Source organism: Panicum virgatum, chromosome 2K, assembly GCF_016808335.1.
Source record: "Panicum virgatum strain AP13 chromosome 2K, P.virgatum_v5, whole genome shotgun sequence".
In the NCBI taxonomy this organism is placed as follows: domain Eukaryota; kingdom Viridiplantae; phylum Streptophyta; class Magnoliopsida; order Poales; family Poaceae; genus Panicum; species Panicum virgatum.
In genome coordinates, this window is record NC_053137.1 from 49528583 (window position 1) to 49598122 (window position 69540).

The window sequence follows — 69540 nt, forward strand, 5'->3', positions numbered from 1 at the left end:
ATGCGAGCTGAGGCACAATGCTCGGCACAGTGACCGACCGGGCCACGGCCAAGTGCTCCGCACAGCGTAAACCACTGGCCTGACGCCCTGACCTAGCGGTGCGCTAGCTCGAAAGATTCCATTTCCATGGGACAAGCTGCGTAGTATATCTATCCATCCATCCATCCAATCATGGATGGACCACGTCGAGGAGGAATTAATTTGTAGCCGGAAAGGGATTAGGCGGGCAGCAGGCTACAGCGGTAGGGAGAGAGACCGGGGGGAAAGGCGGAGGAAAAGGGGTGGCGTGTGTCCTGGAGTGTCGCCGTAGTGCTGGCCGATTGGCAGGTTTCTTTCAGGTTGCTGTCTGCTCTGGGGCGCCATGATCGGCTGCCATGCTCGGGGAGGACGACAGCGATAGAGGTATGGAGGACGTCGACGCAGCCAGTCCTCGGACTATTATTTGATCTCCAATGACTGGCTGTAACTGAATCATTTAACTGTTCTTTTTTCCTTTTTTTTCAATGAAACTGAATCTGCAGTGTTTCCTGAAGCTTAATTAACTGCAGCACATAAAAGTTGACAAAAGGAGAGTACTGTGACCAGTAATTCTACAGGAATCAACTGAATCCATCCCCGTGCGTGCATGCGTTTCGACGAGAAGAAAAAAAATATCTAGCGTTGCAAGGGAAAGGGAGGCCTAACTACATAAAAGTTGCTTTGTTCTTGCTCGAGGCTGAGAATGAAGAAAGGGCCTCGATCGCGGCGGCTATGATTTTCGGTCTCGTGGTTCTAGCTTCGCTGCTAGCCCAGCTCAAGACCGGCGCAGCCGCACCGAGATTAGCCGGCCCGCCAAAATCAAGGGCGATCGGTTTGATCGCTCCGCTCGATATTTCGAAGTGCAATTCCAAGGCCGCTTTCGGGCGTTCGAGATTAGCGAGCGCTAATGGTGGTGGTGGCACCGTTGTTTATCCCTCCGTTACCGAAACTGCCGGCCATGGACTGCAGACCAGCCAGTTTTGTGATTACCTCCAGTGTATCGCTACTCGGCTCCTGGCGAAAGAACACAAGGACTTCACTATACCAACAATAGAACAATGAACGTTTCCTTCTGCTACAGGTTTATACATGTGAAATCTTTCACTGTAGTTATTCCCAGGGACAAAAGTAAGTAGATATTTTGGATAAAATTTCCTTCTACGTACAGAATGTCTGAACTATACTGTTTCTACAAAGTTTTGTTCAAGAAACAAATTCAGTTGCCAGTAATTCAATTCTCAATCAGCTTACTCCCTCCGTCCCAAAATAAATGTAATTCTAGAGTTTAAATTTTGTCCCACAAAGAATGTAAATTTTGACTCACGTACCACAAAAGACAAGATAATTTTCGGAAGATTCTTACAAAAGACAACTAACATCTCATCCACTCCTCACAAAAGACACGTGGTATTTTGGTAATTTTACACGTAGTATAGGTGTCGGTGTCCCGACCCGGCGGTCCGGACCCAACCAGTGATGATGCGGCGTGTTCCTCGTCCCAGATGTTGATGCAAGAGGCAACACAGTAACGCACGGGTTTATCCTGGTTCCGGCCGTGGGGCCGTACGTCCAGCAAAAGGGTGTGCGAGAGCACTATACTGTCTTGCACCGGGGGTGCCTGTAGTAGGGGATACAAGCGAGGCGAGAGAGAGAGGGAAGCTCCCAAGTCTCTGCTAGAGGGGGAGCTGATTGAGGCGAGTGCCAATATCGGGGCTCAGAAGAGCGTATGTGCTTTGTGAGTGGTGCTGAGCGTTGTGCTCTACCGAATGGGCCGACCCCCTTAAAGAAAAGCCCGCCTCCTCCTTTTATAGACACAAGGAGGGACGGTGTACATGCACAGGGGATCGTGGAAGTCGTCGTCTTCTCCCCGAATCGCGGGGGTGCACTGGTCCAGCACTGTGGGAAGTGCACTGTGGGGTATGGCGCCGGGCGTGGTAGTCGTCCTGAGCATCGTCCTTGGTCTTGCGGAGATTGCGCCAATGTCCTGGCGGCTCCAGCGGGCAGCGTGGTCGTTGCTGTGGGGGGAACCGTCCTCCAAGCGTGGCGTGGCGGCGTTCCGAGGGTCCTACAAGCCCGGGTCTTGTCCTGGTCAAGGCCGGAGCCGCTTCCGAGGGTCGTGCCCATGCTGTTCGAGGGCTCCGCGGAAGGGGAAGTGTGAAGGAGGTATGGGGAGTTGACAGTATATTAGTTGGAGCAGCGCCGAGCACGTTCGCACAGTGCATCGCAGGTTCCCACAGTGTCACCACAGCGTCCGGAATGGCGGAGCAGTGACTGGAGTTGGCGGACAAGACTCCGGTCACAGCCACTGTGGGGAATAGCGGCCTGACGCCGTCTGACCCAGGCGCTGTGGAGGAGTGGTTGGCATTTAATGCCTCCGTACGGCGGGCGGGTGAGCAGAAGGGCCGTTTGTCTTTTCCGTCGAGGGGTAGCCTCGAGCGAGGCGGAGACGTTCTGCTTTCTCGAGGGCAGGCTCGCTATCCTCTAGTGAGGCGGAGACGATCCGCCTCCCTGAGGGTAGATTCGCTACCCTCGAGCGAGGCGGAGGCGCGGGGCGCGGTCAAGGGCTTCAGCGGGGAGCCTTCGAGCGAGGCGGAGGTCGCCCCGCGGGTCCGAGGGGGGTGCGGATCGGCCGTACTGCGTACGTGGGCCACGTGTTGGGCTTCATTGAGTTCTTTCCTTTCTTCCAAATTGGAAGGAGGCCGTAGGCCTTCGTGGGCCTAGTTGCCCGGCATGTGTTTGCGTTTTTAGGGCGGTTTTAGTCCCACGATTAGGGTGCCCCTAATCATGGTACCCGACAGTAGCCCCCGAGCCTTTGGTCGAGCCAGGGGGATTCGACCAAAGGGTATTTCGGCAATTTTTACCCCTTGATGTGATCGATTGGCGTCGCGTTCCCGACGGGCGCGTCCGGGTGCTGGCCTGGCGGACGCGACAACTCGTCGGTCGGGGCAGTGTGCCTGCGGAAAAAGTACTCCGAGGCGCGTGCCCCTCCTTATCTTTTTTTGGTGATGAGACGCGTCAGTGCGCTGAGCAGGTCAGGGTCATGAGGGCGCCTGCTGCTCGGCGGCTAGTGTTAATGCCGCGCTGTCCTGCGCTCAGGGCCTCAACCCTGCTTTCCTTGGTCGCCTTGCGACGCGCCGTTCGAGGGCAGTCGGCCAGCGCCGATGCTGCGCTGCTCAGCGTCCAGGGGCTCGGCTTTGCGTTGTTTGGTCACGTCTCGGCATGGTAACCGAGGGCATCTTTCGCTTGTGGGGTGCCGCAACGTCACAGGCGGTCCAAACCTTCTCCCTGCGATGGGCTTAAGGCTTGGCGCCCGACGCAGCTATAAATAGGGGTTGTGGGACTCCTTTTCCTCTTCAACTTCCCTGCTTCTACCTCTAGCATCGCCTAAGTCTCGTAATGTGTCCCTTTGCCTTTCGCGGCCGTCCCCCGGACCGGGGGGGGGGCTGGCTTCTTTAGGCTTTGATGCTAGAAGAATGCTTACGAGCGGCAGGGTAAAGCTGGAGAGGGCATACTCACCATCCCTCAGCTTCAGAGGGATCAGCAGAAGAACATCGGGCCTGTGGGGTCCTGCTTCTGCGATGTCCCTCAGCCTGAAGGGGCGTTGAGACACCTGACCGTGGCGTCGGCGCCATGTTTGGTGGCCGTTCTTCGCATCGTCCCTCCTGGCGACAACGTCGCGTTCGGGAAGATGGTGCAGAGGGTGCTGTCCGCCAGCTTGCCCCCCGCAAGGTCTTCGGTGGAGGAGACGCTAGAAGAAAGCTTGCAAGGAGGGCATCCCGCCGGATCTGTGCAGTCTGGGGGCTGCTCCTCGCAGTCCCGAGCAGCCTGGTCATCGTGTCGGCCAAGGACTCAGTGCTCTTCATCAGCGCTCGCTCCTCCCCAAGACAGGGAAAATTGCCACGCAGGTGGCAGTGCGTTTGTACTTTTCGACCGCTTCGAACCGGTAACCCTTTGTAATCTTTACTCGTAAAGAGCAATGAAATCTCCTTCTCCTTTGCAAATAGGATGACCGAGGGTGTAAAGGTGTGCACCAGCCCCGCAGAGGCTTAACCCTTCGAGGGTGTAGCTCGAGTCTGACCAGGACGATCTTAGTTTGCCCGGCGCGCTGGAGAAGCAGTGAAGTGGCCACTCTGAGTTGTCTATGCAGATCATAGTCGCCTCAAGTACCATGGTGCCGCCGCTAGGCACGTCGACGTCGTGCTGCTGAGGGCGCTCGAGTAGGCCTGCAGAGGATTTTGATCCTCGAATGTGTGAAGTTTCGTCTGTGGGGGCACGTCAACGCACCCGCGGGTGTAGCCCCTGAGGCCTTGGAGGAGTGTTTGCACTCGTCCAAGGGCTATAAACGTCGCCCCGTTTGGTTGCTTTACTGGAGAGGCTGCTCAGCTTCCTTTTCAACCGGCATCGGCGCTCCTTTCAGCCGGCCTCGGTGTTTTTCGTGCTGGCGCAGCGACTCAGAGTCCTGCTGAACCATCTGGCAGGCGCGCGTTAAGAGTGGGGGTTTTGGCTAAACACGTGAAGCTTCACAATCGACGGTTGTCGATTCATTCGAGGGTGCGGCCTGTGCCGTGGTGTGCGAGGAGCCCCTGAGCCCCGGCTTGCGTGAAGGCGTTCAGGGGACCCTCGACTTTTATTACGACCCTCGTCGCCCTTCCGCAGGGAGGAGGGGTGAAGCGCACCATGCTACCCATGCTCGGGCCGCGAGCTATGGCTGCTTCGATGAGCTGCTAGCGGGTGGTTCAAGTGGACGTTCGTGCCCCGTTTGATAAGGGTCGGCTCGTGGTCCGTGGACACGCCACATAAAGCGCTCGCGAAGGTTCACTAGGCGGGGCTCGGACCCGTTCGATAGGGTCCGATGGCTCAATGCTCTCCCTCGATGGGATCCCCCTACTAGGCACCCTCGATTAGCCTTGAACACTACGTAGGATGTCTCGAACTCCGCGTTCGAGGGTAGCTTGTACGGCACATCCATGCAGTCCCTGACTTTGGCGATCTGAGGCGTCTACTGAATCCTCGACGGGCCAGGCTTCGAACCCCTGATCAGTAAGGCCTCGGAATAAAGTTCCTTCGAGGGTGAAGAGCCCCCCGAAGGGAATATTCCGTCACGGTTCACAAATGGCGCGAAGCCGCTGGTCGAGCGCGCGGGTCTTCCGCTGGTCGTGGGCGATGTGGCCTGGTACGTGCGGTGCAATGCGGGCGCGCCTTTTCAGGCGGCTGCCTCAGGTAGACGAAGCGGCGTGGGCAGCGGCTGACGGATGGAACAGTGCTACAGTCGCGCCGCGCCCGTCGGTTACCGCGCCGTAATTATTGCCAAGTGCGCGCGTGGGAGACTCCGCGGTCGTGGGGCCCAGCCGTCAGCGATAGCAAAACCTACCACATTCAATGCGGGGGATTCGGGCCACGGCGGCGAATCCGCCCGTTTTGATGAATAAAAGCGAGGAAATGGGGATTGTTTGGGCTCACCTGGCCATTTGCCTTCGTCTCCCCTGCCTTCTCCACCTCCCCTGCATCCGGAGCCCAGAGCTAAGAGCAAGAGGAGGAAGAAGGAGAGAGTGAGGGCGCACCTTAGCCACCGTAGAGCTTGCCTTCCCGCATCCCCATGCGGTTCGAAGCGATGTCGGATGTCCAGGAGCCATTGTCGAGGGGGAAGTCCATCGCCACCGCGGCGGTTTTGGAGCAGCTAGCATCAGATAGGCTGCTTCCGATCAACCACGACTCGGGGCGGCCGGCGTGGATTCCCCCACGGCCGGAGGAGACCGAGCCGAATCCCCCCGAGGGCTACGTCGTGAGCCTCGTGTGACTCCACGAGCGGGGATTCGGCGTCCCCGTTGGCAGGTTCATGCGGGCGCTGTGCGAGTACTACGGGGTGGAGCTGCACAACTTCGGCCACAACTCCATCTCGCAGGCGGCAGTCTTCGTCGCTGTCTGCGAGGGGTATCTGGGGATCGAGGCGCACTAGGATATGTGGATCCATTTGTTCCGCGGCGAGCTCTTCATCGAGAACGTGCGGGGCCAGCCGAAGAGGTTCGACCGCGCCGGCGGACTGATGCTCCACTTGCGCCCATCCCGGAAGAGTTTGTACATCCCTAACAAGATGACGACGAACAACGCCGGGTGGACCCGAGGGTGGTTTTACCTTCGCAACTTCGGCAACCGGCTCCCAGCGTTCACCAACAGGGTGCTCCGAGAGAGGCCAGAGAAGTGGGACTGTGGGGTATCGCCCCCACCGCATCAGGCCAGGCTCGAGGTGCTCACCAACGCGTTACGGCATCTGGCGAGGAAGGGGATGACGGCGGCGGCCGTCATCGCGAACTTTCACCGGCAGAGGGTGATTCCTCTCACGGAGAGGTGCCTGCCGATTTTCGAGCTCACCCCCGGGGCCCCGGCCTCGGGCTCGAGGACGTCGCTTGTGCTGCTCCCCCGTGACGTCGCTGCCCGGAGGGCGAGGAACACGGTGGCGGAGTTCCCTGTCGACCCCGAGGATCTTTGGAAGATCAAGATGCGCCCCGAGTCGGGGTACCTTTCTGTGGTAAGTTCCAGTTTCAATTCGTTGCTGATTTGTGCTACTCCTCTCCCCACTCCTTGATTCTGACTTGATCGCATTTCGCAAGGGGTGAGCCACAAGGGCTACACCTCGAGGCCTCTGGTCCTGGAGGAACGCGAAGTCCGCCGCCTGCACGCAGAGGCGGTGAAGAAGTAGAAGGACGCGGCGGAGGCGGCCGCCGCCAGGAAGAGGAAGAGGAAGGAAAAAGCACGATAAGGCGTGCAAAATTGCACACGCGGAGGGAAGGCCGCGGCCTGCCACGCTCGAGTCCACTGAGGAGAAAGAGGGCTCCTCGGATGCCGAGATTAACTTCTCGGACGACGACGAGGCGGCGACAGGCGCGGGTTCCCCGCCGGTCTATCGAGGGGCTGGCGACGAGGATGTGCCCGTGACTCTGGGTGAGGCGAGGCTCACACCGGGGTCGTTGGTGGACCCGCCCCACGTCGGGGCGGGGCGGAGGTCGCCCACGCCGGCTGCGGGATGGAGATCATCTACGCCCGTGACAGGGCAGAGGTCGCCCCCGCCGGCGACGGGTGGGAGGACACCCGCGCCCGCGGCGTCGACGGGCGGCGGCGGGTCCGTGGCGAGTGCGGAGACGCCCACGCAGACAACTTCGAGGCTCCAGGCCGATCCGAGGACGATGCCCTCGGGTCAGTCGTCGAGAGGCGTCAATATGCCACGGGCCCGAAGTAGCGGCTTGGGCAAGTGCAGCATGAGCGCCCGGTCAGGGTAAGTGATTTGATTTTATTCTTCGCGTTCGTTTAATCGACCCCCCGATCCTGCTGACTTCGGCGCTTCTTCCTTGAATACCAACTCCAGGGCCATCGCCAGGGATGCAGCCCCGCTTGCGCCGACCAAGGCCCTCAAGACAGGGGGGTGCGCCACGCCGCACACGGCACCGCAGCCCCTGCCCGTCGTGGACATTGTGGCAGAGGCATCGAAGCTCCAGGAGACGATGGCTCGAGGGGCCTAGAGGGCCCAACAGGCTCGAGCGCCGGAGAGCAGGGGCGACGCCGGCCAAGGCGGCGCTGCAACGGCCGCTCAGGCTGACGCCGAGGGGGAGGTCGGCCGGGGCGGCACAAATGACACCACCCGGCCAGACGTCGAAGTCGAGGCCGGTCGGGGCGACGTGGATAGCGCCGCCCGGCCGGTCGCAGGAGAAGGAGCTGGTGGGGTCTCCCAGCCAAATAGAGGTGGAGACCCTCATCCTCGAGCTCGCGAGGGCTGGGGTCGAGGGTGTCGCGGAGGAGTCGGCGCCCTTGGCGCCGGCAGCGGAGGAAACCTGCGTCCCGGAGCCTGTGAGGGCCCGGGACAACGGTGTTGTTGCAGTGGCGACGGCGCAAACGGTGCCGGAGAATGTGGTGCCGGTGGTGCAGCTGCCGGAGAGCAGCGAGGAGTTCGGGGATTCGAGGGACATCGACACTGCTGCTACTGCCAGCGCCGCCGACCGGATTGCCGAGTTCACGTCGGCCTCCGAGGAGGTGCTCAACGCGGGGACATCCGAGGGGCCCCGTCACGGGGCGATCATCTAGTCCAGGGTCCCCTTGGAGTTTCTCCGCAACGAGCAGGAAGAGAAAGCCATCTGGAAAGCGCAGTTCAAGGCCGGCTTTCAGATTCTGAACCACCTCGACCGCGCCTTGGAGCTCCATCGAAAGACGGATTTCCAGATCAGTCAGGTAGGTGGCTCCCTCCCCGGAATCATTTGTATTTGGCCTTGATTTTGCGCGTTTCATTCACGCTCATCCTCTTACAGCGGCTGAGGGAAATTTCGCGCAAAAAGAGCGACGAGCTGAACCGACTGTACTGCCAAATGCGCTGGCTTGGGCAGCACAATGCCGACTTGGTGCTCCAGAACATCGACGCCAAAACCAAGATGGCAGATCTGGGGGCGCGTCAGCGAGCGCTAGAGGAAGAGCTGGCGCGAACCGCGGGCGAGCGCGGCGTCTTGAGGGCCGCGGCGGAGCATAAGGCTTAGGAGGCCGAGGCGCAGACTGCCGAGCTGCAGCGTACTAGGACGGTGCTCGAGCAGAAGGAGGCCGAGCTCCAGCGCATGGAGGCCGAGCTCCAAGGCAAGGAGGCCAAGCTCCAGCGCGAGAAGGCGACCGTCGCCACGCTCTCCGGGACCCTCGCGGAAAAGGGCAAAGCCCTCGAGGAAAAGGAGGTGGCCATCCGGAACGCGGAGGCCGCCCTCAAGGAGAAGGAGGACTCCCGAGTCCAGCAGGAGGAAGCGCAGAAGAATATCGCGGGTGAGTGCTCGAGACTTCGCTGTTGTTGGATTCTAATTTATCGCAGCTTATTTTGGTTCCTTTGATCAGAGCTGAGGCAGAGAGTGGTGGACGAGACTGCGGCGAAGGAGGCGGTCAACACCGCGCTCATGGCGGCGCAGGCTGAATACGCTGACCTGGAGCGGACCGCTGTGAGCGTGTACCAGGAGCTCGAGGGGGAGGGCACCGTGTCTGGTAGCTTGGTGATCAGCCGCCTGCGAGCGCTAGGTGGCCGGATCGCCGAGCACTCCAAGAGCACCTTCCGCCTTGGTGACCTGCGAGCCCTCGCCGTGGCCTCGACGCACTACATCACGGACCTTTAGAGGGTGTCGTCGGGGTATGTCGTCCCAGCCGACGCCGATGCGGATGCCGCGTCGGCCATCATGGATGACGCCGACGCAGTCGCTGAGGAGTTCGCCACAGTCCTGGCCGGGAAGCTCGAAGCTGACATCCCCCCATAGCCGAATTCGATGCTGAAGAAGACCCGCAAGGGGGGGATGTTAACCTGTAGGTAGTCTGGGCCTCGGAGCCCATGTAATAAGTTAGTACTTGTCGTAATAGTACTTGTGAGTATAAGAAATTGGTTGTTATAAATCAATAGTGTGGCCCATCGAGGCCTTGTGCCTTCGAGCCCTTGTTTTATTTACTCTATTTCTGTGTTCTCGGATGCGACTTTGGTAAACTTCTGCGAGGAATTTTGTGTTCATAAGCGACTTAGGCGTGAGGTGGTGAGGGAGGTGCCGTATCCCGGAGGCGTAGGCGGCCCCACGGCTCGGCCGGCCCCGTACCGTAGTTGCTTATGCCTCGCGTCCGTTTTTCCAAGTGTACGGGAAACTTAGAAATGGAAATTTTTCGAAAAAACATTGGCGATTTTTGGGGACGTTCGGGGGTTCCACTCGTAGTAGCCCCCGAGGGAGGCTTGGCTTTGCCGAGGGTAAAGCCAAGCGTACCTCAGTGTCCGTGTGCATCCGAGCCCCCGAGGGTCCAGAAGGTTCCCAAAAAATAAACAAGTAAAGCATACCCCTTTATTGTTTCGGGAAATCGTAAATACGAGTACGAATGATGTACAAATAGCTTGGAACTCTAAGGATGGAAGCGACGTAGCTGCTGTATGTTCCAAGCATTGGTGAGGACTTCGCTGTTTTCGTTCGCCAGCTTGTACGTGCCGGGCTTGAGCACCTCGGCGATGATGTATGGGCCTTCCCACAGCGGTGAGAGCTTGTGGCGGCCCCTGTTGTCCTGTCGAAGCCTTAGCACCAAGTCCCCTTTGTTGAGGTCTCGGCGCCAAACTCTTTGCGCTTGATATCTTCGTAGGGACTGCTGGTAACACGCATAGTGTAGGAGCGCCACGTCTCGAGCCTCGTCCACTTGATCCAGCAAGTCCTCGCGGGCTTGCTGGTTCTACTGCTCTTGATAGGCCTTGAGTCTCTGTGACCTATACTCCAGGTCTGTGGGGAGCATGGCCTCGGCGCCATAGACGAGGAAGAACGGGGTAAAGCTCGTGGTTCTGCTTGGGGTCGTCCTCAGGCTCCAAATAACCGAGGGTAGCTCTGTGAGCCACCTCCGGCCAAACTTGTTCAACTTATTGAAGATCCTTGGCTTCAGTCCTTGGAGGATCATGCCATTGGCATGCTCCACCGGCCCATTCGTCTGCGGGTGCGCCACAGCCGACCAGTCCACGCGTATGTGGTAGCTGTCGCAGAATGCCAAGAATTTCTTGCCTGTGAACTGGGTGCCGTTGTCGGTGATGATCGAGTTCGGGACCCCGAACCTGAAGACAATGTCAGTAAAGAATAGAACAGCTTGCTCAGATCTAATCTTGCCGATGGGTCGAGCCTCGGTCCACTTGGAGAATTTGTCAATTGCCACCAACAAGTGGGTGTAGCCCCCGGGCGCTTTCTGCAGCGGGCCAACGAGGTCCAAGCCCCACACGGCGAACGGCCACGTGATGGGGATTGTCAGCAGGGTGTGGGCTGGGAGGTGCGTCTTTCGAGCGTAGAACTGGCAACCCTCGCAGGTCCGCACGACGTCGGTGGCATTGGCGACCGCGGTGGGCCAGTAAAAGCCTTGTCGAAACGCATTACCCACGAGGGTACGTGGCGCGGCGTGGTTACCGCAGATGACAGCGTGGATGTCACGAATTAGCTCCTTGCCCTCGGGGATGAGGATGCATCGCTGCAAGACGCCCGAGGGACTGCATTTGTACAACTCGCCGTCGATTAGGACAAAGGACTTGGCCCGCCTAGCGAGGCACCGCGCCTGAGCGCAGTCCGAGGGTAGGATCCCTTGAATCATCCAGTCGAGGTACTTGGTGCGCCAATCATGCGGAGACGGGGCCCCGTCGATCTCCATTGCTTCGGCCTCGTCCATGGAAGAGGTCTCAAAGCAACTGTCCATGGGCTCGGCCTCGTCCGCCGAGGGGTTCCCGCCTTGGGGCCCGGCGTTCGAGGGGCCTGGATCCGTCGGATCCTTGAAGTCGACGGAGGGCTTGGCGATGTCGCGAGTAAAGGTGTTCGGGGGGACGGTGATCCGCCCTGACGCGATCTTGGCTAGTTCATCGGCATCCTCGTTGTACTTGTGCGGGACATGGTTGAGTTCTAGGCCGTCAAACTTGTCTTTGAGGCGGCGTACTACATTGTAGTATGCCTCCATCTTCGGGTCATGACAGCTAGACTCCTTCATCATTTGGATGACGAGCTGAGAGTCACCGCGTACGTCGAGGCGCTTGACGCCAAGCTCGATGGCGATGCGGAGGCCACTGAGGAGGGCCTCGTACTGCGCCATGTTGTTAGAAGCAGGGAAGTGCGTGCGTATTACGTAGCGCATGTGACCTCCGAGGGGTAAGATGAAGAGGAGGCCAGCGCTGGCGCTGGTTTTCATCACCGACCCGTCGAAGTACATGGTCCAACATTCAGCTTGGATTTGTGGAGGGGGCAGCTGAGTGTCCGTCCACTCAGTGACGAAGTCGGCCAAGATTTGGGACTTGTTCGCCTTGCGAGGGGCGTAAGTGAGAGTTTCTCCCATCAGCTCCATGGACCACTTGGCAATCCTACCCTCGGCTTCCCTGTTGCGGACTATCTCTCCCAGAGGGAAAGATGCGACCACGGTGACGGGATGTGCCTCAAAGTAGTGGCGCAGCTTGCGCCGAGCCAAGACCACCGCGTATAGCAGCTTCTGGATCTGCGGATAGCGTGTCTTGGTTTCGGACAACACTTCGCTGATGTAGTACACTGGCCGTTGGACAGGCAGAGCATGACCCTCCTCTTGTCTTTCGACAACGGTCACCGTGTGTAAGGATCACCGGGGTGTCCGACCCTAGAGGAGGAGGGGGTGAATAGGGTCGCTAATCGATTTTTAACCTAGGACTCAATCTACTTGCATAAGATAAACCTAACACGTCCTATACATGCTAGTTATGACTAAGGTTTATCTTTGCTACTCTCTACTTACCCCAAAATACTTGCAACCTATAGCCAATCCTAACCAAACTAACTAGGAAAGTAAAGGCAAGCAAGATAGAGTAAATGCAGAAACGTAATATGGTAAGTAAAGAGGTAAGTGCAAGAGGGATGCAAATTCCCGAGTAGACACGGTCATGTAACGTGGTTCGGCACAAACGCCTACGTCCACGGGACACCGAGGCTCTTCCGATCACCGTCTTGCACTACACCACCAAGGCGATGCCGGCAAGCAAAGGCAAGTGCCCACAAGACACCGAGTCTCGTGCACCGCCACCGTCTCTCTCGGTCACCCGACCGAAATCTACTACAGAGCTTCTCCACCAAGGAGGGGGTCTCCTCTTCCCCCGCACAAAGTGTCATTGCCACTCCACACCAAGTCGGAGGGTCACACGACGGATCACAAGGATTGCTTGCCGCAGCAAGACTTCTCTCAAGAGAGCTCTCGCAAGAACTAATCCCTATTACAAGCACTAAGCACTCTCACAAGTGTGCTTAAGCCTATATGATGTACAATGAAGCTCTATGGTGGTTGGAGATGATCTTTGGTTCTTGTATACTTCTTTTGTCTCCAGCACTCACAAATGAGCCATGGGGTGGTATATATATAGCCCACACACCCCAAACTAGCCGTTGGGAAAATGCTGACAAAAAGCGCTATCACCGGTTAAACCGATGCTCCCGTTTTTGTCATCACCGGTTTAACCGGTGAGCGCATTGTCCAACTAGCCGTTAAACTTCAACGGCTACCTCAATCGACCGACGTAATCAACCGATGCAGCGTCGGTTTAACCGGTGAGTGTAGTTGCTGAAAAACTAACTCTCTGGACAACTGCACCAACGTTCACCAAGACCCAATCGTCGGTTTAACCGATGTATAGATTTTGCTTCAGCTGCTGAGTTCATTGCACCGATGTATTCAACTTTCCTGGCGTCGGTTCAACCGGTGTTACCAAAATTCCAGACGTGCTCCAAGTCAATGCACCGACGAGTGTAAAACACAAACACCGGTTAATCCGGTGCCAAACCCTAGCCCGCAGGCCTTCTGTGATTGCACCGGTGAGTTCATTTTGCCCTACATCGGTTTAACCGATGATAGCAAAATGCCTCTGTTTTGATTTCTTTGACTTGGATTTCTTCATGATCTCTTCAATTCTTGTCCTTTGGACCGAAGAGCTTTCAGGGCGCTGCCCTGAGACCCGCGAGGGGCGGCTCCCCCTCGACCCCGTCCGCTAATCGAGGGGCGGCCATTCGGGCCTAGCTACGCCTATCTTCTCTTTGTCATCACTTGAACCTAAAAGCCTGGGAATGTTCATCTTAACAATCATATTAGTCCAAGTGTTGTGTGTGTCATCATTCGCCAAAACATTATATTGAAATATAGCATAAGAGGCCATTTTCGCTACACCGTGCTGACCACTTGGGTCATCGCAGCTACGTACATATAGAGGAGCTCGCCGTCTATGGGTGGTGTGAGAATGGGGGCATGAGTGAGTGATGCCATCAGCCTGTCGAGGGCTTCTTGAGCCTCAGGGGTCCACGTGAAGCGCTCAGTTTTCCTCAGGAGTTGATACAGGGGCAAGCCTTTCTCGCCGAGACGCGAGATGAATCGGCTGAGGGACGCTAGGCATCCCATGACCCTCTGTACCCCCTTTAGGTATTGGATCGGTCCCATCTGAGTGATGGCCGAGAATTTCTCAGGGTTGGGTTCGATGCCCCGCTGGGAGACAATGAAGCCCAAGAGCATGCATCGAGGAACTCCGAACACGCACTTCTCGGGGTTGAGTTTTACCCCTTTGGCTCTTAGGCAATCGAATGCGATCTTGAGATCGGCTACTAGGTCGCCCGCCTTCCTGGATTTTACAACGATGTCGTCGACATATGCTTCTACGTTCCGCCCGAGATGGTCCTCGAACACATGGAGCATACACCGCTGATATGTAGCTCCGGCGTTTCTGAGGCCAAAAGGCATCGTGACGTAGCAGTACTTGCCGAAATGTGTGATAAAAGAGGTCGTGAGCTGGTCGGACTCTTTCATCTTGATTTGGTGGTAACCAGAATAAGCATCAAGAAAGGATAAAAGTTCGCATCCCGCAGTTGAATCTACGATTTGATCAATACGTGGCAAAGGAAAGGGAATCTTCGGACATGCTTTATTTAAACTAGTGTAGTCTACGCACATCCTCCAACTTCCATTCTTTTTCTTCACTAATATAGGATTAGCTAGCCACTCGGGATGGAATACCTCCTTGATGAATCCGGCCACCAGAAGTTTCTGCAGCTCCTCGCCGATCGCCCGGCACTTGAGCTCGTCGAAGCATCGTAGGCGCTGCTTCACCGGCTTGGAGTTGGGTCGGATATCAAGGGAGTGCTCGGCGACCTCCCTCGGTATGCCAGGCATGTTCGAGAGGCTCCACGCAAAGATTTCGGCGTTGGCGCGGAGAAAGTCGACGAGCACCACTTCCTATTTGCTGTCGAGGGTGGCGCTGACCTGCAACACCTTTGTCGTCGGGGTGATTCGGGACGAGGGGCACCTTCTTCATACCCTCAGCGGGTTCGAAGCTGCCCGCGTGTTGGTGCGTGGAGTCCAAGGCCTCGCTTGTCATCTTGTGGAGGGTGGCTGCGAGGGCCTCGTCCTCCGCTTGAGCCTCCGCGTGCTCGACACACTCGACGTTGCACTCGTAGGCGTGCTCGAACGAGGAGCCGACAGTGATGACACCCCTCGGGCCCGGCATCTTCAGCTTGAGATAGGTGTAGTTGGGGATGGCCATGAATTTGGCGTAGCAGGGAGACCAAGGATGGCGTGGTAGGCTCCCCGAAACCCCACCACCTCGAAGGTGAGCACTTCCTTGCGGAAGTTGGCTGCCGTGTCGAAACAGACGGGTAGATCGATCTGGCCGAGGGGTTGGACTCGCTTCCCCGGCGCAACGCCATGGAATGGCGACTTGCTGGGGCGGAGCTTGTTCAATCCGATCCCCATGAGCTCCAAGGTGTGGGCGTACATGATGTTGAGGCTGCTGCGTCCGTCCATGAGCGCCTTGGAGAAGTGGGTGTTGCCGATGATGGGGTCGACAACAAGCGGGTACCGTCCCGGGTGTGGGACGTAGTCGGGGTGGTCCTTGCGGCCGAAGGAGATGGTGTCCTCCGACCAGTCTAGGTAGGATGGCGTGGCCTTGGTGACGGAGAAGACTTCCCAGCGCTCATGCTTGCGCAGCCGAGAGCTCATATTTGTCGTTGGTCCTCCAAAGTTGAAGAAGGCGTTCTCCTCTGGGGGGAACTCGTCGTCTCCACCTTTGTCTGCGCCAGCATCCTTCTTCTTGTCCTCGTCGCGATGCGCGACACGGTTGTAGTATTTCCGGAGCATCTCGCACTGCTCGAGGGTGTGGTTGACCGAGCCCTTGTGGTAAGGGCACGGCTTCTTAAGCATGTCGTCGAACAGGCCGCCACCACCTCGAGGGGGGCCTCGAGGTCCTTTACGGTCCGGTGCAGCGACGAAGGCCTCGTCGGAGTCTTCCGCCTGCCCCGGTCCACGCTGGTTCGGTGGGGCCGGCTTCTTCCCTTTCTTCCCCCGCTTTTGTTTCTTGGCAGGGGCGTTGGTCATGGCGTTGCTGCCCTCTGCGAGTGCATCTTCCTTGCGCTTGTTCGGTTTGTCGTCGAAAATGGCACCAACGGCCTTCTCGCCGGCGGCGTAGTTGGTGGCATCGTCGAACAACTCGTTGGTGTTGGTGGGACGGCTTCGCGTAAGCTCGTGCACCAGGTTCCTGCATGTCGTGCCCTCGAGGAAGGCGTTGATGACCTCGACGTGGGTGACGCTGGGGAGCTCGGTGGATTGCTTGGAGAAGCGCCGCATGTAGTCGCGCAGGGACTCATTGGGCTTCTGCTGGCACCCTTTGAGGTCCCAGGGGTTCCCAGGGCGCACGTACGGGCCTTAGAAGTTGCCCACGAAGATCTGAACTAAGTCGGCCCAGTTGTGGATCTAGTCCGCGGGCAAGTGCTCGAGCCACGTTCGTGTGGCGTCAGCAAGGTGAAGGGGTAGGTTGCGGATGATGACCGCGTCGCCCGTCGCACCGCCCAGCTAGCATGCTAGGCGGTAATCGTTGAGCCAGACTGCGGGATCAGTCTCGCCCGAGTACTTGACGAGGGTGGTGGGCTGTCGAAAGCGGGGTGGAAAAGGAGCGGTACGAATCGCCCGGCTGAACACAAGGGTGCCCAGAGGCTCCGGTGACTTGCCCCTATCATGTTCGGGGTCGAAACGTCCACCCCGTCGTGGGGTGTACTTCCTGCCATTGATGATGTTGCGAGCGTCGCCGTCGTCGTCACGTCCGTGCGTGTCGTGGAGTCGTTCCATTGCAGGAGTCTTTCCGATGTGGTCGTGCACCGAGGGTGCCTTCGCACCGTGCGCTGCGGCTGCCTTTTCCTTCCCTCATGGTGGGGTGTGCACTGAAACCTCGTGGTCCTACCGCGCAGTCCCACCGGGCTGCTTCGGGACTATCGAGCGCATGCGAGACGCAGAGCTCTCGGCCTGCTGCACGGCAGCTTGCTCGATGAGCGTCTGTGCCTCGCGGCGCAGGTTGCGACCCGAAGTCATCGATGGCTAGGGCATTGCTTGGAGTAGGTAGGCCGCAGCGACGAGTTTTTCGCCGGTCATTTTCAGTCTCGAAGGTTTGTCGACGTTGTCATCGGCTAGGATCCGCTCCCGGGCAACGCGTGCCGCCGCCTGGGCATGCGCACCACGCGTGGTGCGCTGCTGCTCGAGTGTGGTGTGCAGCTCCTGTGTCTGTCGATGCTACTCATCGAGCTTGGCTTGAAGCTCCTTTAGCTGTGCCAGCTGTGCCTGCCGCACCGCCGAGCTTGACGAAGAAGAAGGGGTCGCGGCCGGCACCACTGGTTGGTTTGCCTGCGCGTCTGCCTCGCCGTTCCAGTCGTTGCCCGGAGCGTTGTCGTTTTGCTCATCCACGAGCTCGGCCATGAAGCACTCCCGAGTGGGATCATGATCCCCCTCGCTGGAGTCCTCAGAGCAGGTGAGGCAGTAAGCCGTCGCGAGCTGGAACAAGCGGAAAGCGTCGGGGTCGCAGACCCCAGAGTAGTCCTAGGCCTCCTCGGCTGTGAAGTTGTTCATAAAAAAGCTGACGTCATCGGCGATCGAGCTCACTGTCTCGGGGTAGGAGTCGTCAGGAGATGACGCGATGAGATTGTAGATCGACAGGAGGTGATTACCCGGCAGATCCTCTTACTCGGCGAAGTTGGTGCTGGACGAAGAGGCGTAGGTGGCAGCATTACGCATCCCGAAGGGAAAGGGCGACGGCGCGGTCGCGCCCCCCTGGGAGGCGCTGGGGCTGCAGTCGATGATGGTGCCAGCGTAGATGACGCTGGGACACGTGATGATGAAGTGGTGGCCCCGTCGGCCGCGACGCTGAGCTGCGACATGCCAACCTCGACCCACGTGGGGGAGCTGAGGCGTGCCGCCCTGCGCCGCTCCATGCGCGCTTGGCTCGAGTGTTGGCCCGAGCGCCTGTTGCGCCGGGCTGGTGAAGTCGGAGTGTCTGGGTTGCGTCTGGGCGAGAGGAGCTCCATGAGGTAACCGTTGCCGGTTGCTCTGAACTCGAGACTCCTGAACCAAATCACGTATCCCGTTGGGAGCGGATTCGAGACGCCCATGGGGAATGGGTTGGGTCTGCTCGGCATCCCTGGAGATCAAATGGGAACAAAAGAGAAAAATGTCACGCAACGCCCCTACCTGGCGCGCCAACTGTCGGTGTCCCGACCCGGCGGTCCGGACCCAACCAGTGATGATGCGGTGTGTTTCTCGTCCCAGATGTTGATGCAAGAGGCAACACAGTACACACGGGTTTATCCTGGTTCCGGCCGTGGGGCCGTACGCCCAGCAAAGGGGTGTGCGAGAGCACTGTACTGTCTTGCACCGGGGGTGCCTATAGTAGGGGATACAAGCGAGGTGAGAGAGGGAGGGAAGCTCCCAAGTCCCTGCTAGAGGGGGAGCTGATTCAGGCGAGTACCAATATCGGGGCTCAGAAGAGCGTATGTGCTCTGTGAGTGGTGCTGAGCGTTGTGCTCTACCGAATGGGCCGATCCCCTTAAAGGAAAGCCCGCCTCCTCCTTTTATAGACACAAGGAGGGACGGTGTACATGCACAGGGGATCGTGGAAGTCGTCGTCTTCTCCCCGAATCGCGGGGGTGCAGTGGTCGAGCACTGTAGGGTATGGCGCCGGGCGTGGCAGTCGTCCTGAGCATCGTCCTTGGTCTTGCGGAGATTGCGCCGGCGTCCTGGCGGCTCCAGCGGGCGGCGTGGTCGTTGCTGTGGGGGCGACCGTCCTCCAGGCGTGGCGTGGCAGCGTTCCGAGGGTTCTACAAGCCCGGGTCTTGTCTTGGTCAAGGCCGGAGCCGCTTCCGAGGGTCTTGGCAGTATAGTAGCTGTAGCAGCGCCGAACACATTCGCACAGTGCATCACAGGTTCCCAAAGTGTCACCACAGCGTCCGGAATGGCGGAGCAGGTACCGGCGTTGGCGGACAAGACTCCGGTCACAGCCACTGTGGGGAATGGCGGCCTGACGCCGTCTGACCGATGCGCTGTGGAGGAGTGGTTGGCATTTAATGCCTCCGTACGGCGGGCGGGTGAGCAGAAGGGCCGTTTGTCTTTTCCGTCGAGGGGTGGCCTCGAGCGAGGCGGAGATGTTCTGCTTTCTCGATGGCAGGCTCGCTATCCTCGAGCGAGGCGGAGACGATCCGCCCCCCTGAGGGTAGATTCGCTACCCTCGAGCGAGGCGGAGGCGCGGGGCGCGGTCGAGGGCTTCAGCGGGGAGACTTCGAGCGAGGCGGAGGTCGCCCCGCGGGTCCGAGGGGGGTGCGGATCGGCCGTACTGCGTACGTGGGCCGCGTGTTGGGCTTCTTTGAGTTCTTTCCTTTGTTCCAGATTGGAAGGAGACTGTAGGTCTTCGTGGGCCTGGTTGCCCGGCATGTGTTTGCGTTTTTAGGGCGGTTTTAGTCCCACGATTAAGGTGCCCCTAATCATGGTGCCCGATAATAGGTTTGCGTATTTAGTTCTAAAATTACATTTATTTTGGGACGGAGGAAGTATTCTTTTTGAAAACTACAACCAGCTTTCTCATGCTTCAAGCAGGACCGAACCTATCTATGCTGCCAGAGTCATGCCCCACCTGTCAGACTCTTTCCCAGAACCAGCACACACAGCCCCTGGGGTTGTTGCCTTGGCTTGGTCCGCCGGCCGCGAGTCTCTCGGGCAACGGGAGACCCACCCACCCACGCCCTGCACGCTCCGCCCCCCGGCGGTTCCCCAAGCGCATCGCCATTAGATTAGGATTAGTGAGTAACCGCTTTGTTGATCCACCCGAAAAGCCCATCTTTTTACCACCAACCTTTGCCTTTGACCCGTCCCACCCTCGCGCACCCTTTGTCCCCTTGCACTCCGCATCCCGCCTGAATCCCCAAGCCCACACGGGCACACGCCAATCACCGGAGTGGGTGCTCGCTCTCAGTCCCGTCTCGCGCCGCCCACACCAAAGTAGGAGTATGCAGCTAGGTTCCGCCTCTCCCCGTCGCAATGGCCCAGCCATGTGAGTCTCCTATAGGAGCCTCCATCTCTGAACTCAGCACCGGCAGCGCCATGGCCGCTTCTTGGTCCTAGCAGAGGTACCTCTCTCTCTCTTCTCCCGCTCGACGGCTGACTGACTGACTGACTGATTCATCTAGGTGTCATTTTCCCCAGGTGGGGATGTCCATTCCTGATCTGTTGCTTTAATGCATCGCCATCACTTTCCAGATCCAATCCACCTCCTTCCTCCTCCCCGCCGTCTTTATAAATCTCCCGCTGCCGCATTCACTGGCCACCGGAGTTAGTGCCCCCATGTCCTGACGCGGATGCGGCCGGAGCACACCACATGCGGATGTGCTGTGGTGTTGCCTTGCCGCCTCATATGATTCCGGTGTGCGCCATCATACCTGCCTCTTCCTCTTCTTCTTTTTGTTCCCCGGGGGGAGAAAAGGGGGAGCAGCGAGTTGTGCGCCCTGTGAGCTTGCAGCTGTTCCAGGTTGCAATGCCCGTGCTGCTCCTGCTTTAGTTTAGCTTTGGGGGATATCTAAATTTTTTTCCTTTTGTTGCTAATATAATCTTTCTGGCGCTGGCCCACTCCCAGCCCTATTTTTGTGGGGGAATACGGGGTGGGGGCTTGTGATTTTTTAGCCCTCGTTCTAGTGCTTGGCCTTTTGGGGGAGTGTTGATGCGGCGTTATGGGGCGCTGGATCTGTTGTCCAGCGCGAGGTCGTAGCTTGTGGGGGAACCTGCAAGGTGATTTCCTGGCCATGGATCCCGAAAAGGTTCCTCTTCTCTTTTTTTCGTAGGAATCCGTTGTGTGTTTCCTGGCCATGCGTCTTTTCTTCTTGTACTGTTCCTTGCGGATTGGTGCTTCTGTGCTGATTTCTTCTGTTTTACGTTTTATTTCTTGCTCAGTCCTCTGGATTCTTGCATAAGTTTAGAGTTTATACTCCTCAGTCACTCTGTTGCTAATTGGGCGTATTGGTTTTCAGATCAGGAGTTGGAGGGTGCGCTGCCACACCGCTGAATGCTTGGAGAAGGTGGAGAGCTCGGTGTTGACCTGCCTGTTCGATTCTACACTTCTGTGTTTCTGATCATCTGCTCCTGCCCGGTTCTTGTCTGCTGAATCTGTCTCCCTAAGCATGGTCGGGCAAGCGGCAAAGGCAAATGAGTCAGGGAAAGACGACAGACAAGAACCCGGAGCTGAGGTGATGAAAGAGAAGCTACTGCCATCTCACCAGCAGGAAGAGTCTCCAGCTTCTGTGATGGATAAGGATTCTTCAGTTCCTGGTGATGTGTCGCCGGTCCTAGATGGGGATTCTGGGGAGTTGAAAGTGGAGGAGAACATGGATAGCAATGGGAATAAGGAAAAGAAAACATCTCAGAAGAGCAGTACAAGTGACGGCTTCGCTTCTGCTAAAGTGAGTGATGGGACAAGCAGTTTGAGGAAGACCAGTGGTAGTGCGACGATGAGTACACGGGCTGATTTCACTGAGAGTGGGAAGAGTAGCATGTGCCGTGTGAGCACTGGCAGTGACATTAGTGACGAGAGCTCCTGTAGCAGCATGAGCAGCACCACTACGAAACCGCACAAGGGGAATGATTCAAGGTGGGAGGCGATCCATGTGGTGAAGTCCAGGGATAACGTTCTTGGTTTGAATCATTTTAGGCTGCTTAAGAAGCTGGGTTCTGGTGATATTGGCAGTGTGTATCTCTCTGAATTGAGTGGTACACGGAGTTACTTTGCAATGAAGGTCATGGATAAGACTTCTTTGGCAAGTCGGAAGAAGCTGCTTCGAGCTCAGACTGAGCGGGAGATCCTGCAGTCCCTGGATCATCCATTTCTACCAACCCTATATACTCACTTCGAGACGGATAAGTTTTCATGCTTGGTTATGGAGTTCTGCCCTGGAGGGGATCTTCACACTCTTCGCCAAAGGCAACCTGGAAAATATTTTTCGGAACAAGCAGCAAAGTATGTGCTTCTGCTAATGCTAAGTTCATTATCTTGCATAATTTGTTGGTTAGCTTTGTTTACTAGGAGTTGTGTGATGCTTCTTGTCTGCAGTTCAATAGTTCTGCATTGAAATTTCAGTCTATGTTCATTTTGTGTGGAACAATTAATTTGTTTGTACTTGCATAATTGGGTGCATATGACATGTTTATGTATTTTTATATTCTAACGCTGTAGTGCATAACCTGTTTATTGTCATCTATTGAGACAGTTTATGCTGTCGTATGCCCCTTCAAATGTTCATGTTGCATTCCTGTATCAGTACAATTTTGTAGTAATTTAGACACTGATAATCTTTAATTGAGTGGCATCAACCTTGAAATAATTAGGTGCACACATTGAAATTCTGACCTATTTATGAAACTGCTATTGTCAGTCTTCATTATAATGTGATTTGTTCAACATATTCTGGCACTGATTGGATATCTTGATATTTCAGGTTCTATGTAGCAGAGGTGCTCCTTGCATTGGAATACCTGCATATGCTTGGGATTATATACCGTGACCTTAAACCAGAAAATGTCCTTGTTCGGGAAGATGGCCACATCATTCTGTCCGACTTTGATCTTTCACTTCGCTGTTCAGTAAGCCCAACGGTGGTCAAATCTGCCAATCCGGGCCTAGATGCACTGCAGAGGAACAATGCAGCATACTGTGCCCAGCCTGCTTGCATTGAACCATCCTGCATTCAGCCCTCGTGTGTTGCTCCAACCACTTGCTTTGGCCCCCGATTCTTCAAGTCGAAATCCAAGTCCAAGTCCAAGTCCAAGAAGAAGTCAAAGCCTGATGCTCCAAACCAAGAGAACCTATTTCCGGAGCTTATTGCTGAGCCTACCGACGCCCGCTCCATGTCCTTTGTTGGCACCCATGAGTACTTGGCCCCAGAAATAATAAAAGGGGAGGGCCATGGAAGCGCGGTGGATTGGTGGACCTTTGGTATATTCTTGTATGAGCTGCTGTTCGGCAAGACCCCTTTCAAGGGTTCAGGCAACCGGGCAACGCTCTTCAATGTCGTTGGCCAGCCCTTGAGGTTCCCAGAGTCGCCGATAGTGAGTTTCTCTGCGAGGGACATGATAAGGGGATTGCTGGTCAAGGACCCACAGCACCGGCTTGGATATAAGCGAGGTGCTACTGAGATAAAGCAGCATCCTTTCTTCGAGGGCGTGAACTGGGCACTCATTAGATGTGCGAGCCCTCCAGACATTCCAAAGCCTGTAGAGCTTGACTGCCGCCCGAAGCAAGTGCCATCGACAAATGGAAAGGTTGCACCAGTCACCAACCAAAAGGGGCCAGATAATTACCTAGAGTTTGAATTCTTCTAGTTTTTTTTTCCTTTTTGTGATATCTGAACTGAAAGAGTGCATCTGGGCTGATTGTAGAAGAAAGTGAAAGATGAGGAGCTACTCTAGGCATATGCTTGGCTGGAATTTTTCTGCTGTTAGACTGTATGCTCACTCCAGGAGCCCCCCCAAGTTGTTTTACTTGTTGAACTGCTTGACTCTAGGATGTACTGGATTCATCATGTATGTTGCAATTTTCGAAACCACCTATTGGTATCGAGCTGTCGATGTAATTGTTGCTGTACTCTGTAATTGATGTTTCCTCCTGGGACATGTCTTGCTCTACCAAATGCTGATATCTGAACCTGGAATTGCAATGCAACTTATGTCAGTCTTCATAACAAGTTAACAACTGTGTCATCGTTGATTATGTCACGTGGAATATGCAAACGTGCATCTGTGTTTGTTGCTTGTCAGGAGGTGAAATGAAACTCGGGGCCAAAGGCATCTGGCCTGAACACCTGGGAGGTCTAGGGTCCCCGGAGCTGGCATTGTATGCGACAACGTTGGGTGGCAGACGCTTTCTTCCTCAGTTTGCTGGAGGTTGAGAGGTATGCGGTGGCTTTCTTCCTCAGTTCGCCGGAGATTCAGGCATGCGCCCGCCTTAACGCGCCGGGACCTGTAAAGACGCTAGTGTTTGTGACACTTTTTCTTTGTTAGAAAACTCTGCGACTTTGAGGTGGCGCGCGGCAGCAGCCAGGAAGCGGTCCAGGCATGCGCCATGTCTACCAACTAGACCGTTGGTGAGGGTGCTGCCTCCTCTCCCTCCAGCCCTGGCATGCGGTTGTGTGACCTGTGGTGAACGGATGGGCTGCGCATCCGCGGCGTGTCGGCGTCGCGTCGCGCCGCGCGTGATACGGCGCGGCGCGGCGAGGCTGGACGGGCGCCTACCGTACCGGCCGGCGGCCGTGCCGTGTCGCTGTGCGGGGCGGCCGCCGGGGTGGGCTCGCGAGGATCTCGCGTGGGATGGGGATGGGGCGGGATGGGCGGCGGCGGCGTTCCGTGGATGGGCGGGTCGGCAGGGACGCCGTGCGCACGGATTCCCTGCGCCTCCCACGGATCGCCTGGCGCTCGTGGAATGGGGTGTGGAATTCAACAACGAATTTGCGGCCCGTGGAATGGGATGGACATGTGTTTGGTTCGGAGCTTTGGCGATGTCCTGTGCCGTGTTAGCACGACAAGTCTTTTATCAAGTCTAAGCATGGTCCATGGCATACCGCCACGTTTTCGTGTCGTGCCGGTCTAAGCATGGCTTGCAGTCGGATTCTATATGCATCAATGAAGAAATATTACTATTGCAATTAGAAAATATATAAACTATGTAGGTAGGAAAATTATGTGATTCTATTAAATGAATATTTACTTCCATGATGGCTGTAAATTGGAAAGAAAGATTAACTGCCATAGTATAGTAGAATAGGGGCCGATGAATTATTTTCGTACCATGCCGGTCCAAACACAACCCAAAATACGGGTAATGTCATACAACTATCGTGCTAAGATTTTAGACATGGCACGATATAACACTCGTGTTAAAATATTTCATGCCGCACCGTGCTTTGAGTCGTGCCGAAAGATCGGCCATTTCGGTCGTAGCCGCTCAAAAATGTCACCGCCCAAGTCCCGGCTCTACATGGCGCCGCTAGCTAATTACCTCAAGCGGATACATCAGATTGGATCATCGGAGCAGCAGCACCCGAAACTCACTTTTTTTAAAAGAAAAAAGAAACACTACTACAGAATCGCTATTTTATCCCGGTTGGTAACTACTTTTTGTCCCAGTTTTTCAACCGGGACTATCCATCCGGGACAAATGTGAATGTCTTTTTTGTCCCGGCAGCTATTCAACCGGGACAAATGTCTTTTTTCACAAACAAAAAAAAATCGGATAGCTAGCTCCCGCTTCCGCGTTTGCAAGCCGGTTCTCCAAATCAAAAAATTTATCCAAAACTGTAATTTCAAAATCAAGATCTAAGCAATCTCAGAATCAAGATCTAAAATTCATAACACATCACGCATCAGTACTTCATACAACACATAACACACAAGTAATATGCTTATCTCACACACAAGAAAACACAAGATCTAAAATTATTGATTCACATCACAAAGATTCACAAACAAAGAAAATCAACAACAGAGCCCGCGGTTCGTCGCCGTCCTTGCTCTCGCCGGCCCACGGCGGCAGGAGTCCCCGCCCCCTGCGCTTGGCCACGCGCTGCGGCAGCGGCTCGTCAAGCCCCAGCCCGCGCCGGTCTGGGCGGCTGCTGCTGCCGGTCTGGTCGTCTCTTGGCGGCCTACGGCTGCTGGCCGGTCCAAGGCTGCTGCTGCCGGTCTGGACGACTGCTGCTGGCCTGCACCCGTCCAAGGCGGCGCGCCCGCCGGCCTGCACCCGTCCGCGCCATCCCCATCGGCCTGCAGCGGCGGCAGCTCGCCGTCCTGCATGCGCGGCGGCCTGCGCCCGCGCGGCGGCTGGCCGGCCCCCGCCCGCGCCCGTGCGGCGGCTCGCCAGGCCCTGCCCGCGCCGGGGAGGGGCGCATCGAAGGGAGCTAGGAGTGGGAGGGGTGAGTGCGGGAGGGGAGGAAATTAGTTCACTGGGAGAAGATGCCGAGGGAAGAAGAAAGAGATAAGGGATGGAGAGAGAGGAGCGGTGAAAATAAATAAACGGATGTCAATCGAAGTCAGTCCGTGAAGAGGCTTTTGTCCCGGTTGGAGACACCAACCGGGACAAAAAGGGGGCTTTTTGTCCCGGTTGGTGTCTCCAACCGGGACAAAAGGCCCGCGTAGCCTTTTGTCCCGGTTGTATCCACCAACCGGGATAAAAGGCCTCTCTTTTGTCTCGGTTGGTGTCACCAACCGGGACAAAAGACCTCTGTCCTCTCGCTAGTCCGGCTAGCCGTTGGACCCGGGACAAAAGCCACCTATTGTCCCGGGCCCAAAGATTGCCGGGACAAATGGCCTGGAACAAAGGCCTGTTTTGTAGTAGTGAAAAAAAAGAAAACTCACTTTCGATGTTGAAAGAAATAGCAGCAGGCATGACTTTTCTTTACAGCTAAGTGCATAGAGTACACTTGATCAACGAAACAGCGATAAGACCAGAGCTGCCGGGACAAGTCAATTGAATGGATATAACGAGAGTATGAACGAACTCATAGTACACTGGAGTAGTTCGTACTCCTTCCGTTTCAAATTATAAGTTATTTTAAAAATTTTGAAAAGTCAAATTATCTCAAAATTTGATCAAAATTATAGAAAAAAATATAAAAATTTATGACATCAAATAGGTGCACTATAAAAATACAGCTAACAAAGAATCTAATGATACTTAATTGGTATCATAAATGTTATTATCTTGTTATATAAATTTGATCAAATTTAAAAAAAAATTGACTCTCCAAAATTTATGGAATGACTTATAATTTGGAACGGAGGGAGTACTTCGTAGTATCACATCAAGCTAATAGCACCAGATAGTTTGGCAACAAGCAACAGCAATATAAGCACACTCATAATACACATATAGACTGCCCTCTAATAATTTTGAAGAGTAAATTCCCTATATGCCACTGAGAAATGTAACTCATTTCCTATGTGCCATTGAAAATTAGAACATCCCTTCAATGCCATTGTTTTAAATTTTCCATCCCCTCTATGCCATTGCCGTCAAAAAACACTAACGGATGGACATTTTTTTATCCCTTATGTGCCATCCTTTTAATTTTTTCATCCCCTATATGCCATTACCGTCACTGAGTTTTTGACGGCAATGACATAGAGGGGATGGAAAATTTAAAACAATGGCATTGAAGGGATGTTCTAATTTTCAATAGCACATAAGGGATGAGTTACATTCCTCAGTGGCATAGAGGGAATTTACTCTAATTTTTACACGATGCATTTACATACAGACACACGCAAGCGGCGCAGTATTCATATGCCCTTAGCACTGCAGGCTTCCTGAGCCTGAGCTGCGACCTCTAGCAACCGCCGCCTCCACCCCCGCCGCCACCACAGCCTCCGCCGCCGCCGCCGCATCCCCCTCCGCCGCCGCCGTCGCCGGCACCACAGCCGGCGCCGCCGTCGCCAGCCGCAGCTGCTCCAGCGCCAGCAGCGGTGCTGCGCCTGCGCCTGCGCCTGCCCTCGGAGCCGTCGCCGCAGAGGAGGACGGCGAGCGTGACGGCCCATACGGAGACCAGGGCCACGCCGAGCACCGCGAGCCACGGCTCGACGAAGCCCGCATCTGCGGCCGCGCCACCGGAGGAGGCGAGAGCCCTTGCCATCGTGAACACACGCGGCGATCGTGTAAGCTAGAGAACGCAGCGGGAGCACAGCCAGAGCACGGAACGCGCAACGCCAGGACACATATAGCGTAGCGTCTCAGGACTCGGGAGGTCATCGTCGGCTCCGACGACCGGATATATATGGGCCGGGTCTACCGATCGGCTCCGAGTATTATTTTGCCGCACGCAATCTCAGGTAAACACAGCTAAGCTGGCGATAAGGTACACACGGCGGCGCAGAGCGGCGCCGAAGCCATTCTCTCGACCTTGGCTCGCCGCCGTCGAGACAACAAAAATCTACGAGGAGCTAGCCGCGTGCGGGCTGCTGCCACGCGACATGATGAGGCTCTTCGTGTTTAATTTATTTGCTTGGAAGTTAAGCGTCCTTGGTGTTGGGCATCACGATACAGACGTGTGTGTGACTGTGTGTCCCTCAGTGAGCAAGCTAGCTAGCAGTGGGCGCCTTCTGGGTTAGCTCTAGATTTTTTTTTTTTTGACAGGGTTAGCTCTAGCTGGTGTCACGGTAACCGAGCGTTTGCATGTCGTCATGGCGCGGCGCCATGGTCAAGGTCAATAATGGCTACGGTCCGTGCAGGTGCAATTCGCTTGCATTGGTCAACAAACTGATTGGCTGGGAACACATGGTAACTAAAATATGTATCCCTAGACGTACAACCTCTAACGAACGAAATCAGCTCCAAGGACTCTTGCTCCTCATTATCAGCTCCATGGACTCTTTGCTCCTCATTCGGCCACGTCACCTCGTATTCGCCACCGTTTGATCTTGATCGGACCGTCCAGAAAAGGGCATTGCGGTATGGTTTCTAGAGCCTTCGTCTCGGGTCGTCTCCCCGTGCGCGCCGTCCTCGCGCAGGCGCAGTGCTTCAGCTAGCGGCCGTCGACGTGCCTGCGGGCCGCCCGCCGCTACCCCCAGGCGCCCCCACTCCTCCATCACTACTGCCGTGTCCTCCACCAGGCCACCCTCCTCTCCCACACAAAACAGTACTGCATGATGCTTGTTGTTCTCCACTGTAAAACCCAAAAAAGATAGCATAAAGAATGAATATGCAAAGTGAAATGTGCGCTGTTATTTTTATAGAGTAAATTGCACTCATCATATATCAACTTGTGCGGTTATATCACTTTAGTCCAACAAATTGTAAAAGGCACGAATAGATGCATGAACTTGTCAAAAGTGTGCATCTACGGTCACACGTACACCACAAAGCATATTTAGGTCACAAGCTTTAATGTGAAGAATATGGAGAGATCTAATGCAAAATATCTCTTGGCTGATGTTGGTCTCTGCCATGTGATGATGCTCGTGCCACCCAATTTGATCTGTCGATAGTTTGTTCAACATGATCAAAATCTGTTGTTTGTTTTTGTGGCCACTCTTAATAGTGTGACATCAAAATTTAATATTCTGAATTCTCGAGGCCTAGAATATTATAAGCAAATGCACAATGAGTTGAAAAAAACAAACAAGAATATTGTAGACCGAACAAACACGGGTGACGAGTACTAGAGATTCATGCCTGATCCATAACAATCACGCGATAAAAAAAGGATTGTTTAAAAAACAAAAAGACTCTCGTAATGGTCTGGGTGCATGTCTTGGCGTGTAACATATCCTATAGCAGAAATAAATTAGAATACTACTGACCTTCACTTTTGCGCTATTAAAAATGAGTTAGTGCAAGTAAAAAGGTACTAATCTCATTGAAGATCATGCTCTCCAGATGTTTTACTCGGATAATTTGAAGACCACCGATTAAAGGGGAATGCATATTTGCATTATGGTCCTCTCTCTTCTGCACATTAAAGTTTGTGACCTAAATACGCTATGTGGTGTATGTGTGACCGTAGATGCACATTTTTGACAAGTTCATGCATCAACTTGTGTGTTTTACAATTTGTTGGACTAAAGTGATACAACCACACAAGTTGATATATGATGGGTGCAATTTACTCTTTTTTATATGAATAAAAAAATACTACTTTTGCTTACCTAAGTCTATTATCAATAGCAACAAATCTACTTATTAAAGACATAATGCGTATTAAAGTCAATCACAAGGATTTGCCGGTTCAGTCTTTTCAAAATGCTCCTAGGGGTAGGATTTGCGTACGTGTGTTCATATGGGTGAATGTGCGTTTATTGTGACTTTCTGAGTTGTAATGTGTAATTACACCAGGCCACCCTCCTCTCCCACACAAAACAGTACTGCATGATGCTTGTTGTTCTCCACTGTAAAACCCAAAAAAGACAGCATAAAGAATGAATATGCAAAGTGAAATGTGCGCTGTTATTTTTATAGAGTAAATTGCACTCATCATATATCAACTTGTGCGGTTATATCACTTTAGTCCAACAAATTGTAAAAGGCACGAATAGATGCATGAACTTGTCAAAAGTGTGCATCTACGGTCACACGTACACCACAAAGCATATTTAGGTCACAAGCTTTAATGTGAAGAATATGGAGAGATCTAATGCAAAATATCTCTTGGCTGATGTTGGTCTCTGCCATGTGATGATGCTCGTGCCACCCAATTTGATCCGTCGATATTTTGTTCAACATGATCAAAATCTGTTGTTTGTTTTTGTGGCCACTCTTAATAGTGTGATATCAAAATTTAATATTCTGAATTCTCGAGGCCTAGAATATTATAAGCGAATGCACAATGAGTTGAAAAAAAACAAACAAGAATATTGTAGACCGAACAAACACTGGTGACGAGTACTAGAGATTCATGTCTGATCCATAACAATCACACGATAAAAAAAAGATTGTTTAAAAAACAAAAAGACTTGTAATGGTCTGTGTGCATGTCTTGGCGTGTAACATATCCTGTAGCAGAAATAAATTAGAATACTACTGGCCTTCACTTTTGCGCTATTAAAAATGAGTTAGTGTAAGTAAAAAGGTACTAATCTCATTGAAGACCATGCTCTCCAGATGTTTTACTCGGATAATTTGAAGACCACCGATTAAAGGGGAACGCATATTTGCATTATGGTCCTCTCTCTTCTACACATTAAAGTTTGCGGCCTAAATACGCTATATGGTGTATGTGTGACCGTAGATGCACACTTTTGACAAGTTCATGCATCAACTTGTGTGTTTTACAATTTGTTGGACTAAAGTGATACAACCACACAAGTTGATATATGATGGGTGCAATTTACTTTTTTTTATATGAATAAAAAAATACTACTTTTGCTTACCTAAGTCTATTATCAATAGCAACGAATCTGCTTATTAAAGACATAATATATACACGGGGTGCGTATTAAAGTCAATCACAAGGATTTGCCGGTTCAGTCTTTTCAAAATGCTCATAGGGGTAGGATTTGCGTACGTGTATTCATAGGGGTGAGTGTGCGTTTATTGTGACTTTTCTGAGTTGTAATGTGTAATTATAAAAAATATTTTATACAGGGTGCTTATTAAAGTCAATTTCGAGGATTTGCCGATTCAGTATTCAAAGATACTCATAGGAGTAGGATTTGCGTACGTGTGTTTATAGAGATGAGTATGCGTGTTGTGATTACCTAAATTGTACTGTGTAATAATCATAAAAAATTATGTAGGAGGTTTGTAATTCTTTTAGGTCATAAGGTATACACTCTGAGATGGTCTTCGCGAGGGCGCAGCAAAGCCACGCCTATGTTTCTAGTCTAATCTAGTCACACCGCTGTGTTTAGTTCGCGAAAAAGTTTGGGTTTTGATATTTTAGCATATTTCGTTGTTACTTGACAAATAATGTCCAGTCATGGACTAATTAGACTTAAAAGATTCATTTCGTACTAATCAGTTAGACTGTGTAATTAATTATTTTTTTCAACTGCATTTAATGCTCCATGTATGTGTCCAAAAAATTGATGTGACGGGTATTGTAGGAAATTTTTTGAAAACTAAACGGGGCCTGAATCACACGAAAGGGGCACACGACGACACTTGAGAGGAGGAAACAGGCAAACAGCTGCAAGAAAATAAGAAATCAATTGTATATAAAGCATAGTATATATATATATATATATATATATATATATATATATATATAGTACAAATGAACTCATAATTACCAATCTGATAGTAACACAATAACACGGTAACACCAGATAACCTGCATGACAATGCAAGAAGCTAGCCAGCAAGTATTAACTCAGTGCATATACATATACAATACACCGGGAGGGACACATGATATGAAAACGATTAACCAACGATTTTTATCATATTTAGCAACAAGCAGCAGGCGGTGGCGGTGCGCAAGTGGAAGCAGCAGCAGAAGAAGAAGCAGCAGCTACGGCGCCTGCGTTGGTAGCCGCATACGTGCTGGCCGAAGAACTTCGTCTCCCTCTCGCCCTCCGCCGCTCTCTCTGGGCGGGAGTCTCCTTCGCGTCGTCGCCGCAGAGGAGGACGGAGACCGTGATGACCCACACGGAAGCCAGGGCCACGCCGAGCATCGCGAGCCACGGCGGCCCCAAGCCGGCCGCGGCTGCTGCTCCGCCACCGGAGGCGGCGAGAGCTCTCGGCATCGCCAACGATCCACCCGGAAGTACAGGCTCGCTGCTCTCGCCTGGTTAATTAGATCGGTCCAGAAGACAGCACGAGCCAGCTGATGACAGTATATATAACAGGGCCATGCGTCTTTAATATAATTTTTCTCGTGACTAATGAAAAACGACCAAAATGTTTAGCGTTTGTGGTCGCGTTTGTTTCAACTTGGGAAACTGCGGGGAAAATACGAACAGATTATCGAAATGCTAGCAGAGAGTGCGGAGCCGGTCCGGTCACGACGGGGTGATGGACCTTTAGGATGAAAACGGATGGGAACGGGCGGGGAAACCCCTCAACCATTTCCGTTTCTATTTTTTATTACGGAAAACAAGAGCGGGAGCGGAATAGCCGGGTACGGGAGCGGAAACGGGATATAACGGTTACGGAAACGGGCGGGAACCGGAAAATCTACCGAAATGCATTATTAATTAATCACCATTCATTGTGCATGAATGTAACACTAGACACTCCTTTACACAAGCTATTTTTTAATAAATATTATCAATATTTATTGTTTCCTATGATTAAACCGTGAAATATATGTATTGATATTGAGAAATATGAGAGGATATATAGTGTGCCTATTATTTTTTCCCGGATTTTACAAATACGGAAAAAATACGGGATTATCCCAGCTAAAAATGGGATCTTGCAAATACGGACGGGATACACCCCTCTCGCTTCCCGTTCCATTTCTGTATTTTTCCGTAAATACGAAAACAGACAGAATAAATATAGAAATACGGGCGGGACGGGACGAGATTTTTTCCATCCGTTTTGATCCTTATGGACCTTGGGTCCCCGTCGGCGTCGGACAACCAAAGTAGACAAGCAGCTAGCTGTGCCACGCAACGCAACTGTACGAGAGGTTACTTTGCTTGTTCTTCGCGCGTGTTGATTGGCTTCATGGATGATTCTTCACGCATGCTTAATGTTAAACACACAGCTGCTTTCATTCTGGAAATGCTCTGACTTCCATGATGGCTATGGTGTGTGGAACTGTAGATCATGTCACTTGCTTGTGTTGAAAACCATCTCACCGTTACGATACTGAAATGGAAACTACTGTTTAGAATTTGTTCGGTTTATTCTGTTTTCAACGTTACGATCATGAACTACTGATTTACATCGATATTGGCACATATTTGAGATGTACTGTTATATTCAACTATTTGCAACCGTGTTACTATAATTTTACAAATATCTTAGCACTACCCACCCATGTTGAGGTTAAGAAATAAAAAAAAGAACAGTAAAATAAACCCTACAGCATGACCCCCGAACGTGGGCTGGCGTACCGCATGACAATATTGCACCATGCGGTATGACAATATATGGTCTTTAATATAAAATCGGCGCCGAAAATTGCGCCAGCTGTTTCTCTATGCCATATTGGGGCTGTTCGGCTGATATAAAAGCCGGCTGATTTCAGCTGATTTAATAGTAACATGTGAGAAGAAATAAGACAAAACAAGCCGGGAAAAAAAAAAAAGCGAACAAAGCCATTGAGCTTAAACTACTGTTGGGCCGAAATTGAAGAAATAAGCCCGCACAGAAATGGTTCAGGCGACAGGACAGCCGCGCCGTCCGACGGAAGCTCCCCGTCCCCTTCGCATCCTCCGCCCCCGCGGCGCCGCCTTCCCCAGCCGCTCCCGCCGGTCTGCTCCTACAGGCTACAGTCCTAGTACGGCAGCTCCTCCCTCGCGGCCGCGCGGCTCCGTAGCTCCGCCGTGCCGCTCTCCCTTGCTGGGTATCTATCCTGATCCTGCATCTCCGCTCCCCGCGACGCCTTTTACGCGACCAGAACCAGTGCCGTCCGGCGGCCGCCGGCGCCGCCTCTACACCCCTACAATTCCAACATCAGGTGCGTTCCCCGCTCGCGTCCGCGCACGAAGCCTTGCCCCGTTGTCCCCCTCAAAACCCTTCCTCATCCCATCGCTCGTACGTATGCTCGCCGCCGCCTGGAGGCTGTCGCAGCGAGCCGTCACGTCTCCTCTCCTTGGCGTCGGCTGCTCCCGAATCCGGAGCCCTTTCCCCGCCATGGCGTCTCTCTCGCCGGCCGCCGCCGCCTCGCCGAAGAGGCTGAGGGTCTACTCGTCCGCCGCCGCCGACGGCGCGGGGAGCAGCAAGCGGGTGGGGACACACAACGGCAGCTTCCACTGCGACGAGGCGCTCGGCTGCTTCCTTATCCGCCTCACCTCCCAGTTCGCTGGCGCCGACATCGTCCGCACCCGCGACTCCCAGGTCCCTTCCTCGCTTCCCTACCGACTCGATTAGCGCATTTCGTGTTTTTTTTCCTTGAATGATTTTGGGTTGCTGAGGACTGTACAAGTGAAGGTTGTGCCTAATATACGAATTTATGTTGCCGCGTGGCAGGTGCGGTGAGCAATCCCCAAATATGAAACCGACAAGTTCAAAAAAAAAAAACGAATTTATGCTGCTATCCAATACCGAGAATAATGGATAAGGATGTTCTCTCCCCAATACATCAGTCATACCCTTGCACTTGCTTAGATTTCACACCGCAGCAATACATGTTCTGAATTGAAACCTTAGAAATTTGGTGAACCCGCTTTTTACCTCCCGTCATCTGGCCACCTGGGACATGAATTCAACAGATCTATGTATGCTTAATTTGTTGCTCTGTTTTGCACGCTGTTGAATTGTCTTCGTGTACATGGTGCAATATTGCATTTGTTCATTACCTTCAAGCTCTGTTCTCATAATATATATAAGTGCAATACTTTTTGTTGTATCTTGCAATTGCACTCACTGGTTGATTGAACTTCACAATAGATCCTTGATACACTGGACGCCGTGCTTGATGTTGGTGGTGTTTATGATCCCAGCCGGCATCGCTATGATCATCACCAGAAGGGCTTCAGTGAGGTTTTTGGACATGGATTCAACACAAAACTTAGCAGTGCTGGACTTGTGTACAAGGTACTCGTGTGGACAATGCTCATTAATAATTCCGTTCGTAACAGCTCCAGACTATCAGCAATAGCAAATAGACATAACCCTCCAAAGTGAAATCTACGTAATGAAGTTTGGTACAACTTTCATTTTGTATGCACCACATTGCCCTAATATGCTAGGTTATCGAGGCTTACAAGTTGCAAATTAAAGATTGTTATTAATACTCTTGTATTTATTTTATCTCCTTTTTTGGCAATTGGCGTAAATAGAATGCTTATTATTTAAACTTGCCCTGATTTTGCAGCATTTTGGTAAGGAAATAATTGCTAAGGAGCTTGGGATTGATGAGGACCATGAAGATGTTCACCGTTTGTATCATGCAATATATAAAAGTTTTGTTGAGGTTTGAATCTGATTACATGTCCAACATAGTTCATTATACCCTTTTTTGTATATCATGTGCAAATGTCTAAGTTAACCCTTGTACTAGAGATAAGCTTTCTGTTGTAATCCTTTGTACCATTGTAATCCTGGACGTGGTCAGATGGCATGCCGAGTCCTTAGGATCTCCACGTTTGTAGTGGAGTCGTGGTTCTGTTAGTGACTAGCAAGTGCCACGGAGCACCGCTCATGTACATGTACAATTGCGTATTTAAGGCACTCTGAATGGAAATGCAAGGTGTGGCATTTCCTCACTTTCATGGTAATCAGAGCTTCAGGTCTTTAATTCACTCTCCGAGTTTTTTTTCTCGCTCCGCGACGCCATGAGCGATACCCACGCTGCCGTCTCCAGCGCCGCCATCGGCGCATCGGCGGCCATCCCCAGCTCCGTCTCGACGGCTCCCATCGGCTCGTCTGCACCATCGGCGCCCTCCAGCTTCTCCACGACGGCCGCCATCGGTTCGTTCTCGTCAGGGCCCATCTTCACCGACGCCGACACCATGGCCCTCTTCAACGCGGCCGCCCACGCCGCGGCTGCTTCCTCATCGTCCATGACTAGCGCGACACACGGCGTCAACATCAAAAGTCTGGTGCCGATCACCCTCGACATGCAGTCTCACTGCTACCGTCGCTGGCGCAACCTCTTCCACATCGTCCTCGGCCGGTTCAATCTGCGCCACCATGTCGACGTCAACAATCCCCTCCCCAACGATCCAACCTGGGCCCAGGAGGACCTCACGGTTCTCATGTGGATCCATGCTACCCTCGGTGATGACCTGATGGATATGGTGATGGAACCGGACCCCACGGCCTTCTCTGCGTGGGACAAGATCCGGAACTTCTTCACCGACAACAAACCAAGCCGCGCCGTGCATCTGGAGGCCGAGTTCCACGGCCTCAAACAAGGTGATCTATCTGCCTATTGTCACAAGTTGAAAACTCTTGCGGATGCCCTGGCCGACTGCGATCAGCCGGTCAGGGATTGCGCTCTCGTGCACCAGCTCATCCGCGGCCTCAACCAGGAGAAGTTCGGCACCATGAAGACACTCCTTCCCGTGCTTCCTCAGTTCCCCACCTTCATGCAAGCACGCAGTTACCTGATCATGGAAGAGAACTCCTACGCCGAGTCCAACCCGCCGTCGTCCACTGACACGGCTCTTGTTGCCACTGATGGCGCCACGAGCTCCAACGACCCCCCCCCCCCCGGCGCACGCCACGACTCTGGCAGCCGCGGCTCCTCCAACAACTCCAACCGCGGCGGCCGTGGTCGTGGTGGCGGGCGTGGCCGTGGCCGAGGCCGCGGTGGCGGTGGCCGCGGTCAGAACAACGGCGGCAACAACGGCGGCCGTGGCAACAATCAACAGTACTGGGTGCCTCCATACTATCCATGGAGTGCCCCGTACAACACCGGCTCTTGGCGTGCACCGTGGACGGGTGCCACTGGCCCCGGTGTCCTCGGAAGAGGCCCCTCCAACAATGCTGCTGGTCAAGCCTTCCCTGCCTTCCAGCAGCCATCAACCATGCCAGCTCCAGTTGCCGCACCGTCATGGGACACCAACAGCCTCATCGCAGCTCTCCACGCCGCATCTCTTCAACAACCATCCGGCGATGGTGGCTGGTACATGGACACTGGTGCAAGCTCACATATGACTGGCCACCAAGGTAACATGCCCATTTATTGTCCTTCTTCACTGCATAATTCTCATCATGTTCTTGTTGGCAATGGATCCTCTCTCCCAATTCATGGCACTGGTACTACCTCCCTTCATTCACCCAATGCTCAATTTCTTTTACGCAATGTCTTACATACTCCTTCTATTATCAAAAACCTCATACCTATTCGCAAATTTACCAAAGACAACTCCTGTTCTGTTGAATTTGATCCCAATGGCTTTTCTGTAAAGGATCTTCACACCAAGAAAGAGATTCTGAGATCCAGTAGCAGCGGCGACCTCTACCCATTCCACTCCAGACAGCACACCTCCAAGTTTGCCCTTGCAGCATGTGCTCCATCATCTGACATTTGGCACAGGCGGCTTGGGCATCTCGGTCATCAGTCACTACAGCATTTGATTTCCCGTTTTTCCTTTCCCTGTAACAATAAAAGTAGTGCACCTTCTGTCTGTGATGCTTGTCAAAAAGGACGCCATGTTCGGCTCCCATTTTCCAGTTCCTTGTCAATTACTTACTTTCCCTTCCAAATAATACACTGTGATCTTTGGACTTCACCAATTCCAAGTTTCAGTGGATACAAATACTATCTTGTGTTGATTGATGACTACTCCCACTATACTTGGACATTTCCTTTACGTGCAAAGTCTGAAACCCCTTCAGTGCTTAAGAATTTTCATTCCTATGTCCTTACTTAATTCCACCTATCTATACAATGTATCCAGTGTGATAATGGCAAGGAATTTGACAACTCTTCTCTGCGCTCTCTCCTCTCCACGCACGGCATTACATTCCATCTGTCATGTCCATATACATCTTCACAAAACGGGAAAGCTGAAAGAGGAATACGTACTATCAATGACATCATTCGTACACTTCTCTTCCAAGCCAATTTGCCACCTCAATTTTGCGTAGAGGCTCTCCATACTGCCACATATCTTCTCAACCGCAGACCATCCAAACCTCTTCATCTTGATACACCGTACCAAGCTCTGTTTCATCAGCCTCCACAATACTCTCACCTTCGCATTTTTGGATGCTTATGCTACCCAAATCTCCTCCCTACAACACCCCACAAGCTAGCACCACGGAGCACACCCTGTATATTTCTTGGTTATCCACCTGAGCACAAGGGCTATAAGTGCTTAGATCTTACCACCAAGAAAATCATCCTTTCCAGACATGTCGTTTTTTATGAAACCCAGTTCCCATATTCCTCCTCTCAGGCCACAGCTATGCCCTCCGCACCAAATTCGGCGCAATCCATCTCGGATCTGTTGCCTGGACCACCTGCGCCGCGTCCGATCATTGAGCTCCGCGCGCATCCTCCGCCAGCCACTACGTGCACGCCAACAAGCCCGGCCGCGGTTCCCTCGCCAATCATTGCGCCATCATCGCCCGCCTCTTCTGCACCTGGGTCTCCACCATCTTCAGCTCCAGCACACCCCACGCCACCTTCTGTCCAGGGCTCTGACCCCGGGAACGCGCCTCCAACCTCTTCCTCGCCGCGCTACAGACACCCAAACCAGTCCTCCCTCCATCACATGCAAACCAGAGCGCGCCATGGCATTGTTGTGCCCAAGCGGCACTTCAATCTTTCTGCCTCCACCTCTCCCATATCTCCAATTCCAGCAAACTATCGTGCAGCATTAAAGGATCCTAATTGGCATCAAGCCATGATCAAAGAATATAATGCCTTGAAGAACAACAATACTTGGTGTCTTGTTCCTTGTCCTGCAGGTGCTAATGTGATCACAAGGAAGTGGATTTTTCGCCACAAACACAACTCTGATGGGAGTCTCACTCGGTACAAAGCTCGCTGGGTGGTAAGAGGGTTCAATCAACAATTTGGCATTGACTACAGTGACACATTCAGTCCAGTAATTAAACCAGCGACAGTGCGTGTGGTGCTCAGCATTGTTGTGTCTTCTTCTTGGCCCATCCATCAACTCGACGTCAAAAACGCCTTCCTCCTCCATGGTAATTTATCTGAAACTGTTTATTGCACACAACCCTCTGGTTTTGTTGATTCCACCAATCCGAACCTTGTGTGCAAGTTGAACAAATCTCTATATGGTCTTAAACAAGCACCACACACTTGGTTTCTCCGGTTCACCTCCTTTCTAACCTCTCTTGGATTTCATGCCTCTAAAGCCGATTCATCCCTGTTCATTCTCCACAACAAAACAGACACAACATACCTGTTACTATATGTCGATGACATTATTCTCACTGCCAACTCCTCATAGTTTTTATCCTCCATCATCCACAAGCTTCGCCATGAGTTCTCCATGACTGACCTTGGTCCACTAGAGCATTTTCTAGGCATCCAAGTGTCCTGCACATCTCAAGGCCTGCTTCTTTCTCAAGAACAATACGCCCATAAAGTCCTTGAACGTGCTAACATGTCAGCTTGCAACCCTTGTGCTACTCCGATTGACACAAAATCAAAACTCTCTGCTTCCGTTGGCAAGCCTGTCTCTAATCCGACAGAATTCAGAAGCTTGGCAGGGGCTCTACAATACCTCACTATTACTCGCCCGGATATTAGTTATGTTGTGCAACAAATCTGCTTATTCATGCATGATCCAAGAGAACCACACCTTCAATTGCTGAAACGTGTGCTCCGGTATATTCGAGGAACCTTACAGTTTGGTCTGCACATTCGTCGATCCCTCGCCAATGACATTGTGGCATACTCTGATGCCGATTGGGCGGGATGTCCTGACACAAGACGATCTACATCTGGGTACTGTGTTTATTTTGGTGACAACTTGGTGGCATGGTCATCTAAACGGCAACATACAGTATCTAGATCAAGTGCGGAAGCTGAATACAGAGGCATTGCAAATGTTGTCTCTGAATCCTGTTGGTTGCGGCAGCTATTACTGGAATTGGGACGTCCACCACGCCGAGCTACCATTGTATATTGTGACAATGTCAGTGCCATGTACATGTCATCTAATCCCGTTCAACACCGGCGCACAAAGCATGTGGAGATAGACTTGCACTTCGTCCGTGACAAGGTGCAGCTGGGTGAAGTCAAGGTGTTGCATGTTCCCTCTCATGTTCAATTCGCAGATAGTTTTACAAAGGGACTTCCTCATGTCTTGTTTAGCGATTTTAGAACCAGCCTGAACGTGCAGCCCCGTCCAGGCTGAGGGGGGCTACTAGAGATAAACTTTCTGTTGTAATCCTTTGTACCGTTGTAATCCTGGACGTGGTCAGATGGCATGCCCAGTCCTTAGGATCTCCACGTTTGTAGTGGAGTCGTGGTTCTGTTAGTGACTAGCGAGTGCCACGGAGCACCGCTCATGTACATGTACAATTGCCTATTTAAGGCACTCTGAATGGAAATGCAAGGTGTGGCGTTTCCTCACTTTCACCTTGAATTGTCCTTTTGATTTGTTTATTTTAAAATGGTAATTATCATCAGCTCCTATTTTTTTCTTGAATTCTAAAACATATGTTTGACATAGGCAACTGAGAATCACAGTAGCCACTATTTAATTGAATGTCGAAAGTTCCACTTTGGTCAGCACTTCATTGTAGAATAAACTCTTTTGACGTATTCAGAGGCAAGGTTTATCCACTTCTTTAATCTGAAAGAAAGTGTTAATGACCCAACAACCGAATATCACTATTCGCTGGTTGCTGTTTGTTTATAATGGACAAGCTCCAATCCCTAAAGTATCATCTGGCATCAAAGTTTTTGAGACACATCTAGTTATACTTTTTTACTCATCCACGTGTGATCATCTTACCATTTATTTTCGATGGCTAAAGAAGCAATGCCCAATACGTTGACCATGTTACAGGGACTTGATGCAATTGACAATGGAATCAATCAATATGACACAGACCAACCACCAAAGTATGTGAACAATACACACTTATCTTCACGTGTTGGACGTCTTAATCCAGACTGGACTGATCCAGACCAGTCACCTGAGAAGGAGAATGCGGCATTTCAACAAGCAATGATTCTAGCTGGAAGTGAATTTATGGAGGTATTTGACATTTCAAGTCATGCCTTACTGCTTTAATAATGTGTTATGTTCATTCATTTCATTAGGATCTCTTGTCAGATTATGTGTTTTGCTAGCACTCCTCTTTTCATATGAATACTATCCATCTTCAATGCCAGAGTGTTCGCTTTCATGTTAAATCATGGTTACCTGCAAGATCTATTGTCCTGGAGTGTTTGCTATCAAGAGGGGAGGTTGACCCAAGTGGAGAAATCATGGTTTTGGATAGATTCTGCCCGGTAAGATATTGACCTTTTTTTGTGTGTGTCAAATCAATCTGATCTTACCAACATCCACAACTGATTTTTTTGGCCTCTCAATTTTGGATACTGAAGGAAGCCATAAATGTTATACCTGCCTGGTTGCTTTATTTTATAATCTTTCATGTGCAGAATATTATCATTGCATCTAAAAGGGACCTTGAAAATTGTTGCACCCAAGATAAGGAAAAAGATTATGGGTTTAAGTACTTAAGTACTACCTTCAAACTTCAGCTGGCCTATGTTTGCCAATTATAATTAACCATTAAATCTAGTCATATACTCATATTTGTCTCTGAACATGCGTAAGTCGATTGCCTGCCATATTGAACATGTATTTGGCAAACAAGTGAACATTATCCTACAATGACAGTGGAAGCTTCATCTATTTGAGCTTGAAGAGGAGCTGAAGATTGATGCTCTGACCAAGTATGTGCTGTATCAGGTGAGGAGTCCTGCCCTTCTCAGAGTAGAATTCAGTATGAATTTGACACATCTTCGTTCACTTACGATGCCATGTAGCAGATTACATTTATCCACGAACTAATTGTTTCTCAGCCATTAAACAAAATACTGTTAACTTATTTTTACTTGTTGCTGATTGTTAAGTGTAATAATTGGTATTGCTTGTTCCCCCCAATGTTTTATCTTCTCTGATCTTTAGCTTCATAGTCAATCTTACAAGCAAAGGTAACATCTCCCTAGTCATATCCTAATGAATAGAATTGAAGTACTTGCAATAAAATTTCCAGTCTTGTTATTTACGTTTACTTTGAAGTTTGAACTCAAATACCATTGCCATATTTGACTTTGCCACATAAATGCAGGATGTGAGGAGCCAGAGCTGGCGAGTGCAAGCTGTTGGTGTTGCTCCCGACAGGTTCGAGAGCCGAAAGGCTCTGCCGTGGAGGGGCATGAGAGACGATGAACTGTCTGCCGAAACTGGCATTCCGGGCTGTGTGTTTGTCCATATGAGTGGTGTCATTGGGGGCAACAAGACCTATGAGGGAGCGTTGGAAATGGCACGAGCTGCTCTGAAATGCTGATTTTTGAAGCAAAACATCTATCAGTAATAGTCTTCCCCCATGTTAGCGCTGGTTTAGTAAACTCGAGTTTCAGCAACACATTATGCAATTATGGCCTGCCCATGTTATCATTGACTTGTAGTCGTAGCTGACATGAGTCCTCATTTTACGGAAGAGATGGATTTTTTTGGGCAATCTGGTGATGATTTGAATGCGGCAATTTTATTAAAATGAATGGTGTAACTCATTCATTTGTCGCCCTTTTTGGTACAGTCACCAATGTATTGTGTGTGCATTGACAGACGGAATTGTTATACAAACAGAGATATGGCGATCAAGTCGATTTACCTTCTATACTAGAATCAAAATGTCCGGTGAGTGTTTGAAAGGAAATATAAACATTATTTTTCTACTTACATAAAATGAGGGTGGAGCACTATACATGTCGTATTGGTACAACACTATGCCCGAGCTGTGCAAACTAATGAGGCGTTGAGGGATGTGCTTCTGGAATCTGGACATGGGGACTGTCGCACTGACACGTTTGGCATCGGCGCAGGCTGCGTCCAGTTCCCCCAGGAAGAACAGGATCCCGGTTGGATATCTGCCGCTGCTCGTCTTCAGGGTCCTTCCGTTGCGCGTCCTTGCCGCCATCACCACCATCCGCGCCCTGGCGCGAACCCAAGTACTCCCTCTGGATGTCGCCTTGGTGGATCCGGTTACCAGTCCTTCCCTGATGATCCTGACAGCCCTGAGAAGGAAGGAAGGCGAGGTCACACCACACACATGACTCTGACAAACAAAGGAGATGCTTGACAGCGCAAGCTGCTTGCTGATGGCAATTGGCACAATCAGAAGCTGCTGAGTTGAAAGCGCAGAGTCCTGTTCCCCAGTAACTTCGATAGGAGAAATAGTGCGTTGCAGTGGTGCTGTATCGCGTTCCTCAATTCGTGCCCCTCGGATGGAGTCGACTGGCCTCGAGGCGGTTCAGCTTTGGACTCGCCACGACGGGCCACGCCACGCCGACGCAGAGTTCGTCGAACCGTCGTGCGCGCGCGCTGGGTCCTTTTATTCGTATACACGTTTGCTTCATCACGAAAGGTCCTTCGCCGTGTTGAATAGTAAGCCTACGCGGGTTACTTGCTTAATTTGTCGGACACCACCGAGTTCCGACATGGTCAGCAAGGCTACGGTGTCTTGCTGCTGAAGGGACGTGCATTTCTCTCCTATATAAAGGAAGAAACTTGTAAACTACAGTAGCTCTTTGTTAGCCATGGTTGAGAGAGAGAGAGAGAGAGAGAGAGAGAGAGAGAGAGAGAGAGAGAGAGAGAGAGAGGCATTCTTACTCCTAAGTGCTAATTAATGAGACAACATTTAATAAAAAAGAGCAGCGGAATATATCAACTCGTATAGGGCCCGGTACTAGTATTTTTTCTATTACACCAATCAAATAACACCAGGTAGCCTAACAACAACCAAACAACTATATATTATGTACAGAAAGGATTATTCCTTGATGTAGAGAGGATTAAATTAAATTATAATAAAGCCATGTAAGAATGTTATATAGCTTTCATATATGTTTTTCTTACTGTATACGTAATTGCATATGTAGCCGTTGCAACCTCTAGCAGCCCATGCCACCGCCCCCGCCATCACCGCCCCCGCCACCATCACAGCCACCTCCACCTCCGCCTTCGAAACCGCCGCCGCTTCCCGTTATTCCATCATCCATGCCACCACCGTGGATGAAGATATGATGGCCACCGCCACCTCCATGGCCTCTGCCGCCTCTTCCTGCGGGTCCGTAACCAACCCACAGAATCCGAAGGATGATCGACATGACTGCAACGACAACAAAAACCACGACCGCGACGATCACCGGCGTGTTGTTGCCTGACATTACGAACGATCAACACAGGTAGCGCACAGAGGCTAGCTAGAGAATGCAGCGGGATCCACGATGGCTGGACGGGACGACGCGCCGAGCCAGGCTATTGATATATATCTCAAAGCCATACCGGGCATACATATATACACATAGCCAAACACGACTAAAAGTTGGCGACCATTCAACTATTATGACCGTTGAAGTTGTACGGGCGCCGAGGACGCGTGCGGCGCGCGACCCGGCCCAAGGAACGGGAGTACGGGACCTCCGCCGTGGCTCGGGAAACTGCGGGGTCCCTACGTACAATCGACGACGACCGATTGGACGTGGCAATCAGCTGTTAAATATTTCAGAAAATAATTATATTTTCAGTGACCAAAATTCGTTTTCAGTGACTTTCCTATATTATATAACACTATGTCTTGGAAATGGATAGGTTGGACGTGGTAAAAGCAATTAATTAGGGATCAATGCAGGTAACAATGATTAACTAGAGATGGAATTAATAGTACGAAACGGCGGCAGTACTACGCGGTGCAGACGGGACCTGGTCACGGCAGGCGACGGAGCTTGGCTCCACGAACCACGAAACTAACATAAAAGCATCTGTGCCACGCAACCTTGTTTGCTTCATGCATGAAAGGTTCTCTTCGCCATGTTAAAAGTTAAACAGAGAATTGTGGTATACTATGCGCCTACTGGACTGATTTTACCACGTTCTTTGCTTTTTGCAATTTAGTCTTTTTTTTAAAAAAATCACATTTACTCATGGCGTCTCGGCGCCGAGTATTTCCCACATGGATGCCAACATGGAACGGGTTTAATAGCACCGTCCAAAGATTACGGCGCCATACTGTTATACAACGGCGCCGCGGCCTTTGGCGCTGTGTTGTTGGAGCACGGCACTAACTGGCATGGCGCCGTGCTCCGAGATATAACTCCCACGCCGCGGCGCGCCTGTGGCTCCTTGATAACACATTGCATCGCAATTCCATTTAGCGTCACGCTCCAACACCACGGCGCCGTGACTCTTTGGCTTCATGCTGTTAAACCCACTCCATGTTAGCATTCACGTGGAAATACTCGGCGCATTGCAGCGCCGCCGTGAGTCATGGCGCCAACCCTAGGGTTCAATCTTGCATTTAGTTCGCCCAAAAATCCAAATGTATTTTTTTTTAGAAAAAGTGCTAAATTGCAAAAAGTATGGTTGGGTCCTGCCTCCGTGGCTGCCCTGACGCGCAGAAGTTCATTGTGTTCGGACTGACTTGACGAGCGGCCGCTGGCCGGCCGGATGGCTGCTGCCGGCTGCCTTGGCTCCGCTTGCACGGCTCTATGCCGGAGGGTTTTTGACGCGCGGTGGGCTAACTTGTGCCGTCGTGGTCGCGGTTTTTTTATTTTTTATTTTTTTTTATTTTTGTTTTTTACAAAAATATATTTTCGATTTGGAAATTTACAGGAATATACGGGCTGCCGGGCGGCCGGGCAGCGGGGCGGCAGGGGCTTTTGTGAAAAAAATTTCGTGGAGAAAATTGCGCAGAGGTCCCTGGGGGCCGGTCGCCCGGCAGCGGGGCGGCAGGGGCTTTTGTGAAAAAAAAATTCGTGGAGAAAATTATGCAGAGGTCCCTGGGGGGCCGGTCGCCCGGCAGCGGGGCGGCCGGCTGCAGGGCGACCGGATCTCCCACCCTTATATTAGGGTTGGCTGGTTCCCCCACCCCCTCATTTGCATCACTAAAATTCCAGAAACCAAGAAAAAAGAGGGAGGGAGGGACAGAGGCGAAGCCCTGCCAGATTTTCGAGCCGGCGACTGCAGGTAACCAAAATTCTTCTACGCTTTACTAATAGATTATATATGTAATTATTTTTGTTGAAACAGTATATTAGCAATCAATTTAATATTATGATTGTGTGTCCAGATATGTCGAGTAAGCTTCGTTTTCAAGTTCATTATGGTGACGGATATATTTCTCATGATGCGTATGGAGTAGATCTATCTTCTTTTCAACGAAGAGGGTGCGGAATAGATAAACCCTTAGACATAAGTTTTGGTTCCATACGCAAATGGCTTCACGAGATATTCAATGTGAATCCAAAGACTCATTTCCTAACCGTTCAGACTGTGACGAATTGAGGAATTGAAGGGGATTTCTGGGAGTTGATGCTTATAGCAAACACCGAAGAATGGCAGACTTACATGCAAGCAGCTCTTGACCGCGGGTGGCCTCTTGCAATGCTAATTCAGATTCACCAGAAGACAGCTCATTTCGGTGAAGGGTCAACAAGTACATCATCTCATATGAACCAAGCAGTGGAACAAAAAAATTAAGATCAAAACATGCATGTCACAGAACCTGAGCCGCAAGGTATGACTGATCAGGTAGGACAAAAAGAAGATCAGAACGTGCATGTCATTCAACCTGAGCCGCAAGGTTTAGCTGATGAGGGGGAGCGGATACCTGGAATAGTGGAAGCTGTACAGAATGAAGACCAAGAGGCTCGAATGATGGAAGAATGTGGGGACTCATCAGACGATGAGGACTACCCGTTGCTAGGTGAATGGCGAGACAAGGGTTTTGGAAATCCAGTGATACAGGATATTAGGAGTAATGAGTACGAATACAGAGAGAATGAGGTTGTGCAGGGGGCAAAGTATCCTTGCATTGAAGCTGTGAAAGATGTTGTGAAGCTTTAGGTTATATCGTTGAGGAAGAAATTCAGAGTTGTGAAGTCTAGCAGCAAAGAATATGAGGTGAAGTGTGTCAATAGCGACTGTACATGGCGAGTACATGACTACAAGGGCAAGTACAAGACACACTAAGAGTGTTCAATTGTTACACCACATACATGTAGATTAACTGCTATTGCGCAAACTCACTGTAACATCACATCAACTTTCGTGGCCAAGAAGATGTATGGGGTGATTCTGGACAAAATTGATTATGAGCCAAAATTGATAATTAGGGACATCGACGACCGTTTTCAATACAAAATCAGTTATGCAAAGGCTTGGCGGGCAAAACAAAAAGTGTTTGAGATGAGATTCGGCACATATGAGGCATCATATGATAACCTGCCTCACATGCTGTCAGCAATTGTGCAGAGAAATCCTGAAAGTGCGGCTGATACCTACATTGTACCGAGTTTAGATGGGGGACCTGGGTTTCTGCTTCGTGCTTTCTTCTGTCTTGGTGCATGTGTGAGGGCATTTATGTATTGTCTTCCTGTTCTATGTATTAACGGCACATTCTTGACAGGAAGATATAAGGGGACAATACTGACAGCGATTGGAGTTGATTGCAACAAGCAGGTGGTTCCCATCGCCTTTGCTTTTGTTGAGAATGAGAACACAGAGAGCTGGTACTGGTTCCTTGAACGTGTGAAGATTCTCGTTGTTGCTGGAAGGCCTGATATTTGCCTCATCAGTGACAGACATGCTGGTCTTCTAGCAGCAATAAGGCAACTACATGAAGAAAGTCAAGGACAGCCTCCTCTATGGTCAGATGTTGTGAGTAGGTGGTGCATAAGGCATATGGTTGCAAACTTTTATGAGCGCTTCAAGAATAAGGAACTTATGAATTTGTTCAAGAGATTGTGCACTCAGAATCAGCAGCAGAAGTTTGATGCATTGTGGCAGGTGCTAGATAACATGTGCGCCGAGCTGCTAAAGGAACAGGCATCAACCTCCAGCCGGAGACGTTCCCGCAGCGGACCTTTCACACAGTGGATTAAGGATGCACCTAAGGAGAAGTGGTCAATTCTATACGACACTGGTGGTCGTCGATATGGGATCGAGACAACCAACCACGCAGAGTGTTACAATATGATAATGCGTCATATTCATGGATTTCCTCTTGTTGGCATAGTTGAGTTCATCATGTACGGATGCACAAGGTACTTTAGAGAGCGGTACCAGGCAGCTGCTGTCTTATTTAATGATCCAGGAGTGATTTTTTGTAATAGGGTCACTAACTACATGAAAGAAAAGATTGGAAAGGCTCAATATCACAGAGTGGTCTCCATGGGCACAAAGGATCAAAGGTTGAGGTTTCATGCAAGGACAGGACATGGTAGGGTGTCCGCAGACAAAGGGTCGTTCAGAATTGCTTGATAACGCCGGAAGGCAAGGTTTTTTGCAGATGCAAGAAGCCACAATTTCTCCACTTACCAAGCTCCCATGTCATTGCGGCATGTTCAGAATCTGGGTTGGATCCTGGGGTTTTTGTTTCACAATATTGCAGAAAAGAAACCGCTATGCACACTTGGGGCCATGAGATATATGGCATAGGCAGTCTGGGATCATTCACTACACCAAATATCTCTCCAATGTACATTCCCAATCCAGATGCTAGGAGAGAGGTAGGTCGACGGCAGACACTTCGTATCCGTAACGGAATGGATGAGTCTGAGGCAGGAAAGAAGAAAAAAGATGCAACATGTGTGGAGTAGATGGCCACACTTACAAGAAGTGCCCTAAAATGCAAAAAGATAATGCTGGTGCTGAGGTTAACCTTCTGGAAATCCCACCGATGGATTGCCTCCGGATTTTGGAGCCCGTCGCGTCTAGATTTCGTTATGTGTGCATATGTATTTGAACCAGATGTATGGATATGTATTTGTACCAGATTGTAGCATGTAATATTACAAAGGTATTTGTGTAGTAAGATTTCTTGGTTGTAGTTCTAAATGTGTAAGTTGGTTCAATTAGGAAAATAGAAGAATAGTTACGAATCATAAATTTTCGATTTGCAATACAGTTTTGTAAACAATGCTACGATTACAAAGCAGAGGCCTAAGACGTTCGTACTACTAGGTACTTGAACAATAAAAAGCATGGCATGTGCAACACGATAACCTCGTATTGTGAGTAAACCTAACATGTTTTAGGAAATGTAAAATGCCGGAATTATATGGTAGTGCTTTACTGAGTGCACCGGGGATATTTTCCCTTCCTAATAGCTTCAGACCCTGCTTCCTTAGCACGGCGGGCCCTCTCTCGCTTCCTCTCCCTATCAGCTTCACGTTCCTCTGCCTTCTGACGTTCCTCTTCTGAATCTCTTCCTGGTTTTTTTTGCGCTTCTCCTCCATCTGTTCTTCATGCAGCATTCGTTGCCACCTTTGTGCAGCCCACCTTGCTTGACGCTCCACGTGGTCCTTATCCTGCTGAGATTGCTCGGTGTCTAACAACTACAAGAAATCACATAGAGGCGGTGGAGTCTTTCCCCAAATCATGTTAGAAGTCATTACTAGATCTGAAAGTGACAAACTCTGATAGTGTTTTGTAGTACCTTTGCTCGGTCCTTGCCGTAATGCTTAAGTGGGTCGTACTCGTAATTCTCGCACATGAAGAATCTCTTGCCAAAGTCATCCCCCAAAACCCTTGATTTCATTAGTTTGCACAAGGATCCGCAAAACACATAGGCACCTGGACTCCTTGAGGGACTGTTTCCGTCACCTTACTCCATGGAATGTAGGTGGATCCTGAGAATGCCATGGTGTTGAGCCCTGGCAATCACAAGTGAACAATCAGATTGCTAATATACTATATCAATGCTAATCATTATCAGTAACTACACCTAAATGTACCACTAATCACTCATAATAATAATTAAACTGATTGCTAAACTACTATTTCAACAAAATATTTTCTACAATTTTCTAACATTTTCTTAAAAATTTTAATATTATCTTCCAATTTTTAAGACTTTCTAATACTTCTCTAACAATTTTCTAGTACTTTCTAATACTTAATCTAACACTAAATGTACTGTATCAACGCTAATCATTACAAGTAACTGCACCTAAATGTATCAGTAATCACTCCTAACAATAATTAAATTAATTAGTAATCTACTGTTTCAACAAAAATAATTACAACATAATCTATTTATAAAGCGTAGAAGAATTTTGGTTACCTGCAGTCGCCGGCTCGAAAATCCGGCAGGGCTTCGCCGCTCTCCCTCCCTCCCTCTTTTTTCTTGGTTTCTGGAATTTTAGTGATTCAAATGAGGGACGGGGGACCAGCCAACCCTTATATATGGGTAGGAGAGTCGGTCGCCCAGCAGCCGGGTGGCCCGGGGGGCCAGCCGCCCCGCTGCCAGGCGACCGGCCCCAGGGACCTCCGCGCAAATATTTGAGCAAAAGGTTTTGCACAAAAGTCCCTGCCGCCCCGCTGCCGGGTGGCCAGGTCCCGGCCGCCCGGCAGCGGGGCGGCCGGGGTATATTGCTGTAAATTTCCAAATCGAAAATATATTTTTGTAAAAAACGAAAATAAAAAATATAAAAATAAAAAAACCGCCCGTCGTGTTCACGTGTGGAGGCTTACGGAATTATTGAGGACGCTGGGCTTTGGAAACATCATCGGCCGTCGGTCATCTTGCCGGTGGGCCGAGATTTGGGCCTTGGGTGTTGGGTAACCGAAATTTATAGTAAAAAAAATTCAAATCCGGAGGACTAAAGTTCAATTGGGGCTGTGTTTAGATAAGAGGAAAAAGGGGAGAAAAAATCACATCAGTCACTGTAGCACACTGTAGCATTTTTCATTTGTTTGTGGTAAATATTATCCTACCATGACCTAACTAGGCTCAAAAGATTCGTCTCGTAACGTACATCAAAACTATGCAATTAGTTTTTTTATTTAACTATATTTAGTACTCCATGTATGAGTTATTTACTATATTTAATGTTTCGATGTAATAGGAGATGTGATGGATGTGATGAAAAATTTGGAAATTTTGTGGGAACTAAACACACCCTGGATGAAAAATAACAACCACAGACAGCGGCAAAAGCAGGAGAAAACCGCGCTCCCCGAGCCCCCAACAAAGACGCCGACTCGCCGCCGCACAACAGAAACAGAGAATCGCAAGTCCGCAGCCTCAACAAAGCGCCACCTCTGCCTCTGGCGCGCCAGCTGGCAGCTGCCATGGTGAAACGGTGGCTCCCCCAACCCTGACGCCATGAACCAGGTACTCCAACCCAGGGTTAACCATTTCGTTTTCCGGTCAAATCCCGGTGTTTACCGGAAACGAAATTTCGGAATATTTCGGTAAATTTCGGCGAATTTCGGTGAATTTCGGTCGAAATTTGTTGAATTTTGAATTTGAAAACGAAATTTTCCGAAAAATACTGAAATTTCGAATCCCGGTAACTAGCGGAAACGAAAAAAATTCCGAAATTTCGGCGAAATTTCGCCGAAATTGTTAACCCTGCTCCAACCTCCTCCTCCTCCCTTCCGGTACCCGTGGTTGGTTCGGTTCCGCTTACCATGGCGCACCACTCAATTGAGGCACGTGCAGGTTCGTTTCGCTGTAGACTGTAGTTCAATATTTTTCCCTTTGGGATAGTGATGATGTACCAGCGTGTATACGTATCGCTATCGGGCGAGGATCCGGACTCAGTAACTTTTCTTCTTCAACCTGGTCACAATGCATAATTTTACCTCCCACGTCCACCGTGCAACAATCATTTAAGTCGCCCATGAACAGTTGAGTAATAAAGTCCTAGTAATATAATTCCGTAAAAAAACTTGCATTTGGACTTCGGGCCCTAGCCCCTAAGTGACAATTCAAGTCTGTCTCTGTTTTCTTTTTACACTGTATAAACAGGTGATTATTACCTTGCCATCCTACTAGCAGCATCCAGTACATCAATCTAATAGCAAGAGATCATTGACCTTACAAATTAAACCAGCTGGTGATCAACAACCCTGTCCATGGCTTCCTATTTCCTAATTAAGCGCACTGCTTTCTCAAAAAAAAAATTAAGCGCAATGCAAGTCTGCAACTGCATGCCAGCTGATGCACGCGACCACCTCTAGCCGCCGCCACATCCTCCACCACCGCAGCCGCCGCCTCCGCCCCCACAGCCTCCGCCGCCGCCACAGCCAGCACAGCCACCACTGCCGGCGGCACAGCCCCCTCCGCTGCTATACGAAGCTCCGGAGGTGATGAGGGCTCGCGCCATCGTGAACAGCAACGCAACACTGATCTACACCGTACCGGAGGCTAGAGTACTGTACTGCGAGAGTTTGTGGAACGACTTGCCCTCGTGGGTGCCGTGGCTTTCCTTATATATGGATGATCTACAAGTGTGCTAGTCCTACTCGGTTTCATTGTCTTAATCGAGACTACACTGGAACCACACATGCAAGAGGACTAGAGGAGTTGGACCTAGACTAGTTACATGCACGAGTCCGATCTAGATACATGTTTTATATCGAAGGGATGATGAGCGGTTGAGCCATTACAGCAGCTAGCGTGGTTTTCATCTGTTTGGAGCTGCAGGTTTGGCCGGGCTTCGGTAAGCTCCTAGCCTTTATTCATGCCATGGAACAATCAGTTGGGTGTGGAGGCCCTTGCATGTGAGGTGCAAAGGAAGGATAACCATAGGTTGCAATAATGTGACACGTAACGGCTTGTTAACTTGGATCAATCGTAGAAGCATAAGTCATAGTCAATTTTAAAACTTTAGGTGTGGAGGCCCTTTTCATCTGTTTTTGTTTCCTTGACTTGAAATGAAAATGGGGGACTCCCCTTTCTCCTAGTAAAAAAATTAATCCATGAGAACTGTGGAGTTGACGGATCCGATCGATCTCCTCTGGCAACTGCCCCAGCCTCATTTTTTCCACAGAGGCTGTGTTTAGATGAGGGGAAAATGGGAGAAAAAGTCACATCAGTCACTGTAGCACACTGTAGCACTTTTCGTTTGTTTGTGGTAAATATTGTCCTACCATGACCTAACTAGGCTCAAAAAATTCGTCTCGCAACGTACATCAAAACTATGCAATTAGTTTTTTTATTTAACTACATTTAGTACTCCATGCATGAGTTATTTGCTATATTTAATGTTTCGATGTGATAGGAGATGTGATGGATGTGATGGAAAGTTTGAAAATTTTGTGGGAACTAAACACACCCAGACTTATTGGAGCTGAATTGCTCTGTTAGTGCAGCACAGGTAGCTTGCCGTAGAAGAGGATGAACAGTTAAGCCATTGCAGAGTAGCTTGCCATTGCAATGCAGACTAGCTTGTTTAGATAAAAAAAAAACTTTAACTCGTAAATATCACATAGGGTATGCCACCACACATTTAAAGTATTAAACATGGACTAATTACAAAATAAATTATAGATTCCGTCCGTAAACTATGAATGAATTTAATGAGACTAATTAATCTTTCATTAGAGCATGTGTTACTATAGCAATTTAGTTTATAATCGGTCTAATTAGACTCATTAGATTAGTCTCTAATTTACAAGCAAACTATGCAATTAGTTTTTTATTTCGTCTAAATTTAATATTCCATGCATGTGTCGCACACATTCGATGTGATAGTTTTAAAATTTTGAATTTTGCATCTAAACAAGGCCAGATCCAGAAATCAGTGACTAGTCAAACGGTGAGCCACTATTCTACTTTTTTTTTTGAGGAAAACAGGAGGGACATGCCTCTACTGTGAAATTATTATTAAAAAATAAAGTAGGAAATGGTTCAGTAACAACAGAAAAACACAGAAAAGGAAATAAGCAAGAAAAATAATAACAGATTCAGCAACCAAGCTTTCATGGCAGGAATTAGGTTTGGTTTAGCCCTACTATGTAGTAGTAAGGTTTGTTCAAGAGGTTCCTTGGTACCTTTACAAGCAGCCAGCACTTGGCAAATGAATACTAGTACCCTATTAGTAAGCAACTGGATTGACAAACCCAAAAAAGTCGCGTGGCAGATGACCTTAATTAGCTCATGCTAATAAACTCCACCCAACTGAAAACCATTAAAAAAAACACAGATATCTCGGAACACGCAGTCTGCACAATCCCAACAAGAAGCCCAGGCAGTGTCGAAAGGTTGCGCCCAGTGCTCCGAGCGCATCCTGTCGCTCATGGGATCGTACATGATACAGGGATCCCTAAAGCTTGCAGTACCATAACACAGTTAGGCGAGGGATGGAGCTCAGGACTGAATTGACTTGATCTTGTAGTGGAGGTTGATCAGCGAAAACACGAAACACTTGAGATCCTGCACGGGGGGAGAAATTGGGGAAAGAAGTTAGAAACGAAGATCCCATGTAGATGTCATGCGCTGTGCATTGCAAAAATACAAGTTCCAAAAGGATTTAAACACTTTCAGCCTCGTGACATGCTTTCGGATAACATGAAACTACAAAACACAGTTCTCTGAAATCGAGATCTTTTAGAGCACAGTTCGCTCCCTAAATTGTGCCAGTTGAAACTATCATGACTAAACAAGCATTGGCACATACACATTGTCAACCTATTGCTGGTTCTGTTTTCAATTTAAATTTTAAAAACAAGTATCATTTAAAGGTGGCATCAGGCCATCGGCCACATCAACTATCTTACATGTATATGCGTGCGCGTAATTTCACTTTAATTAAAGATTAGTAGCATCTGAAATCGTAAGACACGGCAAGGAGCTAGCTGAGGGCAAAACCTGAACGAGGTAGTAGAAGATGCGTAGGCCATCGGGGTCCCTGCTTGTCTGAACATCGACAAGGGAGCCAATCATGGAGGTGGTGAACGAGATGTGCTCGTTGCCCATAACGATCTCGAGCTCTTGCCTGCCAATGTGGTTCGGCACAGGCCAGTTGCTGTCGTCCTCCTTCATAACCTGCGATGAGATTAACCAATCAACTCTCGCCTTTTTCTCTCCTCGCCTTTTGCCTTCTCATCAATGCAAATAAACCCGAGCAGGCGAGCACTAACCCTAGTAGGCAGAACGAAAAAAAAAATCGAATCAGGGGAGACGAAGAAACCGCAAACAAACCTCCGACTCCTGGATGATTCTTCTGGCCTCGCGGACCACGGAGGGCGAGACGAAGACCTCTTTGCGGATCATGATGTCGTTCCTGTAATTGGAGTTGTTGGCGTACCGGAGCTTGCCGTCGGGGCGGAACTCGAACTCGAGGAACTCGTGCCCGAACTTGCCCTTGTGCCCCGCGTAGTACCGCAGGTAGAACTCCGCATCGCCGCCGGCCGTCGCCATTGCCGCCGCCACGACAGCTTTGGTTGGCTTCTTCGAGTCGATCGAGAGGATTTTTTCTCTCTTTCGAATTCCAGTCGAGAGGAATTTGGGTTTTGGCCGCCCGGCTTTCTCTTCTTATTGGACATGACACCTGAGTTTGATTCGGGCTTTGAAGGAAACTCGGCCGGCCCCGTTGACCTTGCGGCCCATTAATTACAGCCCGAAAGCGTAAAGGAAACAGGCAGGAGAGCCGTGTAACCAATCCAGTAAATCCACTTTGACAATTTTTTTAAAAAAGTAAATCCATTGAATTAAAAAAATTATGGTAATACTAAGAAGCGGCAGTCCGAATATGGAAAAAAAAAGTGTATGCCCATGTGACGTCATATGCTCCATAAACTCCAACCATATATGTGTTGTCCACTCATTTGTTCCCCTCACCCCGTCTCACTAGACACATTAATCAATACGGCTTACCTCTCTCCTCAGGTCTAATCTCTTTTCCGGCATGCAGCGATAGAGATGACAACGGGCAAAATTTGCGCGGATATACACGTCGTATACCCATATCCGCGAGCTCAAACCCATGCCCGCAATCCGCCACGGGTATAAAATGATGTTCGAATCTACTATCCGCGGATATCTTATACCCGCGGGCAAGCCAATGTACCCGCAGGAACCTCTACCTATATCAATGAATGCACATCTATATCTCAGCATTAATAAATTATACTCCAACAAGCAACATATCAACATCATATTTGAGAAAACAAATAAACTAGTCTCATACATCCCACCACAATCTCAATTCATCACACATTAACAAAAATAAGAGCAGATCTGCAGATGGCCTAGAAGCTGGGGCGTCAGTGTCCTGGTACTTGACAACTGGGGCAGCAGGGCGGCGGCGGGCCTAGGAGCGATCGTGCCCCATCCCCGTGCGCCTATTTTGGGCATCTGGCATTGGGTGGCCGAGTCACGGGCCACGGAGGAAGGGGGCGGACGGACAACGAGAGGAACAGGGGCGGCGGTGCACAGGGTCTCGGGGCAGAGAGGAGCGCGCTTTTTATATTTTTATATTTTTTATTTTCGTTTTTTACAAAAATATATTTTCAATATTACAATTTACAGTTTTGTACCCCTACCGCCCTTCTGGGGGGCGGCAGGGGGCCTGCCGGCCCCAGGAGGGCGGTAGGGACTTATTTGTAAAAAAAATTTTATTTGCGCGGACGCCCCTGGCGGGAGCCTGCCGCCCCCCTGCCGGGCGGCAGGCCCCCTGCCGCCACTCCACTGGGCGGCAGGCTCCCCCCTCCTATATAAAAGGTTTCCCCTCCCCCCTCCCCCCTCATTTGCTTCCCACGACATCCAGAGAGCGGGAGGGAGAGAGGAGGGGTGAGGGAGGGAGTTGTAACGGCGAAGCCCTGCCGGATTTTGGATTCTAACCGCAGGTAATAAATATTTCTCAACTTCCTCGATCTAAATTTATTGTATGTTTAATTCTATAATTAGTGTAAGCAGCAGTAATGATATTTTAGCGATTTAGGTAATGTTTTTAATATAATTTAGGTAGAATTAAGATTAGTTTTTAGAAAAACCAATTAGGTTTACTAACAAATTTTGTGGTATTGAGTAGTTGTTTAATACGAGAAAATATTAGAAAAATATATTTATAAAATTATATTGTACAAAAATTGTAGGAAATGCAAAAAAATGTTAGAAAAGTTTATGAAAATTTAAGATAAATTGTAGAAAAATTGTAGAAAATGCAGAAAAATTTAGATAAATTGTAGAAAATGTTAGAAAAGTATATGAAACATTCAGATAAATTGTAGGAAATGCAGAAAAATTTAGAAAATATTAGAAAAATGCAGAAAAATTATAGAAAATGCAGAAAACTTATATTTTTTTGTATTAGGTATGGCCGGAGATACGCCAGCTCTACTTGACGGAGTCATAGACTCGTCGCACCGGTCCTTTCTTGCTGTGGTTCAGCGCGTGAAACTTAACGTGCTGCGTCCACGTCCACCAGCGGAGTTTATTCCTGTTGAGCCACGATGGGTGCCCAGGTGATATGTCGTCGGATTATGTTTTTAAAAATTCATTTGTTTCGTATATGTTTCGTACACGTTTCGTACATAATGTACTTACATTTGATCGTTCTATTTTTCAGGTTGAGTGAGGCTGGTCTTCTTACTATAGGTCGTCTTGCTGAGAGTGGTTTAGTACAGCTGGACAGGTCCCTACTGACGGCTCTAGTTGATAGATGGAGGCCTGAGACAAACACCTTCCACCTCCCTTGTGGGGAGATGACACCGACCCTACAGGACGTTGCGATGCTGCTGGGTCTTCCTATCAGTGGGGATGCCGTAGGGCCTCGTGTCGTCCCGCCTACGTGGTTGGACGATCTAGAAGAGCGTTTTGTAAATATTGACATCGCGATTGATGTAGAAGAGCACCCAAAAGCAACAGGCCCTGCCAAGGCATGGATCCTCCAGTTCCAGGTACATACCTTGTTTTGTTACGATTAATGTTAGAGTTATGCTTTTGACTAGTGCAAATATGGTTTTATTTTATAATTGATCTCGTACTCATAAATGTTCATCTTTTCTATGCAGCCCGACAATTTGGCACATGATGCTGATGATGATAGCGTCACTCGATCCCTTGAGGCATACCTGTTGTGGTTGTTTGGATACATAATGTTCAACAACTCACACGGGGCCTATGTGGATAGGGTGCTTGTGCCTTACGCACTGGAGATCGCAGAGGCAGCTGTGGAGGAAATGCCTCAATACAGTTGGGGTGCAGCAGTACTTGCAGCCACGTACCGTGGCCTCTGCAAGGCATCGGTGCAAAATAAGCACAATGCAATTCTTACAGGATGTCCAATTCTGCTACAGCTTTGGTCGTACGAGAGGATAGCAATTGGTCGCTCGCTTGTCGACCACTCACCGTATGAGCTGGATATGTACGGTGACACCGAGGACGATAGGCCCACCATGGGGACTGTCTGGTACGCTCGTCAGGTACGGAAATGACTGCTACTCGTACTATTCTATTGGCAATTCTGTTGCTTTGTTTTACCCTCTTTGTATTTCTTATTTGTACATATTATTATTAATTTTGTGCAGAAGAGGTGGGCCCACGTACAGTCTCGTCGGGCCTATCCTGATTTTGTGGCTGAGTTTGATCGGTTGACACCTGAAGACGTCGTGTGGGAGCCCTACTCCGAGTTGGCTATAAACACTCGTGCACCGATCGGGATATCTTCGGTTTGCTTTCAGGACCAGGCCTTATGGATGACAACTACAGCGTTGGTGTACGACGTTTACATTGAGGCTCACTGCCCGGACAGAGTCAGGAGACATTTCGGTCAAAGGCAGTTGTATCCTGTGCCGTCAGCATTGGATCGGGTCGAACGCCATGACCACAGGTAACAATTCATATACTATTTCAGTGACTATGCATTGTATGGTTAACTAATCATATTTGACTAAATTGTTTTCAATATTTAGTTTATCGAGGACTGGGCAACCCTTCTCCAACATGTGGGTGACAAGGGTGCAGCCTTGGGTCGATGCCTGGGACCAGGCAGAGGAGAACGTGGCGCTTGCGACCCCTGCACACACGGAGGCTTCGTACAGGGCATACCTGAGCTGGTACCAGCCTCAGACTCGTTGCCGCTTGATATATGCTGACATGCAACCACAGCCGCATGTTGCGACAGCACAGGATGGGTACGCACGACATAGGGATGAAGCATTAGCTGGGGCGGTGAGTCAAAGTTATCATCGCTTTTCAAATACTTTGGATTACAGTTGTCGGTACCCCAGGACTGGGGTACCCCCTCTTGCTGTGTCTAGGCAAGGGTCTTGTAGTTATCCTTGACTACATCCAAACAGCCGGACCCCTGTGGTCCGAAGTCCTGATCCCTCGGCAACGGTTCCGGACCTGCCTCACGACTGGGAAATATCCGGGAACGACGCGTGTCCCGGAAGAGGCAGGCGCTCAGCCCAAACAGCCGGGGCTCCGGACCCCACAAGGGGGCCGGACCCCCGTGGAAGTCCCGAACCCCTCATAGGGTCCCGGACCTCTTGTATGGTAACCGGACCCCTCGCTAAGGGAAGAAGTCGACGCCCTACCTCTGGGTGGTCCGGCGCGGACACGTATACAAGGGCGCTTGGTCTCCATACTAACCCTCACCCACCACTGCATTTATTGCGGTAGGTGATCGACCGCATTGATACAGTGGAAGCCGAGGCGATTCTTTGACCAGGAGGCACTATTGATCGCGTATTACCAAGGTAGTGGAGCCGCCGGCGCCGCCCACGCCGCGCCTGCCAGTCTGCCATAGCAGATGGATACGACGGCTCGGTTTCGCCCATTATGACGCCTACATAATAGCCTCAGCAGGCCACGCCGCAAGCTACGCTACTCCAACGGGCACCTAGCTGACGGGACAAGGAAAGACCCCCTGGGTCAGAAGAGCAGCAGTACGCATATCGGAGGAAAAGATTCGTAACCACTGTTGTCTTTTAAGTACTCTGCGCAGTATGCTGCACAGCACGTTGGGCCCACTTGTCGGGGCCCAACGTCCAATGTATCCGCTCCCCCTTGATCTATAAAAGGAGGGGGCGCCGCTAGAAGACCTCAGGCGGGGAAAGAGCCAAGGCCAGCAGAGGATAGGTTCATACACACCACCAAGAACAATACATCTCCCAGTGGACGTAGGGTATTACGCTCCGGCGGCCCGAACCACTCTAAATCGTGTGTTCCTGAGTCCCTGTCTCAGCTTAGATTCAGCCCCATCGCCTAGTCCTTCCCCGAGTACTCCCTCACGGGGAATAGGCGGGTGCGTTCCGCCACCCGGCTGTGGGTACCCCTAGAAACCCCACGACAACAGTGTTAATGTCTTTTTTTTTCTTGCTTGCAGTTTGAAATGTGCAGGTTGATGGACTTAGATGCCAGGGCGAATTTGATGAGGATTCGAGGGGGATCTATGATGGATAGGAATGAGCAAGAGTCGGCCTGGACCCGAGTTTCACAAAGAGCACATTCCATGCTTGAAGCCTTTGGTAGCCGGACATCGTACGATGGTCTCAAGCCTCGACCTCGTTTCCTTGTGGTCCCACACAGCAGCAGTCTTCCCAAGCACCTTATTGGTCTCAGCAGCATTATCCAGGTACGTGAGGATACTTACTAACTTCCTACTTCGAAGCTAACAATTAATTCTCAGTGCATACAGGTGATGCACACCCACCTTACCAACCTCACGGAGGGACTCAGTTTAGTACCATGGCACCAGCTGCAGGGATGTCATTTCAACCAACGGCGACAGCAGAAGGAACGCAAGGTAAATACCTAATCTGTAGCCCGAATTTATAATGTGCTTCTTATCTGTATGAATATTTTAAATAATTTGAACGGTTTACAGGATCGCACCACCAGCTTCCTGATATGGGTCATTCATCGTATCCACCATCACCAGGTACGTATGATGAATATATACCAAAATATATGACTTATAAGACGATGATTAAGATATCTTAATTGCTACTGTATAGGGCCCACACAGGATACCTTTGAGGCGAACTTCGAAGATTGGAGTCGGTTATTTTCTACACCTAATCCGCAGGCCGATACTATCTTCCAGACACCTGTGCCCACCGGACGTCCAGGTAGAGACGTAGGGCCTCCAGAGCGACACACCTACTCTACAGACCACGTCCACGCTCAGCGTAAAAGAGGTCGACATGGCCGGGGTGGCGGGGGTGGTTAGGATGTGCTTCTAGCTGTTTCTGTATTTTTGTTATGGACATGTCATCATGTTATACTTATTTCGTTCTCATACATCACCTATTTCGTTCTCATTTGCGTATGTGTGTGAATTGCTAGCTTATACTTTTCATATTCATATTCTTTACTAATGGTTTTTTATTTGTATCCATATCTAAAACACATTTAATGGGCACAGCGGGCAGGGCAATATGTCGGGGAGCCTGCCACCCCCCTGCTGGGCGGCAGGCCCCCTGCCGCCCAGTGGAGTGGCGGCAGGGTGCCTGCCGCCCGGCAGGGTGCCTGCCGCCCGGCAGGGGGGCGGCAGGCTCCCGCCAGGGGCGTCCGCGCAAATAATTTTTTTTTACAAATAAGTCCCTACCGCCCTCTTGGGGGGCGGCAGGCCCCCTGCCGCCCCCAGGAGGGCGGTAGGGGTAAAAAACTGTAAATTATAATATTGAAAATATATTTTTGTAAAAAATGAAAATAAAAAATAAAAAAATAAAAAAAAGCGCGAGAGGAGCAGACAAGGAAGGGCTAGAGGGGGATGGTGACACCGAGCCCGAGCTCGAGTGGCACAAGGAGGAGGGGCCGAGCTGTCGAGGCCCGAGGGGGGAAAGGGGGCGCCCTATGCGGGCTGGTGGCGCCCAGAAATAGGATTGGGGAAGTTGGAATGAGAAATGAGGGTGAAAAGAGCATTTGGGTCCACATATAAACAGGTCTGGCAAGTTTGCGAATTCAGCTATGAAAAAATCATACCCGCTAGTTGATACATGTTTAGTTTAATGTTGTACCCGCGATCGTACCCACAGGCACATATTTAAATCCGTAGCCTTGCCCACCGGATTTACTATCCACGCATACGTGGATATTTTATACCCGTTATCATCTTTATGCAGCGATAATCCTCATCCATAGCCATTGATTAGTCCCTTAGCTGCGTGCTGCTCTTAGCTCTCGCGTGCACAGTTGCACGCGTGCTGCTCTAGCACCTGGCATGGCTGCATGGGCTCGTCCTTCCCACCCTCCCCAGCCGTCCGCCTGCCACGGAAGTCTTCCCTCGCAGCCCCTGCGCACTCCTGGCATTCGCCTCTCGCCGCCGGAAAGGTCATGGCCGCCCCTGCTCACCCTGCGAATGGGTTAGAAATTAAAATATACTCACACCACTCCATTCTCACGAGAGAAACTATATAATCTCACTCTACTCCAAACCACCACCACCACACACCAATTCAACCTAAATATTTGAGCTCATAATGTAATAAACTATTGACCAAACTATAGTTACAACCCAATAAGAACTCGTTTCTAAAAAAAAATCTATAATATAGATTTTGTCACACTGTTTTGCACAGAGTAGCTGCCAATTACACTCTAAAAAATTTCAGTCAATTTCGATAAAATTTTATAGTGTGAACGTGAGATTTTAATTCCAGGGTCCGACTCTTGACATGAGCCTCACGTTTAGATCTAGTCACACTGCTTTGCACAGAGTAGCTGTCAGTCATATTAAGTCATCTCCAATAAATTTCGATTAATTTCGATAAAATTTTATAGTGTGAACACGAGAGTTTAATTTCAGAGTCCGACTCTTAACATGGGGGCCACGTGCAGGTCTAGCCATACTGTTTTGCACAGAGTAACTGCCAATCATACTGAGTCATTTCCAACAAATTTCGGTCAATTTCGATAAAATTTTATAGTGTGAGCGCGAGATTTTAATTTCAGTGTCTGGTTCTTGACATAGGGCCCACGTGTAGGTCTAGTCACACTGTTTTGTACAGAGTAGCTGCCAGTTATACTGAGTGATCTCCAAAAAATTTCGGTCAATTTCGATAAAAATTTATAGTGTGAACGCGAGATTTTATTTCTATGGTCTGGCTCTACACAAAGGATTTATTTTAACCCACCCCAACCCGCATTTATATAAACCCTGCTACACCCCACCCTATTATCTAATATAACCCATTTCAACCCACCCAAATACACTCTATATTAAAACTCAACCCATTAAACCCATTTGAATCCACAGCATTAAACCCATTTGAATCCACAGCGTTTGCAGGGTGAGCCCCTGCGCGCCGCGCCGTGCGTGGACTTGCCACACCCCCGTGTTGTAGCTGTAGGGCGCCGAGCTATGATGTTGCAAATATTTTTTTCCATATTTTCAATTTTTGATTTCTAATGTTGCAACATATAGTTTAAAATATTTCAAAAGGTAAGCGTGATTGTCATAAATATTATTTTTGCATGCTACAATTTTGAATCGATGTTGTATGAGACATGATGTACATATGGCGGTGAGAATTTTATAACTCGGACTCAGATGTCATAGTCAATTTTACATATGATTTTATATGTTACAAGAGGTGATGTCCGATGTTACCTTAGTGAGTTTTTAATGTTGCGACGTGTCCGATAAGAATTTTTCATCGGACATCCGGACACTAGGATCGCCAAAAAAATTATCCCGACCACTTAGAGCAAAGTTAATGATACAGTCAGCTGCTAGTTGCAAGGATCTTTGCAATTTATCTCTCAGTCCACTCGTATAGTAGTTAGCTCTTCGCCGTTAATACGTGGTTTACTTATCTCTCTCACAAAATTTATTGGGCCTGCTTACATCATGTTATTATAATTGCTCTTAGAAGTCATCGAATGAGGTTAGACTGGCTTAAAAAATTTGAAAAATACGAAAACCACATGTATGTCACTTGGGAGTTCAAGTGCGCTCTGCTCGAGATAACCTGATTTCGTAGCTCAATTGGTCGATTTCGTGAATATATAGCCTTAGGCGCAACGACAGACGAAAGGGATCGGAATTCAGACTGGCGGACACAGCAACTAGGGCACGCTTGATGGAACCGGGGATTACATGGCCACTGCTATTTGCTAACAGAGTACACATACATACACTTCATATCCTAAACTTGGTCGTGGCAAGTGGCTTGGTGGGTTGGGATGTAAATGGTACGAATATTTCGTGATGTCCATATTCGATCTATTTATATCTCTATTGATGTGGCAGTACACGCAGGAGGACTGAAGAGTAATTTCGATGTTCACAGGGCTTGCCATATTCCATTTTTGCAAAACAGATCACCTGGCTGCGCCTGATGCGACTGCAATGAAGTTGCATATTTCAGGAAACTGCTATCGTGATGACCTGGTCTACTTCAATTTGATCTCTTGGAGCAAGTTTTTTGCATTAGTTGTTGCACATGCCTGCTGGTGGCTTACATTCTGCGAGAGTTCTTGTTCTTTCTCGGCTTCTTTCAATGCGGATTTTTGAACCGGATCGAGCCATCCCGGGTCAGTAGATCAGCTTTTGAATTCGCCCTTGGGATCGAAAAATTGCTGTGGACTAGAATATGGAAGAGCAGTAAACAAGTAGCACTCATGCATACATATGGTACAAAAAACACACAGCGGCTGTTGGAGGCCATTCTTGCACGGATTTTGCAGAAATGAATGCTGCTACATTATCCTAGTAGGCCGTAATGTTTACTGCCCTGATGGTTGGCACAGCGAGTGAAGGAGTAAAAACATGAACACGAACGCATTTCCGGGTCATACAAACTTAATTATTAGCAGGATCGATGAACATCAGTGCACCGCATTTCAGGGCTTCTTCAGGTAATCAGGTGCGTGGCAAGCAACATGGACCCCTACCATAGGCACTACTACACACTAGTAGCAGCGAGCTCGGTAGAGAATCCTTTGTGGTCCTCCAATCTTGCCCCGAGCGCGTCCATGAAATGCTTGGCCAGCTTGGTTTGCTCGTCGAGGTAGAAGTACGTGACGCAGATGAGGAGGGCAGCGAAGACTCCTACGGTCCCGATCCACAGCCATGCTGACGGCGTCAGCTTGAACACGACGGTCGGCGGCTGCGGAGCAGTGGTGCCGGGGTCGACGCCGCTGGTTGGCGCGAAGTCGAAGGGCGCGTCGTCGGCGTCGACGACGACGCGCACGACCATCCGCTGGCCCGCCTCGCAGCGCCCCGGCACGGCGCTGGCGAAGTAGAAGGTCCCCGGCCGATCCAGCACGAACTCCGTGTCGCCGCCGCCCGCGAAGCGCCTCGCCGGGCTAGCCGTCGCGCGGCACCGCCGGTAGTCGCCGCGGCGCGCCAGGAGGAGCACCGTGCCGTTCCAGCTCTTGAAGTCTGCGCGCACACCACGCGAATTGAACGCGAGTCAATTCAACACGCGCGCACCGCCATCGTCTCGGTCACGTATAGCAAGGAAATGCACTGGAATGCAAGAACAAAAAAAAATCGGCGGTTCCTCAGACAGATCTAGGCCGGAGTCCGGAGATAGAGCTCACCCAGGACGTCGCCGACGCGGAAGCGCTGCCTCTCGGCCCACTGGGTGAGCGTCTCCTCGGTTCCGTTGCCGGCCGACGGGACCGTGGTCGTCGTCCACTTCATCCCGTCGCCGGCGTCGCGCTGCACGGCCGGCGGCAGCGCCGGCGACGGCGAGGCGGCGAGGAGGAGGGCGAAGGTGGCAGCAGCGAAGAAAGCGACGCGTGGGCTTGTTGCCATGGTGTGCCGACTGCCGAGTGCTCGCGCTAGGCCAGGTGGGCGACCTGTGCGTGGGAGGATTATACGTAGAGGGTTCAGTCAGACTTCAGAGGAGCGCTGTACGGAACGAGAAACTCTAGTTTTCGGTCCATGTGACCCCGACTGACCGCCGGTCCCATAAGACAGAGGCTGGTCAGATCGGACAGCACCAGGCTGCAGCCGGTAAAGAAAATGATGTTAATTGTCCAAAGAAAAAAAATGCATGTAGTGGAATAATTTGCTCGTCAGTATCTTCTGGCTTTACTGATCGAGGTTGCTACGTTTGAAACTGGGACTTTGCCAACTCCTGTAAAAATTTGAACGAAATTTACTCTAGCAATTTTCAATCAAAGATTAGAATGACTAAATATGATCTAATTATAAAACTAATTACACGGGTGGACGAAAAATCGGGAGACGAATCTATATATTAAGCCTAATTAACTTGTCATTAGAGGTTGTTTACTGTAGCATGACATTATCTAATTATGGTCTAATTATGTTTAAAAGATCGCCTCGCAATTACATCCGGATGTTATAAAATAAGTTTTGTCAGTTATCTATATTTAATACTTCTAATTAGTGGTCGAACGTTTGAAGTTACTGTAGTGCTGAAAATTTTGTGCATTGTTTAGATGGAAAAACAGTAGCACTCAACAGCTGAAAATTATATCCACAAAAATATCTGCAGTTCAAGATTGGTTGCTTATGTGAATACTAAGTTACTAACACATTAGATCGAGGTTTTAGGCGTTGAGATAAGCTCATTGCTGCTGTACTTTGGGAGTAGTAGTCTTTGAACTTTTTCCTTTTTGGATAGGAGTTTTATTCCCATCCCACCTTTGAAAAGCCACGCTCTTGCTGTCTTGCAGCTGAAAAGTGAGCATGTCCCATGCTCAGACCTCAGAGAGATGGCTTTCCTTGCGATGTACAAATCTATCTGCATCCTGTTTTGGCTTGCCTTCTGCCTGCTGCAGGAGTGCAGGTTCTCCTCACATCTACGGAAAAGCTATGTTCAAGCAATAATCTGAATCCAAAATTATCTCTGCTGGGACAAGATCAGCTTAGATATCAACCGAAATGTGACAGCAGCAACCTCATGTCGTGCCCAAACAGTTTCCTAGTGATTCAAAAGAGTAAATTACACCCCAGGTCCTCAAACTTGTTTCGAGATTTCACCTAAGTCCCTAAACTCTCAAATTGTTCACCTGGGTCCCTAAACTTTGTTAAGTGTTCCATTTGAAGTCCCAAATACGCCACACAAGTGTACAAAGTCGACATGGCATGCCACGTGGCGCCACAGTTGACAAACATTTAAAAAAAAAACTTCAGAGTTCCTTCTTCTCCCATTTAATCCTCCCTCTCCATCTCGCTCTGGCACCGGCGGTAGCCACTGGCGTTCTCCTCCGGGTCTCGGCGTGGAGGTCCTCGGCTCGCCTCCCGAGCGCAGCGCCTGGAGGAGGAGACACGCCTGGCCCTTGGTGCCCACTTGCCGGAGCCGCTCGCCGAGCTCTGCGCCGCCCAGCTGCTGCTGCTACGCCACGTCCCTCTTGCCGAACCGCGCCATGCAGGCTGCCACCGCATCCAGTGATCCAGCGCTGGCCGTCGCCGCGCCCCGCACCCGTGCAGGCCGCCACCGCGCCGCGTCCGCGGCAGCATCCCGCGCCGGCTGCTGCTGGGCCACGCACCCATGCCGGCCGGCATTCCTCGCCTCTCACCTGCGGCATCGCGAATAGCGCCTCCATGGGCTGCTGCACCAGTGACGCCACGAGCTTATCTCTGCCCCGGCACCCCATACCTCGCTTCCCTCTCTCTGCTCCTCCCTTCTTCTTCCTTGAGCAGAGCCGACCAAGCTCGAGCAGCTTGACATTGCCGGCCAAATCCGCCCGATTCCCTTCGTGGATCTCAAACTCCCCGCACCCAAAGCTCACCCACCTCTCTAGCTCCCTTCCCAACCCCTACATGGTGAGCTCAGAACACCACTTGGTCGGGAATCGAAGATTTCCAGCCACCTGTCGGAACTCCACCTCAAAGGCGAACTCCACCCTCCGGCCACCTATTCGCCAACCCAATGGCTCAAATCAGATTTAAGCAACCTCCTAAAGCTTGTGCTCTCAACATTCCATCGCGTTCGCGTCGTTTCCGCGCTCATTCATGGCGCTGCCGCTGCCACCATGTCGCCGCTCGTCGTGGGCGCATGGAACTGCGCGCGCCCTGCGCATGCCTTCTCCGCACAGACACGCTATCCGCGGTCGCCCTACGCTCCACCTCCGGCCTATCTCGCTGGCGGCGGGAGCTGCGCACCGGCCGAGTGCCCACCATGGTCCCGAGTTGGCCATGGCGTGGCCATTGAACTGTCAAGCCACCTTTGACCAGTGGGCCTTGCTAGTTAGAGTCAGTTAGAGAGGTACTTGGGGAGGCGGGTGGACTCAAAAGTCAAAGATGAAAGAAATTGGAGGGAGTTTTGTATTTGTTCACCAGCAAGGCATTACGTGGCACGCTACATCAGCATCTGGAACTTGCGAGGCGTGTTTGGGATCCTGAATGGATCCCTTACAAAGTTTAGAGACTCAAGTGGACGATTTGAGAGTTTAGGGATCTTTGTGAAATTTCGAAACAAGTTTGGGGATCTAAAGTACAATTGACTCGATTTAAAATATTGAACTAATAAAGAACACCATAGTTTCTTTCACAGCTTCACCGTAGGTAGATGCATGCACGGGAACTTTTGTTACTGTTAGAGGAGAGAGAGGGGTTTAGATTCTTCTGTCACAACTTCCATCAGATTTTCAGCACTCCCGGCCCCTGTGTCGCCACTCACCAGTCACCACTGACACCACAACTACCCACACTTTGGCATTGGATTGATCTAGGCGTGCATCTCCACCGCGTAGGACGAGAGCTGGAAATGGAAGGACAGGGGCACGAGCCTCTTCGGCCCTCTGCTCCGTGGCTCATCATCTATCGGGAAATACACAGCTTTTAAGCGACGCGGAGGCTTCAGAGTGACTCTTTTTCGCGGATACATCAATTTCTGCTGCATAGTAGGTGCATGCTATAAAGAAGGCTACCCACATATATTCTTTTTCGCGATGATGATACTATGTTTACCTCTCCCTCTCTTTTCATTTTGTTCCATTTACTACTTCACCACCTTTTTTTTTTTGAAAACCAAAGTGGTTCCTCAGCTTACATAGCACATCTCAAGCCTCGGCCCTCGGGGATGTCGAGCCAAAGCTTGTGATGCGACTTTGTCGATCGCCCTACTTGACCTAGTCTACTGGTTTCTCTATTTCTCTTTGCTTTTCCTTTTCTTTCAAAAAGTGGCCCCTCATCATGTATTATCATGCTCTAACAAGTTTCAACAAAATTCCTAAAATTCCTTTTAAAAAAAGCTCTAACAAGTTTTAAAGTGTGAGTTGAAATAAAGTCATGAAATTTAAATTTAATTCTTTGGTTCATGCAACTGCAACGTACGGTTTCCTTATAGAAATGCCATAGTAGAATTAGTCATATGCAGCGACCGTCATATACACTGATTAACTCGAACAAGTACCAACCTCTTTTCGGAACACAGTGCAAAAAAGGTGGGAAAACAGGACGATTTCAGAGAATTTAACCTACCATATCCTAAGAAGCAACAGCTACCAAAAAGTGCTGAAGACAGAATGGTTTCAATCAGAGAGCAGCAGTACCGCACTACCAAGTTCTAGCTAGCGGCGACGACAGTTCATGCACAACCACACGATGAACCCTGCGAGGAAGCATCCGCTGATAAACCCTAGGAACGCCGCCACGAACAGCTTGAACGGGGCAGGTATCGGGCGGTCCCCGGACGGCGGGGTGCCGGAGGGCTCGTCGTCCGTACCCCCCGGGGCCGGCTCTCGCGCCGGCGCCGGGGCGGGCGTCGGAGCGCCGAGCGCGTCGTCGCGCGCGTCCGCCG

General features: G+C 50.4%; 5 protein-coding genes and 1 long non-coding RNA gene across 13 annotated transcripts in view; 3 read left to right on the plus strand and 3 right to left on the minus strand.

Moving 5' to 3' along the window:
• The first annotated feature begins 19663 nt into the window (after positions 1–19663).
• Positions 19664–23531, plus strand: LOC120682320 (serine/threonine-protein kinase D6PK-like). Of its 6 annotated transcripts, none has more exons than XM_039964174.1 (4): positions 19682–19946; positions 20023–20239; positions 20841–21823; positions 22302–23531. In XM_039964174.1, the coding sequence occupies exons 3-4, from the start codon at positions 20991–20993 to the stop codon at positions 23182–23184; spliced, it is 1716 nt and encodes a 571-aa protein (XP_039820108.1). In that variant the 5' UTR covers positions 19682–19946; positions 20023–20239; positions 20841–20990; the 3' UTR covers positions 23185–23531. The 6 variants fall into 6 exon arrangements, with proteins under 6 accessions (XP_039820093.1, XP_039820108.1, XP_039820115.1 ...); XM_039964181.1 differs by having other exon boundaries at positions 20077–20239; XM_039964159.1 differs by lacking the exon at positions 20023–20239 and having other exon boundaries at positions 19664–19946.
• Positions 23532–33605: 10074 nt separating this feature from the next.
• Positions 33606–42648, plus strand: LOC120682349 (MYG1 exonuclease-like). Of its 3 annotated transcripts, none has more exons than XM_039964209.1 (8): positions 33776–33917; positions 34021–34297; positions 34850–34996; positions 35277–35375; positions 40903–41094; positions 41232–41351; positions 41746–41817; positions 42200–42648. In XM_039964209.1, the coding sequence occupies exons 2-8, from the start codon at positions 34094–34096 to the stop codon at positions 42416–42418; spliced, it is 1053 nt and encodes a 350-aa protein (XP_039820143.1). In that variant the 5' UTR covers positions 33776–33917; positions 34021–34093; the 3' UTR covers positions 42419–42648. The 3 variants fall into 3 exon arrangements, with proteins under 3 accessions (XP_039820135.1, XP_039820143.1, XP_039820151.1); XM_039964217.1 differs by having other exon boundaries at positions 33790–33917; positions 34031–34297; XM_039964201.1 differs by having other exon boundaries at positions 33606–34297.
• An 11208-nt stretch (positions 42649–53856) lies between these two features.
• On the minus strand, positions 53857–55351 carry LOC120696103 (protein mago nashi homolog 2-like). Its single transcript, XM_039979253.1, has 3 exons — positions 55067–55351; positions 54734–54910; positions 53857–54298 (listed from the first exon to the last, which is right to left on the minus strand). Exons 1-3 carry the CDS (start codon positions 55283–55285, stop codon positions 54233–54235), a joined length of 462 nt encoding a protein of 153 aa, XP_039835187.1. The 5' UTR covers positions 55286–55351; the 3' UTR covers positions 53857–54232.
• Positions 55352–60581: 5230 nt separating this feature from the next.
• Positions 60582–61142, plus strand: LOC120696104. The gene is made up of 3 exons (XR_005684012.1): positions 60582–60617; positions 60699–60752; positions 60829–61142. It is a non-coding gene; the product is annotated as an uncharacterized LOC120696104 (long non-coding RNA).
• A 3360-nt stretch (positions 61143–64502) lies between these two features.
• Positions 64503–65597, minus strand: LOC120696105 (early nodulin-like protein 1). Its single transcript, XM_039979254.1, has 2 exons — positions 65363–65597; positions 64503–65201 (listed from the first exon to the last, which is right to left on the minus strand). The coding sequence occupies exons 1-2, from the start codon at positions 65577–65579 to the stop codon at positions 64723–64725; spliced, it is 696 nt and encodes a 231-aa protein (XP_039835188.1). The 5' UTR covers positions 65580–65597; the 3' UTR covers positions 64503–64722.
• Positions 65598–69310: 3713 nt separating this feature from the next.
• LOC120695393 (early nodulin-like protein 2) overlaps positions 69311–69540 on the minus strand; it is a 617-nt gene continuing 387 nt past the window's right edge. Inside the window, exon 2 of the mRNA XM_039978657.1 lies at positions 69311–69540. This exon is cut by the window's right edge and continues 207 nt beyond it. Coding sequence (XP_039834591.1) covers positions 69311–69540 — 230 coding nt within the window.

What these genes read in the sequence shown, in the direction of transcription:
- LOC120682320 (XM_039964159.1), top strand. Translation starts at nt 20,991, where the DNA reads ATGGTCGGGCAAGCGGCAAAGGCAAATGAGTCAGGGAAAGACGACAGA. An exon ending in TTTTCGGAACAAGCAGCAAA is followed by an intron (nt 21,824 to 22,301) that starts GTATGTGCTTCT and finishes TTGATATTTCAG; the next exon opens with GTTCTATGTAGCAGAGGTGC.
- LOC120696103 (XM_039979253.1), bottom strand. Translation starts at nt 55,285, where the DNA reads ATGGCGACGGCCGGCGGCGATGCGGAGTTCTACCTGCGGTACTACGCG. An exon ending in GAATCATCCAGGAGTCGGAG is followed by an intron (nt 54,911 to 55,066) that starts GTTTGTTTGCGG and finishes ATCTCATCGCAG; the next exon opens with GTTATGAAGGAGGACGACAG. An exon ending in TCTTCTACTACCTCGTTCAG is followed by an intron (nt 54,299 to 54,733) that starts GTTTTGCCCTCA and finishes CCCCCCGTGCAG; the next exon opens with GATCTCAAGTGTTTCGTGTT.
- LOC120682349 (XM_039964201.1), top strand. Translation starts at nt 33,611, where the DNA reads ATGGTTCAGGCGACAGGACAGCCGCGCCGTCCGACGGAAGCTCCCCGT. An exon ending in CTGGAAGTGAATTTATGGAG is followed by an intron (nt 41,095 to 41,231) that starts GTATTTGACATT and finishes CTTCAATGCCAG; the next exon opens with AGTGTTCGCTTTCATGTTAA. An exon ending in TTTTGGATAGATTCTGCCCG is followed by an intron (nt 41,352 to 41,745) that starts GTAAGATATTGA and finishes CTACAATGACAG; the next exon opens with TGGAAGCTTCATCTATTTGA.
- LOC120696105 (XM_039979254.1), bottom strand. Translation starts at nt 65,579, where the DNA reads ATGGCAACAAGCCCACGCGTCGCTTTCTTCGCTGCTGCCACCTTCGCC. An exon ending in CCGCGTCGGCGACGTCCTGG is followed by an intron (nt 65,202 to 65,362) that starts GTGAGCTCTATC and finishes GTGTGCGCGCAG; the next exon opens with ACTTCAAGAGCTGGAACGGC.